General features: G+C 45.4%; 1 protein-coding gene across 1 annotated transcript; it reads right to left on the bottom strand.

Annotated features, from left to right (window-relative positions):
- Positions 1-14,347: 14,347 nt before the first annotated feature.
- On the bottom strand, positions 14,348-64,158 carry LOC129703886 (5-hydroxytryptamine receptor 7). The gene is made up of 2 exons (XM_055646565.1): positions 61,280-64,158; positions 14,348-16,499 (listed from the first exon to the last, which is right to left on the bottom strand). The coding sequence occupies exons 1-2, from the start codon at positions 61,801-61,803 to the stop codon at positions 15,746-15,748; spliced, it is 1,278 nt and encodes a 425-aa protein (XP_055502540.1). The 5' UTR covers positions 61,804-64,158; the 3' UTR covers positions 14,348-15,745.
- Positions 64,159-72,089: the final 7,931 nt, after the last annotated feature.

Raw genomic sequence — 72,089 nt, 5'->3', positions numbered from 1 at the left:
AGAGATCGATAGATCCTTGATTAGTACGGGTGGCAGAGGTTTTTGGGAGAAGGCAGAATGGGGTTAGGAGGGCGTGATAGATCAGCCATGATTGAGTAGGCTTGAAGGGTCGAATGACCTAATTCTACTAACACATGATCTTATGTTAAACTGCAATTTAAAGGTGAGACATTGTCAAATAATTTGTTAAAAACTATTTCTCTGCTGATTTGATCTTGTTTCTCCTGGGCTGCAAACATATCGCCATTTAAATTTTGTGCCTTTAACTATGTGAGTGATTTATTTTTCCTGCCACCGTGATTGGGAAGAAGCTACAAAGAGGTTTTCTGGTGCGACTTATCCTTGAGGAAGAGGAGGAGTATAAAAGAAGGTACATAAAAATGCTGGAGAAACTCAGCGGGTGCGGCAGCATCTATGGAACGAAGGAAACATTGCCTATTTCCTTCACTCCATAGATGCTGCCGCACCCGCTGAGTTTCTCCAGCACTTTTGTCTACCTTCGATTTTTCAGCATCTGCAGTTCCTTCTTGAACATAAAAGAAGGTAGATGGTAGGCTGATCCTCAGGTGTACAATCTCTACCCCTGATACCCCCATTCCAGAAAATGCTGCAATCCATCCTATATGACCATGGACATGTCTTGACCAGAATCAATAACAGATCACAATGTCATTAAGCAAGAGTTGGGGAGGGTAGATTGGGATCAGATGTTATTGGGTAAATCCACAAATGCCATGTGGGAGTTGCTTCAAGCCAGCTGATCAATGTGCATGATCAGCATGTTCCAGTAAGGAGGAGGGATAAGGACGGCAAGGTAAGGGAACCAAGGAAATTGTAAACCTGCTCAGGAAGAAAAAGTAAGCAGATGTCAGGTTTGAGAAGGTGGCCTGAGACGGGGCTTATGAGGAATTTAAAGCGAGTAGGAAAGAACTCAAGTGGGCGATTAGATGGAGCAGAGGGGAACTTTTTCACCCAGAGAGTTGTGAATTTGTGGCATTCCCTGCCACAGAGGGCAGAGGAGACCAGAGCACTGGATGGATTTAAGAGTTAGATAGAGCCGTAGGGGCTAGTGGAATCAAGGGATATGGGGAGAAGGCAGGCACGGGTTATTGATTGGGGATGATCAGCCATGATCACAATGAATGGCGGTGCTGGCTCAAAGGGCCGAATGGCCTCCTCCTGCACCTATTTTCTATGTTTCTGTGGGCCAGAAAATGCGTTTTGCAGTTGGAAAATCCCTTGGATGTTTATACATATGTTAAAAATAAGAGGGTGACCAGAAGAAGGTAGGACCACTCAAGGATAATGGAGGGACTGAATGCCAGGTGGAGAATGTACTGTAGGTGAGGTATTAAATGAGTACTTTGCATCTGTATTCTTCAAGGAGAAGCACTTTCAGGACAGCGAGATCGGGGTGGAGAGTTAAACTATACTAGCGCAGTTTGAGATTGAGAAGGAGGTGGTGCTGAGGTTCTTAAAGAATATTCAGGAGGATAAGTCCCCAGGGCCTGATGGGATCTATCCCAAGTTATTGAGGGAGGCAAGCGAGGAGATTGTGGGGGTCTTGACGAGGATCTTTGTTGCTTCAGTAGCCACAAGCTAAATCCCGGACGACTGGGGAGTGGCCAATGCTGTTCCTTTGTATAAGAAGGGAAGTGGAGAGAGTCCAGGGATGTGTAGGCCACGCAGCCCCACGTCAGTGATGGGGAAACCATTAGAGAGATATCTTTGCGAATGGATGTACTCCCATTTGGAATGGAATGGCTAATTAGGGATAGCTAGTACAGGTCTGTACAGTAAACCCTCGTTACAACAGACCATTGCGGGGGAAGTGGTGTCTGTTATTGCCGATGTTATCATCCGTTACAACCAAGTAAGGGATGATCAATGTATTAGACGTAGAAACAAACAACTACAGTTGCTGGTCAATACCAAAAAGGGCACAAAGTGATGGTATAACTCAGGTGGTCAGGTGGCATCTCTGGAGAACATGGATAGGTGATGCCTCAGGTCCAGACACTTCTTCAGAATCTCGGTCTGGAACTGGACCTGGAATCCAGGTGAGTGATGGCCGTGAGTGAGGTGAAGATCAGCACACTCATTGTAGACATGGGTGGAGAAATGACAGATGGAGTTTAACCCGAGCAAGTGCGACGTGTTGCAATTTGGGAGGTTGAATGTAAGGAGTGTATAGTTAATGGCATGGCCTTTAACAACATTGATGTACAGAGGGATCTTGGAGACCATGTTAATACCTCATTAAAGGTGGCAGTACAAGTAGATAGGGTGATGAGATAGATAATAGACAAGTAGATAATGAGGCATATGGCGTGCCTTCCTTCATTGCTAAGAGCCTTACTTATAAGAGTCAGGAAGTTTTCATGCAACTCTAGGGGACTTTGGTCAGGCCACATTTGGAGTACTGTGTGCAGTTCAGGTCGCCCTATTGCAGGAAAGATGTGGAGGCTTTGGAGAGGGTGCAGAGGAAGTTTACCACAATGCTGCTTGAATTGGAGGATTCAGCTACAGGCAGAGGTTGGATAGACTTGGATTGTTTTCTCTGGAATGTTGGAGATTGAGGGGAGACTTGATAGAAGTTTATAAAATTATGAGTGGCTGAGATACAGTAGTCAGAACCTTTTTTCCAGGGTGAAAATGTCCGAAACTAGCGGGCATAACTCTAAGATTCTTCTGCAGTTGTATAGGGCTCTGGTGAGACCACATCTGGAGTATTGTGTACAGTTTTGGTCTACTAATTTGAGGAAGGACATCCTTGTGATTGAGGCAGTGTAGCGTAGGTTCACGAGATTGATCCCTGGGATGGCAGAGTGTTCCTGGAGTGTTCCGGAGTGTTCCGGAGTGTTCCGGAGTGTTCCCGGAGACAGCTGGACTCACCAATGTTGGGCGAGTCCAGAACCAGGGGCCGCAGTCTTAGAATAAAGGGGAGGTCATTTAAGACTGAGGTGAGAAAAAAACTTTTCACCCAGAGAGTTGTGAATTTATGGAATTCCCTGCCACAAAGGGCAGTGGAGGCCAAATCACTGGATGGATTTAAGAGAGAGTTAGATAGAGCTCTAGGGGCTATTGGAGTCAAGGGATATGGGGAGAAGGCAGGCACGGGTTATTGATAGTGGACGATCAGCCATGCTTACAATCAATGGCGGTGATGGCTCGAAGAGCCGAATGGCCTCCTCCTGCACCGATTTTCACCACAAGACTGGACCCCGGCTCATTCTTCAGATACTATGTACTTCACATAGGGATCAGAAAGGCAAAGATGAGAAACCTGATTGTTTCAAAATAACATTGTAAGACGTAAAAAACAAGTTATTTTTATTATAACAGAGGATGGCATGGTGGCAAAGTGACACAGTTGCTGCCATACTGTATACAGTGCCACACTACGGGTGCTGTCTGTACGAAGTTTGTACGTTCTCCCCGTTACCTGCGTGGGTTTTCTCCGGGTGCGCTGGTTTCCTGCCGCACTACAAAGATATGCAGTTTGTAGGCTAATTGGATTGGTATAATTGTAAATTGTCCCCAGTGTAGTATAGTGTTGGAGTGCAGGGATCGCTGGTCGGCGTGGACTCAGTGAGCCGATGGGCCTGTTTCCGTGCTGTATCTCTAAACTAAACTAAACTAAACTAATAATTATTGCATGAGTAGAATATCGTATATACCAAAATGCATATTACAAATCTATGGTCCCAGCAGAAGCACACAGGTTTCTCTGTGAAAACTAACACCTGCGAATCCCAGAGTACTGGCATAGCAAAAGGATTTGAGTATAAGATTTGAGTATAGGAGCAGGGAGGTTCTACTGCAGTTGTACAGGGTCTTGGTGAGACCACACCTGGAGTATTGCGTACAGTTTTGGTCTCCAAATCTGAGGAAGGACATTATTGCCATAGAGGGAGTGCAGAGAAGGTTCACCAGACTGATTCCTGGGATGTCAGGGCTGTCTTATGAAGAAAGATTGGATAGACTTGGTTTATGCTCTCTAGAATTTAGGAGATTGAGAGGGGATCTTATAGAAACTTACAAAATTCTTAAGGGGTTGAACAGGCTAGATGCAGGAAGATTGTTCCCGATGTTAGGGAAGTCCAGGACAAGGGGTCGCAGCTTAAGGATAAGGGGGAAATCCTTTAAAACCGAGATGAGAAGAACTTTTTTCACACAGAGAGTGGTGAATCTCTGGAACTCTCTGCCGCAGAGGGTAGTCGAGGCCAGTTCATTGACTATATTTAAGAGGGAGTTAGATGTGGCCCATGTGGCTAAGGGGATCAGAGGGTATGGAGAGAAGGCAGGTACTGGATACTGAGTTGGATGATCAGCCATGATCATATTGAATGGCGGTGCAGGCTCGAAGGGCCGAATGGCCTACTCCTGCACCTAATTTCTATGTTTCTATGTTTCTACTCTTTATCTCTTGTTGTGTAACGTGTGCCTCTCATGGATGTGCCTCGCATGTTTTGTACGGCTACCCAAGTAACAAGAAATACATAAAACAGATCATGTAAGACAAAATCTAAAGTTGGTTTATCTGCCTTGATGCTCGAAGCTGCAGACTTTGTGAACAATGAGCAATAATGTCACAAATCCCCTTCAGGCCATTTTGACATCATTACAATCAAACCAGGCATAATTTGGGTTAAAACGGTTTCTTTTATTCCATTTTCAATCAGGAATATTACATGTTCTGTACATTTACAAGAATGAGATGTCAGAAAAGCAGTAACAGAAATGCTGCTCAATCCCACCGGCTTTTTGACCCCATCTGGAAATCAGTGCAAGCACTGAGAAGATTGGTTGCATAATCACAGTGATTATATCGTATCTTGGGCCAAGATTCAATCACAGAGATATCCAGAGCATAAAGCAATTTTGTTCCATGCTGGAGATGAATATGTATCTTAAACTTCATTGCAGCATGTAATCTGAACTAACAATTGGCAATTTGAACAAAAGCAGCTTTTCTTGTAATAGTTTTTAATGAATTAGTACCAGGAAAGACACTTCACATAAATTGGAATCTGGTATGATAATTCATGTGTAAACTACAAGTACAAATGTCATGAATGACTAACAATCATGTTTGCTGTAACTAGGCCCAAGTGATGTAATTGTCAGAATGGATGGAAATAAACTTGCAATAACTCAAAATTGTTTTTTTAAGTCTCTATCTGCCAGCTATTTAAACTATGTCCAAAGTAAGGAGTTTTCCAATGGCATCTATGTGGAGGTCCTTGCAGGTCATTTCATGCAATTTGTGCCTGACAGTCATACATTTTGCAGTCAGAAACTCCCATATAAAAGTTGCATTGCAGTGCATAAATGAAATAAATATATATACATCAAACATTTAGTGGAGAAAATCTTAGGTGTACACTTAATTAATTTGGTGCCTATGTTTCATACATCATACATCACAGGAAGGATCATACTAAACCAGATACAAAACAACTCCTCTTATTGTATTGAACTTTTCTCCGCTTTACAGACAGGATTTACCATTTTTCACAATTCATGTTCTATTTCTTTGAATGTTAAGTATTTGCTACATTTGACATTAACTTGCAACAGCTTAAAGCACCCAAAATGTTAACATTCTGCAGTGGAGCGAATTGTACTTCATTGAAACTTACCGAATAGTGAAAGGCTTGAATAGGATGGATGAGGAGAGGGTGTTTCCACTAGTGGGAGAGTCTATGGCCAGAGGTTATAGCCTCAGAATTAAAGGACGTGCCTTTAGGAAGATGAGGAGGAATTTCTTTAGTCAGATGTTGGTGAATCTGTGGAATTCATTGCTACAGAAGGCTGTGGAGGCTGTCAATGAATGTTTTTAAGGCAGAGATAGATTATTGATAAGTATGGTTGTCCAGGGTAATGGGGAGAAGGCAGGAGACTGGGGTTGAGAGGGAAAAATATATCAGCCATGGCGTAGTAGACTTGAAGGGCCGAATGGTCTAATTCTGCTCCAATCACAACATGAATACATGTGATCTCCTAGTCCCTCACTGTGTAATCTCAAGAGGTTGAATTTTCCCAAACACTTCAATCATGAAAGAGATAAAGAGGTGCTCATTGGGCTTTGTATTGAAAGTTCTGGAGGAGACATAAATTGGCTTCTGTTACCTCACTGTCACCTAAACGCATTTGCTGGTGCTTATCTAAAGAGGTTACATGGTATTTGATGGTAAATGTTTCAGATAATCATCTAACAGTGGCTGACTGATTCCAAGTTCCACTCAAAGTTCCACTCATCAATGACAGACAATATTATCATTCCATGGAGCCACTGCTGATTATCTGAAGTGGATATTGGAAGGTTTCACCAACATTAAACCAACATCTATTATAGAAATCCACAAAGGAATTAATTTATAAAGAGTCGCTGCTACTCCAACCTGTTGAACACTGTACATGAGTGACAGAGGCAGGAAGAGCTTGGTCATTTGCTGGGGATCCATTCCATCTGCATAAGGAATGGGAGGGAGGCATGATTGCCCTAGCATCTGCTTCCATGGTCAACCTGGACTCTTTTCTGGTGCTGTGACTACTGGATATCATTCCTTCACTATACCTCCTCCACCAGGACCTTGCTTGAGAACTGATGCACCTTCTTATTCGGCCCTGATTTGTCCCACAATGTGTGACTCAGTGCCAGCCACATCCTCAGCTCCAACACAATTGGGAGAAAGGATGATGGCAGAAAACATCCTTCTGATCAATTCTTTAATGCTAAGCCCACAATGGTTTCTTACTATTTCTAGTCATTCAAATTATGATATGCAGGATCAAAATTATTTTCTGAATCTGCACCTGGGGCCACCTTAAGCCAAAGGAGTAGAATTAGGTCATTCAACCTGTGGTGTCTGCTCCGCCATTCGCTCATGGCTGATGTATTTTTCCCTCTCAACCCCATTCTCTGCCTTCTCCCATATGTAGCAACTGTTGGCTCTTTGCTATCGGCTGTTTGGCCATTTACACCTATTTAGCAACTGGTTTTCCCCCTTGATCAAAATAACTTCCCAGACAATAGCACGGTGGAACCTATATAATTCCACATAGAACTGATATATGTACATATTCATACCCCTAACCAATGGTTAGGATGGCACGGTGGCTCACCAGTAGAGTTACTGCCTTGCAGCACCAGAGACCTGGGTTCAATCCTGATTACAGATGCTGTCTGTATGGAGTTTGTACGTTCTACCAGTGATCTGTGTGGGGTTTCTCTGAGATCCGTGGTTTCCTCCCATACTCCAAAGACGTACTGGTTTGTAGGTTAATTGACTTGGTGTAAATGTAAATAGTTCCTGGTGTGTGTAGGATCGTGTTAGTGTGCTGGGGTCGCTGGTCGGCACGGACTCAGTGGGCCGAAGGGCCTGGTTCCGTGCCGTATCTCTAAACTAAACTAAACTAATCAGACCAATCATCTTGAAGGTGAGGAGAGAAAGAGCTATGATCATAATCTGGAAAGGTTTGCGGTGGTTTGATGATTCATGTAACATCCGCAAGAAATGTTCAATACTTTCACTCCACAACCCATTACGACATATCTAAGGACTCAGAGACAGGACCAATTTAGCCAAATCCCCAATGAGCACTTAATCAGCATTGCTAGCTGAAATAATGAAATCATGAGCAGTTTTCAGCCCTTTGACAGATGAATCAAGGGAGACGGGCTGGAAAGTCTTTGTCTGCGCTGCAAAATTTTGTATGACATAGATGAGAATGAGGCATTAAATTCCACGGCCAAGAGGTTTGAGCAGTATATCTAGTACTGGCACGAACGTGCAGCGGTAGAGCCATGGTCACCAGAGACCCGGATTCCATCCCGACTGCAGGTGCTGTCTGTACAGAGTTTGTACGTTCTCCCCGTGACATGCGTGGGTTTACTCCGACATCTTCGGTTTCGTCCCACACTCCAAAGACGTACAGGTTTGCAGGTTAATTGGCTTGGTATAAATGTAAAACTATCCCTTTCCAGATTATGATCATAGCTCTTTCTCTCTTCACCTTCAAGTTGGCTGGTCTGATTAGTTTAGTTGAGTTTAGAGATATGGCACGGAAACAGGCCCTTCGGCTCACTGAGTCCACGCCGACCAGCGGCCCCTGCACACTAACACGATCCTACACGCACCAGGGTAGTGTTAATGTGCAGGGATCGCAGGTTGGTGTGGGCTCAGTGGGCTGATGGGCCTGTGTCAGTACTGTATCTCTAAACTAACAAAGTTACCATGTCAAGATTTGAATCAAGAACTGGACAAAGTTGGTTTAGCGGAACATACGTACTATTTTACACAAAATAAGACCCTCAAAAATGATCTATACTTGCCCCAGAACTAAAGGCCGTTTTAGCCCCAAACACACTTGAAATAAATGCATTAAACTTAATATTTAAACATAAATTGTTGGAAAAACTCAGCAGGTCAGGCAACACTTGTGGATTAACATTAGTGTTAATGCTTCAGGTTGATAACTTACGTCAGTTTTGGAATTTACTTATCTTTCCACATCAGCTTTGAGATCCACCTTATGATCCAGCTTCTTTAGAAACCCTATCTTCATGATACACTGATTTTTTAAGTGCTTTCCACAAATGATCAGTCAGTTTCATTATTGTCTGTAAAACCTTAATGTACAGATATTGGCTACTCCATTTATTACATTGCCAGAGTGACTATTACTTGGGAAAACAAATACATTGGCACTTTGCAATTTGGGAAGTTCCGATTTCAGCGAGGTGATCTTTCTTTGTCCTCCATAAAGCCAGAGATTGGTGAAAGCTTTCTACAGAGGGTCAGTGCAATGATGATCTAGCCCAGACATAATGAACACAGTTAGATCCCCAGTCTACAGCCTTTTAACAAACACTGACAACAGCATCTGCAGAGCTCGGCAGTAATTGTCTCCTCGGAGTTACAGTTGTCACTTGCAGAGAGTGGGATACTGCAGTTGACGTAAAGGCCTACATTTGGTCGACTGGGCGGAGATTGTAATCTGAGCATAAATGGGATTAATTGGTGATAGTCAGGCAGCACAGGAACTTGCCTACGCCAACCAAGATCCCCCATCTATACTAGTCCCACCTGCTTGCATTTGACCCAAATCTCTCTAAATCTTTTTACTGACTTAGTCCCCCTACACATCAAAGGTGAGTGTGTGGAGAGGGTCAACACCTTCCGGTTTCTCGGCGTCCATATCGCTGCTGATATCTCCTGGACGGACAACACGACAGCGGTCATCAAGAAGGCTCAGCAGCGGCTGCACTTCCTGAGGGTCCTCAGGAAGCACAACCTGGACTCTAACCTGCTGCTGACCTTCTACCGCTCGTCCATCGAGAGCCTGCTGACATACTGCATTACAGCATGGTACGGCAGCTGCACCATGGCAGACAGGGAGAGGCTTCAGAGGGTAACTAGGACAGCGCAGAAGATCATTGGTTGCCCTCTCCCCTCCCTGATGGATATCTACACCTCCCGCTGCCTTAGCAGGGCAAAGAAGATCATCAAAGACAGCTCCCATCCTGCGTTTGGACTGTTCGACCTGCTGCCCTCTGAAAGGCGCTATAGGTGCATCAAATCCAGGACAAATAGACTCAGAAATAGTTGCTTTCCGAAAATTATAACTACTCTTAATTCAAATTCACACATGCACTGACTTCACAGCCCAACACCCGACTTCCATCTGTATATATGCATATATGTATATAGCGCCGCATAATTGTGCACCTATCCCCCCCCTTCTCCCTTCTCCCTTCTGTTTTTTGTTTTTCTGTTTCTTGTTTTTTGTACTAAATTATATGTATGCACTGAGTACGAGCAGCTTTCAATTTCACTGTACATGTATAGTGACAATAAATGGCATATATCTATCTATCCATGTACCTGTCCAGATGTCTTTTAATGTTGTTATAGTACTTGCCCCTCAGTTTCCTATTAAATCTTTCCCCTCTCACCTTAAACCCATGTCCTCTAGTTCTTAATTCTCCAACCCTGGGTAGAAGATTCTGTACATCCACACTTTCTATTCTCTTCATGATCTTACACATCTTATAAAATCACCCTTCCTCCAACGCTCTAAGGAATATAGTCCCAGCCTGCCCAATCTTTCACTATTGCCCAGGCCCTCAAGTTCTGGCAATACCCTTATGAATGATATCTATACTCTTTCCAGCTTAACAACATCCTTCCTCTAGTAGGGTGACCAAATGTTTCATTAATGTTATCAAAGCTAATACCCCTACTCTTCCAAGGAAACGATTTGCCTTCCTTGTTCCACCTCAGCGCTCCAAAGATGCCATTGTTACACCCACCCAGTTCAGGTACATTGCACCATGATTTGGATATTTGATACATGCAACTCACAAGTTCCATTTAAAATGTCATTCGCATTTTTGCCTTGTTCCTGTTGCCACCTGCACACCCCACTTGTTTGGATGTCCTAAAGTTACATCTGTCCATTGGCACTCTGCTGGAATCCTTGACTAATCCCAAATCCATCTGATGTAAGACATTGTTGACCTGAGGTCGTTCACAGGTGATGGCTGGAGCTTGTGCAGGGAGATTGTGTAGATAATGTATGTTGATAGAGGCTTCAGGAGATGGAGAGGGCAAGAGCATCAGGTAGGATTAGTACTGGGTCCTCCAAGATTGGGTTGCAGCATATAATTGTAATTGTAACAGGCTTGTAATTGACTGCAGGGATGGGGGAATGAGGCAGGGGAGGGTTCTTGGTTCTTGGTTACTTGGTCCTCCAAAATATTCCAACTGGAATTTAAACTGGAGGTGGTGAAGGGAGGGATTAAGCCAGAAAGGGTTATTGGGAAGAAAGTGCTACTTTAAATTTAGTTGCATCTGGTTGGGTAACTATAGTTTGGTGGAGATTATTCCATGCTTTAATTGTGCGGGGGAAGAACGAATTGCTGTACACATCTGTCTTTGTAGCTGGGATCACAAATTGGATCGAATGCCCTCATCTGCGCCTAATTGGTTTGGGTTTGGTGTAGGTCTTGTAATCTATGTCGAGCTGACCATTTAACATTTTGTAAAAGCAGGTCAAACGGTGAGCTTCACGTCTGTCTTGGAGAGGGTTCCACCCCAGAGAATTCAAAAGTTTGGTGACACTCGCTTCTCTCTCATAGGTGTTCGTAACAAATCGAGCTGCCTGTCTTTGGACACATTCGATGGATGAAATGTTTTTATCTGTATGGGTCCCATGTTGCAACTGCGTAGTCCAAATGAGGTCTAACGAGGGTGAAATACAGCTTCTCCTTGACAGAAGCTGAACAATGATGAAAGTTACGCCTCAGGAGGTTTAGGACACCTGTTGCTTTCAGATTCAGATTCAGATTCAGATTCAATTTTAATTGTCATTGTCAGTGTACAGTACAGAGACAACGGAATGCATTTAGCATCTCCCTGGAAGAGCGACATAGAATATGATTTGAATAAATAAAAATAAGTGTCCGGGGGGGGGTGGTGATTGGCAGTCACCAAGGTACGTTGTTGAGTAGAGTGACAGCCGCCGGGAAGAAGCTGTTCCTCGACCTGCTGGTTCGGCAACGGAGAGACCTGTAGCGCCTCCCGGATGGTAGGAGGGTAAACAGTCCATGGTTGGGGTGAGAGCAGTCCTTGGCGATGCTGAGCGCCCTCCGCAGACAACTGTTGCATGATGAGTCTGACCATTCCAACGCAGATCATTCTGCAATTTGATGCCAAGATACTTGGTTTGTTTGGATTCTTCAAGGGTGACACCAAGTATATTGTAGGATGTGACGCCTGGATTCCTCTTTCTGGTGACACGCATGGTTTCACATTTGGAAGGGTTGAACTGCATGCCCCATTGTTGTGACCACTCAACCATAGTATCAAGATCCTTTTGGAGAGCATCTTCATCGTCAGTTGACTTAATTGGATGGTACAGCAAACAATCATCAGCGAATAGTCTGGTCGTACTTGTGACTTTTTCATGGATGTCATTTATGTAAAGCAAAAATAGGTGTGGGCCAAGTACTGTGCCCTGTGGTGTACCACTCAACACTGGATGCCAATTGGAGCACTTTCCGTTCACACACACACGATGAAGACGTTTTGTCAGGAAACTGGAAATCCATCGTTTCGTGTTGGAACGAATACCATAGAAGTCAAGCTTCCGAAACAGTCTCTGGTGTGGGATGACATCAAATGCTTCAGAAAAGTCCAGCACAACTAAATCCATGATGACGTTACTGTCAAGGTGCTTGGCCAGGTCATTTGTCGTCAGGATAAGTTGAGACTCGCATGATCTATGCCTCCTAAATGCATGTTGGTTGTCGGCAAGAATATTATGTTTGCTCACGTGACGCATCAGATTACTATCAATGATATGCTCCAGCAATTTGCAGCAAGTACTTGTTAGTGAAACAGGACGATAATTCGCTGGGTTGGTGGTTGAACCCTTCTTAAAGAGAGGAGTGATGTTGGCCTTTCTCCAATCCAGCGGAACGTCACCAGAGTCAAGCGATTGTTGAAAAATTGAACTGCAAAACTGGAGCCAGTTCTTCGGCTGCGATCTTGAGGGCTTGATTCTGTATCTGATCTGGTCCAATTGCTTTTGTGGTATTAATGTTGAGCAATAACTTCTTGACACCTTCAACCTCAATTTTAATAGCAGGCATATCAGCATATGGGCTGGGCAGAAGGACTGGAAATGATGAAGGGGTTAAAGATTAGGGTCTCAAGGTAATTTTCTATGAGATAGCCGGCCTCGAGATAGTAGATACAAGGAACTGCAGATGCTGCTTTACAAAAAAAGACACAAAGTGCTGGAGTAACTCAGTGGGTCAGGCAGCCTGTTTGGAGAAATGGATAGGCAACATTTCAGTCAGGGATCCTCCTTCAGACTGTAATAGGGGGGGAGAAAGCTAAAAGAGGTGTGGTTGGGGAAAACCTGGCAAGTGATAGGTGGATACAAGTGTGTGTGTGTGTGGGGGGGGTTGGTTGGCAGATGGTTAGACAAAAGACAAAGCTGAAAGGACACAAGGCTGTGAGATAAGGAGATAAAGAGAGAAATGTGAAGCCAGATGAAGGGATATAGGTGCAAGGAGACAGGGTAAGGGGGGGATGTCATGATGGTGGGAGAATGGGTGCGCATCTAGATCGGGCTCGGGGAAGAGAGTCTGTGAAGGGGGGGGGGGAGGGTTCTTGATTAGTTATCTAAAATTGGAGAATCAAATTAGCCACTTTCATGTAGAGTAAATGTTTGCATTGAACTTTATTAGTGGCATTTGAACTCTGTTGGTGTCTTTGGAGAATGTTCAACCCATTTGATAAGGAATAGTATAAGTTCAGGTAACCAGGTAATATTTGCTCATAACGTCGTAGAGAGAGTCTTATCCGTGATATTAGGCTTAGCTTTCCTGTGCTCTTTCCAGTTAACAGTGGCACAGCGGTAGAGTTGCTGCCTTACAGTGCTTACAGTGCCAGAGACGGGTGCTGTCTGTACGGAGTTTGTACGTTCTCCCCGTGACCTGCGTGGGTTTTCTCCGAGAACTTTGTTTTTTCCCCACACACCAATGACGTATAGGTTTGTAGGTTAATTGGCTTAGTATAAATGCGAAACAAAGCATTGTCGCCAGTGCAGGATAGTGTTAATGTGTGGGGATCGCTGGTTGTTGCGGACTCGGTGGGCCGAAGGGCCTGTTTCCGCGTTGTATCTCTAAACTAAACTAAACTTAAGAATGGTCTGACCTTCCCCTTGTGGTGTAAAGAATTCCACGTGAGATAATATTTCTTTGAGACGATAAGTAATGTAAATGCAATATTAATTCACATGCTTGTACATTACTTGATTCTCATTTCCATTGGCATCCAAGCTCTAGTAACAACTCAGCGTATAATGGATTAGTATTAGAGATAAACAATTTAAGCATTTCACTTGCTGATGTGTTACGAATCATCGATTTGCAGCATTTTACAGCACCAAAGCATTTGTAACAAACAAGTTATTGGGGCATTTTGTAAATCCAATATAATATTCATCAAAAGCAGCATGCATTCAAAAATATGAATTAGAAAATTAATCTCACAATTTTTTCCGTTTCTGTTCTTTTGTCATGCAAGGCCGCAGTATCTTCACATTTGAGTAAAATCTTACCGCATTTTTGAGTCACAGAGTCCCACAGCACAGAAACAGGCCTTCAGCCCAACTAGTCCTATTGGCCGACATTTGCCCAGAGTAGGGACATCAAGAACTGGAGGACATGGGTTTAAGGTTAGGGAGGAAAGAATGAATAGGAACCTAAGTGGCAATCTTTTCCACACAGAGGTTGGTGGGTATATGGAACGAGCTGCCATACCCCACGAAAACTTTCTTATTCGTGTACCTGTTCAAATGTCTTTTAAATACCTGCCTTCACTACCGCCTCTAGCAGCTCGTTCCATATACCCACCAACCTCTGTGTGGAAAAGATTGCCACTTAGGTTCCTATTCATTCTTTCCTCCCTAACCTTAAACCCATGTCCTCCAGTTCTTGATGTCCCTACTCTGGGCAAAAGACAGTGCATTTCCATTATCTATTCTCCTCCTAATCTGGTATACCTCTACAAGAACAACCCTGATCCTCCTGTGGTCCTAGGAACAAAGTCCCTATAGCTCAGGCCCTCAAGTCTTGGCAGCATCCCTGTAAATGTTCTCTGCGTCCTTTCCAGCTTAACCCTATCCTTGCAATAGCAGGGGGACTGAAACTGACCAGGGTCTGCACTATTTATTAACAACAGCCCGCACCAGCTCCCTGGTTTCTTGGATCAGTAGTTACAATCTTTACTGTTTTAGAAGCAGCAAAAAAGATTAGAGGAAGACCTAAAGATAGCTCAGTTACATATTTACATGTCCTTGATTTACAAAAATTGCTTGTCACTTTTCCATCAATGTATCAAGGGCAACACTTTGAAAAAATATTTCATTGGTGATACATTCCCTTAGGATGACCTGAGTTTGTAATAAGAACTAAATAAATGCACGCTCTAAATTTGCTCTTTCCTGCTTCTAATCCTGATATTCCTCCTTTTCCTTCCTAATCCTCCTGTCTGTACGGACATGTACATATGCTTTTCTACAAATTTAGAGGCTGGCTTAAATTAATATGGGGAAGTCATGTTTTCAGGTATGGGTAGCTAATGGTGGGAAACCTAAAATATTTTCTTGGTATTTGAGGAATTTGTTGACCAAGGGAGAATAGGAAATCTAGTGGCTCCTTTTGCAAATGCATGTTATATCAGTAGATCAATAGGGCTGGGCTGGTCGGGAGGGGTTGTGAGGTGGGGTATGAGGTGAATGAAGCCGTCACAAGGAAATAGTACCAGAAGAGCATGCAGCAGCAACAGTGTATTTTGTTAACCCAGAGAGGCATCTATGACACCGCAGGTTAGGCTGCGCAATGCCACGTACCAATGAGAAGATCATTAATCTTCTTCAACTCCATTTTCCTGAGGTATTGAGGGCCTGTGGTGGTGAATGATCCACTTCACGGCACACACAGACTGAAATATCAATGGGAATGAGCCTGTAAGTTCCAATGCCACTCTTACCAATCTGATATTGACTACAGATCCATGACCTATAAGTTACTGGTGCATGAGCAATGCCTGACAAATAAAACATCTTCTGTGTAAAGTCCCTGATACAGCAACAATAGTTTACAGACAAAGAGAATTCTTCTCTCCCTGAGATATATTCTGTTTCGATGGGCTTGCTCTGCCTACAGTATCAGTTCTGGCCTTTCTGCCAGCTTCAGAGCCTCGTGCATTCCTGCAGCGGAGAGCTTCCGGTTAATGGTCCTGTACCTGCACCTCAACAGGTTGTGATAGGTTGTCCGCAGATCCCTGTTGAACAACGCATAGATAAAAGGATTGAGCAATGAATTGGCATATCCAAACCACAAGATTGTTCTTTCCAACCAAAAGGGTATACAGCTGCACTTGGTGCCACAGATAAAGGGTCTTGCTGTAGAAAGTATGAAAAACGGCAGCCAGCACACAGTGAAGGCTCCAACCACAATGCCCAGAGTGGTGGCAGCTTTCTGCTCCCTCTTGAAGATTGACATGTTCTTGCGCTCATTTTTCAGAAGGCGGGAAAAGTTGGTGCATTCATCTGAGCCTTTGCATGGTTTATGCCCTCGTTGATCTGCCTCGCCCATCAACATGTCGCCAGGCCGCGGGAATCCCGCAAAGGTGTGCTTGGCAGCACTCTTCTTGGCAGCTTTGAAAATCTGGTGATACATCAGCAGCATGACTGACATGGGGATATAGAACGCCACTGCTGTCGAATATATGGTGTAACCAAAGTCCTGGCTGATCAGGCAAACCTTGTCATCATTGATATTCTCGGCCCAACCAAAGAGAGGCGGCAGTGTGACAGATGCGGCCAGAAGCCAGACACAGAGAATCATTTTGGCCATGCCTTTGCCATTCTGTCTGACTGGGTATGTCAGTGGTCGTGTTATTCCCAAATACCTGCAACAACAGAAACAGTGGTTACTGGCAACCCCTCAGTTCCTACACGTCTCTGATGTTGGAATGGCAAGTACATTCCATGGCTTTAACAGCGAATCAAAGAGTTATACAGTGTGAAAACAGTCCCTTCAGCCCAACTTGCCCACACCAACCAACATGCCCCATATACACTACTCACCACCTGCCGACATTTACCACACATCCTTCTACACCTATGCTATCCGTGCACTTGTCCAAATGTTTTTTAAATGTTGTTATATACTTGCCTCAACTACCTCCTCCACCACCTTGTTCTAAATACCCACCACCATCCGTGGAAAAAATGATGCCCCTCAGGTTCCAATTAAATCTTTCTCCCCTCACCTTAAACCTGTGTCCTCTGCTTCTTGATTCCCCTACTCTGGGTAAAGGACTGTGCATTTACTCTATTCCTCTCATGATCTTGTACATCTCTATAAGATCATCCCTTATCCTCCTGCATTTCAAGGAATAAAGCCCTAGGCTACTCAACCTCACCTATAGCTCAGCCCCTCAAATCCTGGCAACAACCTCGTAAATCTTCCCTGTACCCTTTCAAGTTTAACAACCCCTTTCCTATAACGTTATGGGCAGTGATGGAAATGGGTTTTAGGAACTAGGGGTACTCAAAGGTCCGTGAGGCTGAGGTTGGGAAGGAAGGTGGGGGGGGGGGTTATGTGCAGTCATACCCATGTAAGATTGCATAACTTGTTTGTTGTGTTTTTATAATATAGTTTATTGTTTATTATATGTCATAGCTGCTTTCTTGCATCTCTCTCTCTCCCTCTCTCTCAGATGGACGAAAGCAACAATCATAGAGTGGAATAGATGACGTTTCGGGTCGTGACCCTTCTTCAGGCTGACAGTCAAGGGAAAGGGAAACGGGAGATACAGGCAAATCTTCCATTCATTTGTCCTTAGTCCCATCTATATCTCTTGTTCCTCTTTTCCCTGACTCAGTCTGAATAAGGGTCTCGACCTGAAATGTCATCTATTCCATTCTATGATCGTTGCTTTTGACCGTCTGCCCGCTCGTTCGCTCGCCCTTGGATTAAGTAGCGCAGGATAAAGCTGCAAATTCACGCCATTCCCCTCCCATTCCCAATCTGACCTTTCTGTCCTGGGCCTCCTCCATTGTCAGAGTGGGGCCCAGCACAAATTGGAGGAACAGCACCTAATATTTCGCTTGGGCAGCTTACACCCCAGCGGTATGAACATTGACTTCTCTAACTTCAAATAGCCCTTGCTTTCCCTCTCTCTCCATCCCCTGCCCCTTCCCAGTTCTCCCACCAGTCTTACTGTTTCCGACTGCATTCTGTCTCTGTCCCACTCACCCCTGACATCAGTATGAAAAAGGGTCTCGACCCGAAACGTCATCCATTCCTTCTCTCCAGAGATGCTGCCTGTTCCATTGAGTTATTCCAGCATTTTACATAGATACATAGAAAATAGGTGCAGGAGTAAGCCATTCAGCCCTTCGAGCCATTCAATGTGATCGTGACTGATCATCCACAATCAGTACCCCATTCCTACCTTCTCCCCATATCCCTTGATTTCACTAGCCCTAAGAGCTCAATCTAACGCTTTTGAATGCATCCAGTGCGTTGGCCTCCACTGCCTTCTGAGGCAGATAATTCCACAAATTCACAACACTCTGGGTGAAAAGGTTTTTCCTCATGTCCATTCTAAATGGCCTACTCCATATTCTTAAACTGTGGCCCTTGGTTCTGGACTCCTCCAACATCGGGAACATGTTTCCTGCATCTAGCGTGTCCAATCCCTTGATAATTTTATGTTGCTATAAGATCGCCTCTCATCCTTCTAAATTCCAGTGGATACAAGCCCAGTCGTTCCATTCTTTCATCATATGACATTTCTGTCATCTCGGGAATTAACCTTGTGAACCTACGTTGCACTCCCTCAATAGCAAGAATGTCCTTCCTCAAATTAGGAGACCAAAACTGCACACAATACTCCAGGCGTGGTCTCACCAGGGCACTGTACAACTGCAGAAGCTCTTTGCTCCCATACTCAAATCCTAACACAAGTTTATCATAAGGCCATCAGTTTTCTTCACTGCCTGCTGTTTCTTGCATGCTTACTTCAGTAACTGATGTACAAGTACACCCAGGTCTCGTTGCACTTCCCCTTTTCCTAATCTGACACCATACAGAAGAAGGGTCTCGACCCGAAACATCACCCATTCCTTTGCTCCAGAGATGCTGCCTGACCCGCTGAGTTACTCCAGCATTTGTGTCTACCTGCCATTCAGATGATAATCTGCCTCTTGTTCTTGCCATTAAAGTGGATAACCTCACATTTATCCACATTATACTGCATCTACCATGCATCTTCCCACTCACCCAACCTACCCAATTCACCCTGCATCCTCATAGCATCCTCTTCACAGTTCACACTGCCATCCAGCTTTGTGTCATCTGAAAATTTGCTAATGTTACTTTTAATTCCTTCATCTAAATCATTAATATATATTGTGAATAGCTGCGGTCCCAGCATCGAGCCTTGAGGCACTCCACTAGTCACTGCCTGTCATTCTTAAAGGGAACCGTTAATTCCTACTCTTTGTTTCCTGTCTGCCAACCAATTTTCTATCCATGTCAGCACTCTACCCCCAATACCATGTGCCCTAATTTTGCCCACTAATCTCCTATCCTATATCCTACCTTATCAAATGCTTTCTGAAAGTCCAGGTACACTGCATCCACTGGCTCTCCCTTATCCATGTTACTGTCTACCTGAACTTGGTTGTTAGGGATAACATTCATTTCTTTTTGTTCATTTGTGAATGACAAATAATTTCAATTCAATTCAAAATGTACAGGTCAAGAAGATCTTGGAACATTTCACATTATTTGTTAATGTTCTGCATAGTCTACTCTTCTGCCTCACTTTCCCAAAGTTTACTTAAATTTAGAGCCTTGTTTTCTGACTCATCCTTCTCCCTCTTAACTAGTTTATCGAATACCGTTCAACGGTGACTGCTAGCCAAGCGTTACTGCACCATTAACCAATTAACTAACTCAGACTAATTATTCATTATTTTTGTTAGCTGAAGGAAATATCGTTCCAGAAAAATTGAACACAATATTCTAACAATGGCACAACCAATGATTTATACAAGTTTTCTATTAGCTTCGTAAACATTATTTCTCATTTGAAAATGTAGCATATCATTTGCTTTTGAAGGTTTGTATATCTGAACCCTGATTTTGTTAATGTGCACTTTTTATGCATCTCCTTGCTCCAAAATACCTCCCAAAATACATCATCGACTTTTCGAGAGCGGGCAGAGAGAGCGCGAGAGACTGTGGGAGAGAGCGGAGAGCAGGGGAGAGGCGGAGAGCAGGGAGGCAGAGAGGCAGAGAGGCAGAGAGGCAGAGAGGCAGAGAGGCAGAGAGGCAGAGAGGCAAATAAAATAACGTGGAATACTAAAATAACGTGACTTTACCTGAGCCCGTGCTCGTAGTCCTGTAGCCCTAACAGTGAGTTTAAGAAATTCGCCCTTGAATTTTATTCAAGAGAACGTGGTGTTAAAACACAATTACATTTACTGAGGAATGTGTATTGATGACACATAACTGGCTGTTAACAAGTGCTAACAGTGGCTGTTAACAAATTGTTTTTGCCTGAGTTGAATAAAGTGCGAAACGACTCGAATCTTTCTGCAGTACTCATTAAACCCGAGCTGGAAATTGAAAACTAGGGGAACGTCATACCCCTGCGTACCTCCCCATTTCCATCACTGATCATGGGCGACACGGTGGCGCAGCGGTAGAGTTGTTCCCTTCGATCCCGGGTTCGATCCCGACTAAGGGTGCTGTCTGTAAGGTGTTTGTACATTCTCTCCGTGACCTGCGTGGGTTTTCTCCGAGATCTTCGGTTTCCTCCCACACTCCAAAGACGTACAGGTTTGTAGGTTAATTGGCTTGGTAAATGTAAAAAATGTCCCTAGTGTTTGTGGGATAGTGTTAATATGCCGGGATCGCTGGTCAGCATGGACCCGGAGGGTCAAAAGGCCTGTTTCCGTGCTGTATCTCCAAACAGGGTGATCAAAACCGAACACAATACTCTCAATGTGGCTTAACCAATGTCTTGTACAAATGTAATATGACCACTCAACTTCTATTCTCAATACTCTGACTGATGACGACCACTGTACTGAAAGCTTTCTTAACCACCCATCTACCCGTGATGCCACTTTTGGGGAACTATGTACCGGCACCTCTAGATCCCTCTGCTCTACAACTCTCCCCAGAGCCCAACCATTCACTGTGTAGGTTCAGCCCATGTTAGACTATCCAAAATGCAACTCACATTTCTCTGTATTAATTTCCATCAACCATTCCTCAGCCCACCTGCCCAACCAATCAAGATCCTGCTGCTATTTATGACATCCAGCTTCACTATTTGCAAAACCACCCACTTTAGTGTCATCTACAAACTTGCTAATCTTGCCCTGTACGTTCTCATCCAAATCATTGACATAGATCAGGGCCGGATTTACGTACATGCTAGACAAGCTTAAGCTTAGGGCCTCGAGATCTAGGGGGGGCCTATTCACCTCGCTGTCTCACCAGACCCGTCAAACCTCGCCGCCCCACCGACCATCCACCCACCGGGACCTCCTACTCTTTGCCCCGCTGACCCTGGCCATTCCACTGCCCTCCAGCAGCCCGCAGCCATCGCCGTCGCTGCCTTACCTGCAGCCTGGACACAGCACTGGGCCTGAAGCTTTCACGCTGCAGACTCCCATTCCCCTGGGTTTGACTGCGCTGGGTCCTAGTGCTAGTCATCCAACCCTGGTAATCTCAGTGGCTGTTCCACTGGGTCTTCCCCATTCCCCTCAAATATTGTGACCCCAGCTCTTCCCCACCCACACTACAGTCCTCATACCCCCTACCCCTTGACCACCCACCACCCCTCCACCAGACATCGCCTCAGTCCAGTCACCTGCCTTCCTCCGGCTCCAACCCCCATCCTTGCCGTGTGTTCACCATCCCCCTGACCTTCCCCTCTCTGATACCGAATGGTCTGTCCTCAGCAGAGGTCCCACCTTTGTCCCCCTCCGTCCCCACCTCAATGAGTTCTGCGCCCACCGCGATTTGGAACTCTTCTTCCGTCGCCTCCGACTCACACCGTTCTTCGATGGGAAAGAGTCCTCGCCCCCATTGATGATCCCTTTTCCCATCTCCAACGGACCGCCTCCTCTTGGACCCCCCCCCCCCCTCATGGCCATTGGTACAATGAAATTTGGGGGTCACCATCCGATGTCGGAATGGGAGAACATTCTCAGCAGCTTGGACTTCCGAATCGGCCACTTCCTACCGGAGACAGCGGCTCCCGAAGTCCACAGGCTGAGCTGGGTGGAGATTCACGCTGGCGGCCCTCGGCAAAGGGATCCCAGGGCTCCGCGATGTTGAAATTAGCGCGGCTCAAAGCTGGGAGCTCCGCAAACCACAGCTCCGTGATGTTGAAGCAGCAGGCCCAACACTCCAGAGCTTCAAACGGCGATCCAGGTAATGCATCGCCCGCTCCACGGTGAATCCAATATGTATTTTAAAACCAACTGTTTAATGGCAACATACAGTAGGATCTAAAAGTGTCACACTGTCACTATCAGGTAGTCATGGTCCTCTAGTCGTGGGGGTGGGGGATTGGGGGGGGGGCTCACAAGTGAAATAGCTTAGGGCCTCCCTTCATCTAAATCTGGCCCTGATATAGATGACCAACAGCAATAATAATAATAATAATAATAATAATAACTTTATTTGTTAAGCACCTTAAAAAACAACCAAAGCTGACCAAAGTGCCGTACAGAAAAAGAAAATAAGCAAGACATCATAAAACAGGCAGAACAACAGAACATACAGCTAACACAAGGCGCATAAATTACATACGAAAATCCAAACAATAAATTAAAATACATAAAACATGAGTACGAACCACGCAGCAAAACCAAGCAAATAAAGTAAATAAATAAGTCGACACCTTACTGGTCTACAAAGGCCACAGAGAATAGATATGTCTTCAGGAGTGACTTAAAAACAGCTAGAGAAGGGGCCTGTTTAACGTGCAGAGGCAATTCATTCCATAATCTCGGAGCCGACACAGCAAATGGGTAAGTATAGCAAATAAGTACAGCATTAATACATGATGGGTGGGTTGGAGAATCTGTAAAGAACTGAGGAATTGAGACTTGCAACAGACCAATCAGAACACATCTTATATTTTGCTTGGGCAGCTTACAACCCAGTGGTATGAATATTGATTGATCTCACTTCAAATAACCCTTGCATCCTCCCTCTCTCCATCCCTCCCCCTCCCGTCGTGTCAGCTTCAAAGTCATCTTGTTGAGTCTCATTGTCTGTTATTTATTTCAACTGATTTGATGCACAATTTATATGCAGCGGTGAAGTCTGAGATGGAGGCAGTGCAGATTAAGATTAGACTAGCAGATTACTCCACGCATTAACAATGAGTCGGAAGATGGGAGGCCAACCACGTGTGTATTAGATTACCTAGCGGCATAACAAGGTCTGGAAGAGGCTTCCAGCAATTAATAATCTGATGTCAGATAGGACCAAAGAAAGATACAAAGTGCTGGACTATACACCACAGTTGTCCACATTGTTTTCCCCTTGAGATCACACATGCCCTAGCAACCAATGGGCTTCCTGTGCACTGCCCCCCTGCCTGAGGTAATTTGTGCCCGATCCTGATTGGTCCTGGTCCTGGTCTTGGTCCTGGTCTTGGTCTTGGTCTTGGTCTTGGTCTTGGTCTTGGTCTTGGTCTTGGTCTTGGTCTTGGTCTTGGTCTTGGTCCTGGTCTTGGTCTTGGTCCTGGTCTTGGTCTTGGTCTTGGTCTTGGTCTTGGTCTTGGTCTTGGTCCTGGTCTTGGTCCTGGTCCTGGTCCTGGTCTTGGTCCTGGTCCTGGTCCTGGTCCTGGTCTTGGTCCTGGTCTTGGTCCTGGTCTTGGTCCTGGTCTTGGTCTTGGTCCTGGTCTTGGTCTTGGTCTTGGTCTTGGTCTTGGTCCTGGTCTTGGTCTTGGTCTTGGTCTTGGTCTTGGTCCTGGTCTTGGTCCTGGTCTTGGTCTTGGTCTTGGTCTTGGTCTTGGTCTTGGTCCTGGTCTTGGTCTTGGTCCTGGTCTTGGTCTCTGGTCTTGGTCCTGGTCTGGTCTTGGTCTTGGTCAGTCTGGTGGATCTTGGTCTTGGTCTGGTGCTGAATCTTGGTCTTGGTCTTGGTCTGTACATGTCTTGGTCTTTTGGTCACCTGCTACAGGTTTCCCACCCTGGTCCTGGTCACTGTGGTCACGATGGTCCTGGTCCCCAAAAGGCTCCTGGTCCTGGTCCTCACTGGTCAACCTGGTCCCTGGTCCTGGTCCCATGGTCCTGGTCACTGGTCTTCGAGAGATTGGTCCAAGGACTGGTCCTGGTCCGGAAGACGCCATGGTCTCCAATCTGGTCTTGGTCGTCCGGATGCTGGTCCTGGTCCTGGTCTGGTCACTCTCGGTCCCCACTCTGGTCTTCACCCACCCACTGCTTTCAGTCTGAACGTGGATCTCGACCTGAAATGTCGCCCATCCTTTTTCTCCAGAGATGCTGCCTGACCCGCTGAATTACTCCAGCACATGTACACTTTGGTATAAACCAGCATCAGCAGTTCCTTACTTCTACATCAGATAGGACCAGCCAGAGGAATGGCATTGTAACTGTAATTTTTAACATTAAAAAAAAAACATTTTTAATATTTAAATATAACCTTAAACATCTCCTTCACCATTTTGCCTTTATAGTATGATAGCGCCGCAGAATGTGCACCTAGGACCAGCCACATTAGGACATTTAGGATGAGGATTGTACACTGAGCTCTTTTAGCAGAGGACAGTGAGACCCGATACTGCTTCTTGCCATCTAATCAGATCAGGCAGCAAGTGGATAAATCAAATGTGCACTTTAAATTTTGCTTCAAAATCTTCACTCCAGTCGCTCTCCTTCAGACTGCAAGGTGATGAAGCTCACACCCACGGGTATAACCAGAGGGAGAGCAACTGTTTAGGTAGAAACTGCAGATGCTGCTTTACATTGAAGATAGACACAATATGCTGGAGTAACTCAGCGGGACAGGCAGCATCTCTGGAGAGAAGGAATGGGTGATGTTTCCGGTCGAGACCCTTCTTCAGACTGCGAGTCAGCAGCGAGGGAAACAGAGATAAAGAATGTGTGAGATAACGTTGTGAAATCTAGACATCAAAGAGGACGAAGATGGAGGAAAATGTAGAATAGATATTGTTAGTTGGGGCTGATGCCATTGAAGCCAATGCGTCAAGGCAGGGCATCTTGATGGAGATGCCCAGATTGTACCTGCAAACATGTTGAATGAACAGCCAAAGATTAAGCTGTTGGGATTTAAGGGATTATGAAAGATAGGCTAGGAAAGCAAATGAATTTGAGAGGTAAAAGGAGAACATAAATGTAATTGCTCATGGAAATGACATGGCCAGTAACAATGCAGTGAAATGACAAAGTAGAGGAAAAAAACTGTTACATTTATATTTGAAGAGATGTTAGGATAGCATTGAGAGACAGAGTATGTTTGAGACGATGAACAAAAACATGTCTTTATTGTTTAATAAAAGAAAATGACTCAATCTTGGACACTGGTTGCAGCTTAAGTATTTTTTGAAAAGGTATTGTAAACTCTGCTGAAGGTTAAACTTCAAATGGCCAACTAGTAAAAAGCAAGGACTAGAAAAGGAATGAATGAGTCTAATCAGATTGTCTATCAAGCAGCCAGCTGTGAATTGTTAAAGGATTCTATGTGTTATTAAAGTAAGTAATGTGTGACTTTTGGAAATGCAGGATCATAAAGGAAGAATAATTGTGGTTCAGAAATGGAGGTCAAGCAGATTGACTGATGTGAAGCAAACACATTTGCTCTTTTTCCGCCATGGACCATTTTTAGAAAGCTCATTCCAATTTTACCCATGATCATACGAACTCTTCAGTGCAGCAGGTACAAATATTTATCCAAATATCTTCATTACAATTATATATTGAACCTTCCACTTGAATTAGAATACAAGATAAAAACAAAAAAAGCATTGCAAATACTCAGCAACTTAGGCAGCATCAGTTGATGACTGGGGACATCGACCTAAAATATTAACTCTCTATTTCTCTCTCTCTTAACCTGCTGAGTATTTCCACTGTTTCCTGTGTTAGTTTCAGATTGACAGCATTTGTCAGGTGGTTTTTGTTTTTTAATTCTACAATGATTAAAATTGGTGAACATGTCTTACAATTCTGGACTGTTGTTGGTGACATAATAAAGAAATGGAAGTAAATACCCTGGAGTAAATACCTGGGCGGCATGGGTTGATCCTGACTACAGGTGCTGTCTGTACGGAGTTTACACATTCTCCCCGTGACAGCATGAGTTTTCGCAGAGATTTTCGGTTTGCTCCCGCACTCCAAAGACGTACAATGTTTGTAGGTTAATTAGCTTGGTACAAATGTAAAATTGTCCCTCGTGTGTGTAGCATAGTGTTAGTGTGCGGGGATCGCTGGTCAGTGTGTACTCAGTGGGCCGAAGGGCCCGTTTCCGTGCTGTAACTCTAAACTAAAACTAAACTAAATATTACGTAAAAAAGCAAATTACATATTTATTTCAAATGATAAAGTCCATTATAAATGCGTCATTACCATGAATGTAACATGTAACATGTGCCGACACCAGCAGGCCCTCGCTCTGGTTCTCCCACAGCTCCAGGCCTCACTCACCCACACCTGCAATGGATCCCAGCTTTACTTCATTCTGCACCAGATCCACGGCCTCAACAAACGCTTCCTTGCCTACCTGGACTCTACAGACGATCACAAGCTTACCTGCCTCCAGTCCAGTCACTCCATCGACACTCCTCGATTCGGCCGCCCGCAGGCCCAGGGCTCCATAGCTGGACCGTGCCGCCTGCCCGATCACCACGGGGCCGATACCCACGACACCATCACCGCCACGAGGAGCAGCACCAACATCCACCGCCAGTCCCACCCTCACCTCCTCCCTGGCCGATCCCAAGCCCGGACCACCGAAACTGCCACCGCAGCCACTAACTCCCACCGCCTCATCCGGGGCCACTGCCACTGCCGCCAACCTTCACTGTCTCCTTGGGCCCTCGATGCTGCTGCTGCTGTTGCCAACATTCACCATATCCCTGGGGCCACCAACTCTGTTGACCCTCACCGATTCCCAGGGCCACCGCTGCTGCTACTGCCCACCTGTATCTTTACTCCAGCCGCATACACACCGCCACCAGTGACTCCACCGACCTTCACAACTCCACCACCCACCAGCGGGCTGGAGCCATTGCCTCACCTGAGTTCCAGGCTCAGCACCAGGCCCACAGCCTTCACGATGTAGACTCCAACACGGCGTGGTCTGACTCTCCTGGGACCTACTGCTCCCCCCCCCTCCTACACGGAACCTTGGAAATGGTGGGTCTTCCCCATCCCCCTCTTGTAACCAGGTTACCCCGACCACACCCCACCCACACAATACTCCTCCTCTCTCAACACCCACCATATCCCCACTGGACCTCGCCTCACCTTCATTCCCCATCGCCCCCACCTCAATGAGTTCCGGGTCCGCCACAATGTGGAGCTGTTCTTCTGTTGCCTCCGCCTCCGTGCCTTTTTCTATGGGAAGGAGTCCTCACCTCCCAGTGATGACCCCTTCTCCCGTCTCCACCGGTCCCCCACCTCTTGGACTGCCCCAGATATCTCCGTTACATTGATGACTGCATCGGTGCTACCTCCTGCACCCATGCAGAACTCATTGACTTCATCAACTTCACCACCTGGACTATAGCCGACACCTCCCTCCCTTTTCTTGATCTCACAGTCTCCATCACAGGAAATAGGCTATCGACTGAAGTCTATTACAAACCCATTGACTCCCTTGACTATTTAAACAAAACTTCTTCTCACCCTGCCTTGTGCAAACACTCCACCCCCTACCCCCATAACCCTACTACCAATTCCTCCATCTACGCTGCATCCGCCGGCCATCCTCAGCTCCAGTAAAGACTCGATGGCGCAGGAAGGGGCGGACCGTCCCAGGGAGTGACAGGGGAAGGGACTAATCCACGCGGCGCTGACTAGCTGCAGAAGAGATCGATCTGCGCACGAGCGGTTTTTAAGATTTTTAAACCTTGCTAACTTTTACGACATTCAAACGATCGGAATGAAATGGTGCACTCGCAGCACAGGAGAACGGTGAGTGAACTGGCGAAAAATCGTAGTGCTATCGTGAACCGTTTTTGCGCTAATAGAAAGACCGCCAAACCGGAAGATAACAAGATCAGAGTTTTAGCTATGTATATATAGATAGATAGATTCGACAAGGTTCCGCATGGTAGGCTGCTCTGGAAGGTTAGATCGCATGGGATCTATGGAGCTGAATGGAATGAAAATTTACTTCATGAAAGGTAACAGAGGGAGAAGGTTGCTTCTCGGACTGGATGCCTGTGACTAGTGGTATGCCACAGGGTTTGGTGCTGGACCCGTTACTGTTTGTCATCTACATCAATGATTTGGATGAGATTGGCACATTTGCTGATGATACAAAAGTGAGTGGTTTTGCAGATAGTGAAGATGGTTGTGAACGATTGCAGCAGGATCCGGATCGATTGGCCAGGTGGGCGGAGGAATGGTTGATGAAATTTAATACAGAAAAGTGTGAGGTGTTGCATTTTGGGAAGTCTATCAAGGGCAGGACCTACACAGTAAATGGTAGGCCTCTGGGTAGTGTTGTAGAGCAGAGGGATCTAGGAGTACAGGTGCATGGTTTCTTGAAGGTTGAGTCGCAGGTAAATAAAGTGGTCAAAAAGGCTTTTGGCACTGGCTTTCATCAGTCAGTGTATTGAGTATAGATTTTGGGAGGTGATGTTGCCATTGTATAAGACGTTGGTGAGACCACATTTACAATATTGTGTTCGGTTCTGGGCACCACGTTATAGGAAAGATATTGTCAAGCTTGAAAGAGTTCAGAGAAGATTTACGAGGATGTTGCCAGGACTAGAGGGTGTGAGCTACAGGGAGAGGTTGAGTAGGCTGTGTCTCTATTCCATGGAGCACAGGAGGATGAGGGGAGATCTTATAGAGCTATACAAAATCATGAGAGAAATAGATTGGGTGGATGCACTGAATCTCTTGCCCAGAGTAGGGGAATTGAGGACCAGAGGACATAGGTCCAAGGTGAAGGGGAAAAGATTTAATAGGAATCTGATGGGTAACATTTTCAAACAAAGGGTGGTGGGTGTGTGGAACAAGCTGCCAGAGGAGGTAGTTGAGGCTGGGACTATCCTAACATTTCAGAAACAGTTGGACAGGCACGTGGATAGGACAGGTTTGGAGGGATATGGACCAAGTGCAGGCAGGTGGGACTAGTGTAGCTGGGATATTGTTGGCCGGTGTGGGCAAGTTAGGCTGAAGGGCCTGTTTCCATACTGGATCACTCCATGACTATGACTATGTCTTCATTCTTTAGGGAAGAGAGTTCCCCTCTTCCATCATAGATGAGGCCCTGACACGTTGTTTCCTCGGTACCCGCAGCTCTGCTCTTGCTCTCCCTCCTCGCCACAACAGGGACAGAGTCCCCCTAGTCCTCACCTTCCACCCGATCGGCCGTCGCATACAACACATGATCCTGTGACATTTTCACCACATCCAATGGGATCCTAGGTCCCAACGCTAGTCACATCTTCCCATCTCCACCCCTTTATGCTTTCCACAGCGACCGTTCCCTTCGCAACTCCCTGCTTCACTCTTCCCTCCCACCCAAACCACCCCCTCCCCAGGTACCTTCCCCTGCAACCACAGGAGATGCAACACCTGTGTCTACACCTCCTCCCTCAACTCTGTGCATGGACCCTGACAGTCTTTTCAGGTGAGGCAGAGGTTCACTTGCGCCTCCTCCAACCTCATCTACTGTATCTGTTGTTCCAGGTGTGGACTCCTGTATATCGGCGAGACCAAACGCAGACTGGCCATTGTTTTTCCACCGTTCAGTCCCTTTAAACCTATCTGATCTCCCGGTTGCTCAACACTTTATCTCCCCCTCCCACACTGACCTTTCTGGCCTGGGTCTCCTCCACTGTCAGAGTGTGGCCCAATGCAAATTTGAGATACAGCACCTCATATTTTGCTTGGACAGTTTACACCCCAGCGGTATGAATATTGATTTCACTAACTTGAAATAACTCTTTCTCCACCTATCCCCCACCTTCATCATTCTACAAGTTTCACTGTGGTCGTGCTGAATTCCACTGTTTGTATTACTCATTAACCTCCCCACAGCCAACAATGGACCATTGTGGGCTCCACCTTACCTTGATGGTTGCTGCTGGCTTTTGCCTGTCTTTTTGCATGTATTTCATTAATTTATTCTATGTACCTTTTCATATCTCTCAGTTCCCTCTCCCTTGACCCTCAGCCTGAAGAACAGTTTCGACCCTAAACTTAATCTATCCCTTTTCTCCAAAGATGCAGCCTGACCCGCCGAGTTACTCCAGCATTTTGTGTCTATCTTTGGTGTAAACCAGCATCTGCAATTCCTTGTAATGACTGATGGCATCAGGTTCCAACTGGAAACTCATTAGTTTTATTTCTTTTAGACAGGCACATGGAAGAGCAAGGAATAGAAGGATATCGATTATGTACAAGGCACATGAGATTAGTTTAACTTGGCATCATGTTCAGCATGAACATCGTGGGCTGAAAGGCTGGTTCCTTTGCTGTTCTTGTCTATGTTGTATATCACCAGAGTGGAAAACACAACTGCATATCTAGAGGCACAACACGTACATTCTAAACACATCTTGTGGCATCGCAATAGTCATGTATGTAATGGCAATTATACAAGTGAAAGCTCCATTTTTAGTATCTTTCAGGTGGGAAAACAGTAATCATGTTTTCTGTTTGTTTCATATGGATTAGAATACTACCATTACTAAATCTCTGAAAATATAGAGCTACTTATAATATGCAGTGTCAGTACTTAGAGAAAAATCATTTAAACCACACCTGTATGAAACTAGGTCACATAAGGGCGTGTCCCACTAGGCGCGTTTTTAGGCGACTGGCAGTGACTGTCATAGTCGCAGCAGTTCGCCGAAGACCGGCGACTGGACTAATGGGCCTGTCCCACTTGGGCGTTTTTTTAGGCGACTGCCGGCGACTAACACAATGGAATTCACTGAAGTCAGCACCGGCGACAGCCTACGTCACCTAGCGACAACCTACGTATTTCTGGTGACTACCTTCGCCATCCTGGCAACAACCTACGCACTACGCCTAAAAAATCGCCTAAGTGGGACAGGCCCTTAATAGTTCTGAGTAAAACTTAGTTCTATTGTACATTTTATTATGGAGGAGTTGGAGCATGGACTGTGTTTCAAGGGAAATGTTTTTCAGAATTACCCCCACATGTTAGCAACATAGCAAATGCAAGAGTCCCTTTCCAGCTGGAGTCTAATGTCAACAGCATTGGGTTTTATTCTTGTGATATACGGCAAGTGATTCTTGCTGTCCAGCCCTATTTCTGCCTCTTCTCTTCACTTACTGATAATGCAAGTAGGTGGGGTATTCCACAATATGGACACAGTGATGTTGAAGGTATGCATCTGATATTTGACAACGTGCCTGGCAAAGTATCTGATATCTGTCATGACACTGTAGAACCTGAGGAGGTGCCACCAGACACTGCTGGGTTTGCCCTTCTGAAAGTAAGTTAAATGCTGTCAAAAATAATTATCATGCATTGCAACTTCAGGTCAATTATGAACTGTACACAGAGTCCAGAACACAGAATAATAATTTGATCTCAATGCCTTTCAATCCATCCATCAGAATGGTTTAATTCACCAATAGTATGAGAAATCATGACTTGAAACCAATCATGGTCCCTATTATAGTTTGTGCAGTGGACACACTTACTTGGTGAATTTCAATATTGCTACTCACACAGACACAGAGCATGGAATCAGGCCTCAGCCTGACTAGTCCACGCCAACCAAGATGTCTAAGCTAGTCCCATTTGTCAGTGTTTGTCCCATACGTTTTCCTATCGGTGTGTCTGTCCATGTTGTAAATGCAACTACTTCCTCCAGCAGCTTATTCCAGATACCCACCACCTGATGAAATAATTCTGCTATCACTGAAGCCTCTGTCTTCTGCTTCTTCTGATTCGTCCGTCTACACCAAAGATGAGGTGTTCCATACCAGGACATCCAAGATGTCCTCATTGTTTAGGGAAGAAAGTTTCCTTCTCCCATCGTAGATGAGGCCATCACACATGTCTCTTCGGTATGCTGCAGTTCCGCTCTTGCTCCTCCTCCCCCACCCCAGTCCCAACAGGGACAGAGTCCCCCCTAGTCCTCACCTTTCACCCCATCAGCCGTCACGTACAACACTTAATCCTCCGGCATTTTTGCCGACAGGATCCCACCACTAGTCGCATCTTCCTACCTCCACCCATTTCTGTCCCCCGCAGAGACCATTCCCTCCTCAACTCCCTGGTTAACTCATCCCTTCCCACCCAAACCACCCCTCCCCAGGTACCTTCACCTGCAACCACAGTAGACGCAACACCTGTCCCTATACCTCCCCCCTCAACTCCTTCCAAAGACCCAGACAGGTGAGCGGAGGTTCACTTGCACCTCCTCCAACCTCGCCTACTGTATCCGCCGTTCTAGGGGAGGACTCTTATATATTGGTGAGACCAAGTGTAAACTCGGCAATCATTTCGCTGAACACCTCCACTCAGTCCGTTGAGACGAACATGTTCTCCCGGCTGGCAAACACTTTAATTTCCCCTCCCTTTCCCACACTGACCTTTCTGTCTTGGCCTAATCCATTGTTAGAGCGAGGCCCAGTGCAACTTGGAGAAAGAGCAGCTCATATTTCAATTGGGCAACGGTATGAACATTGACTTCTCTAACTTCAAGTGACCCTTGTATCCTCCCCCCTCTCCGTCCCTCGCCCACCCAATCCATCGTACATGCTTCACTGTTATCCTTCGAGTTTCACTGTTTGTCTTTCTTATTATCACCTTCAACATGGCCAACAATGGACTGTTGTGGGCTCCACCTTTCCTTGATCATCATTGCTGGCTTTGATCTGTTCTTTTGCATATCTTTCATTAATTTGTTCTATGTATCTTTCCCTATCCGTCAGTTCCTTCTCCCTGACTCTGAAGAAGGGTTTCGACCCGAAACATCATCCATACCTTTTATCCAGTGATGCTGGTTGGCCCGCTGACTTCAGCTTTTTATACATATATTCAGTCCCATCTCTTACACTCAATAACCTGACTGATGAAGGCCAATGTACCAAAAGCATTCTTTCCAATCCTATCTACCTGTGATTCCACTTTCAATGAACTATATACTCCTAGATACCTCTGCTCGGCAACCCCCCCAGAGCCCTGCTATATACTGTGAAGTTCCTACCATGGTTTGATTTCCCAAAATACAACATCTCGCACTTAACTGCATTAAACTCCATTAGCCATTTCTCAGCCCATTTGCCCAGCTGATCAATATCCTGCTGCAATTTTTGATAGCCATCTCCACAGACCGTTGCCACCTATTGTTGTGTCATGGTTTGCAAACTTCCAAACCATGCATTGAACACTCTGATCCAAATCATTGATGTAAACCTCAAACAGCAAATATCCCTGAGACACACCACTAGTCACAGGCCTTCTGTCTGAAAAAAACAACCTTCCATCACCACCCTCTGCTTCCTTCCAGGAAGTCAATTCTGAATCCAGTTAGACATAGGAACTGCAGAAGCTACATTCATGAACAAATACCATATGATCTGGAGTAACTCTGCAGGTCTGACAGCATCACTGGAGAACGTGGATAGGCGATGTTTCGGGTGGAAATGTTCTCCGACACTTTTTGTTCTGTATCAACCTCGCCCTGACTACCTAACATTCCAGAGTAGCCTTCCATGTAGAACCATATTGAAAGCCTTGTTGAAGTCTATATAGACAATGCGTAGGTGGCCTTGCCTTCTGCAGGCATCTTTGTTATTTCACAAAATATCAAATTTACAACATGTGATCTTCCATGTACAATCCCACATTAACTATCTGTCATCCTCCTGTCGACCAAAATATATATATATGTATGAATGAGTCATAGAATAGAGTGATACAGCATGAAAACAGGCCCTTCAGCCCAACTTGCCCATACCGGCCAACATGTCCCAGCCGTTCTCATCCCACCTCCCATGTTTGGTCCATATCCCTCCAAACCTGTCCTATCCGTGTACCCGTCTAACTGTTTCTTAAATGTTGGGTTAGTCCCAGCCTCAACAACCTCCTCCGGCAGCTGGTTCCATACACCCACCATCCTTTGTGTGGGAAAAAGTTACCCCTCAGATTCCTATTAAATCTTTTCCCCTTCACATTAAACCTATGGCCCTCGATACACCTACTTTGGGCAAGAGACTCTGGGCAAGAGGCCCGATCCATTCCTCCCATGGTTCTCTACACCTCTATAAGATCACCCCTCATCTTCCTGCGCTCAAAGGAATAAAGTCCCAGCCTACTCAACCTCTCCCTACAGCTCAGACCTTCTAGTCCTGGCAACATCCTCGTAAATCTTCTCTGCACCCTTTCCAGCTTGACAACATCTTTCCTATAACATGGTCCCAGAACTGAATACAATACTCTAAATGCGGCCTCACTGACAACATATACAACTGCAGCATGACCTCTCAACTTCTATACTAAATACTCTAATGGGCTTGTCCCACTTAGGCGATTTTTCAGGTGACTGCCGGCGACTTTCAATTGCTTCCTTCACTAGCCCGGTTTACAGGCCAAGCGGGGAGCGCTGTCTGAGTGAAATTCACATGGTGCAAAGCCAATGTGATACAGACACACACCATGATGAACAGGAAGGTTGGTGCTGTAATTAAGACGGTGAAAGCACAGTGTACAGGAAGGGTCACGTAAGTCCTTTAAAAGCGGGGCGAGAGGGAGGGAAGAGGGGGGAGAAGTTGAGAGAAGGTGGGGAGAAGGAGTGGAGACAACTTTTAAGCAGCAGAGATACACGGTTGTGATGTTCGGCGGACATTAACATTACCGGTCGGTTATCCTTGGTTCTGAAAACTACTGCTTACGTTTTTTTTCCCCCCAATGAGCCAATGAAATTCACCGTTCAGCACCGGCTACAACCTACGACAACCTATAACCTCCTGGCAACCCATTACCACCGCACCTGCGGCACGAGAAAATCTGCGCTGACCATAATGAGGCCACGACCATGAAGGCGACTCCCAGCAACCACCCGCGAACATGTGGTGACCTGCAGTCATCTAAAAAGTCGCAGAAGTGGGACAGGCCCATAACTGATGAAGTACCATATGTCAAAAAACGTTTTGACCACCCGATCTACCTGTGACTCCACCTTCAAGGTGACTCCACCTGCACTCCTAGATCCCTCTGCTCTACAACACTCCCCAGAGCCCAAACATTCACTGTGTTGGTCCTGCCCATGTTAGACTTCCCAAAATGCAACACCTCACATTTCTCTGTATTAAATTCCATCAACCATTCCTCAGCCCACCTGGCCAATCGATCCAGATCCTGCAGCAAATCAAGCCCTTGTCCGTCTAAACGCCTGATAATCCTACCCTAAAAATATTCTCCAATAACCTTTCGACTACAGATGTTAAGCTCACTGGCCTATAGTTCCCAGCATTTTCCCTGCAGCCCTTCTTGAATCGAGGCACAACATGTGTCACCCTCCAGTCTTCCGACACCTCTCCTCTATTTAAAGACGACTCATAAATTTCAATCAGGGCTCCCGTTATTTCCTTGCCAGTTTCCCACAATGTCCACGGATATATCCGATCAGTCCCTGGAGATTTGTCTACCTTCATACACGATAGTACCTTCAGCACCTCTTTGACCGTAACACTGACTGCTCTCAAGACACTTCCAATGACTGCTCCAAGTTCCTTCGTCCTACTGTCTTTCTCCTCAGTGAATACAGAGGTGAAATACTCATTGAGGACCTTGCCCATCTCCTGTGATCACATCACAGAGGTGACCGCTTTGATCCTGAGGGATCCCACTCTCTCTCTAGTTACCCTTTTCCTTATGAGTATTTATAAAATATCTTGGGAATGTCCTTAATGCTATTGCCAGAGCTATCTCCTGGCCCCTTTTTGTCCTACTTATTTCCTTTTTCAGTTTGCTCCTTACTTCCCGAAACTCCTCCAGGACACTTGATCCCAGCTGCCTATACCTGTCCCATGCATCCTTCGTATTTGTTTTACCAAAGCCGCAATTTCCCTCGTCAGCCAAAATTTCCTTACGTTTGCCTGCTTTGCCCTTCACTCTAACGGGGACGTACATATCCTGAGCTTTTGTCAGCACACTTTTAAAACCATCCCACTTGATTGATGAACCAATTTAGCATTTTAACATGTGGGCTCTCTCTGTCCCTATCCAGAGCTATCTTAAACCTAATCAAACACTGGTCCCAAAAGGCTCCTCTACGAACACTTCATTCACTTGCCCTTCACATGCTTCATTAACTTGCCCTTCCCAATTTCCCAATACTAGATCAAGTGTTGCCCTCTAACATGTGGGGCCTCTACATACTGCTGGAGAAAACTCTCCTGAACACCTTTGAAATTGCACCCTATCTAAACCCTTCACATTATGATTTTCCCAGCCTATATTGGGAAAGTTTAAATCCCCTACACCAACAACTTATTTGACCTGCAGCTGCCTGCAATCTCCCGGCACATTTGTTCTTCTAATTCCCGTTGACTATTTGGGGGTCTGTAGTACACCCCCAACAAGGTGATCATCCCTTTCTTGTTCCTCAGCTCCACCCTCACTAGACAAACCGTCCGTAATGTCACCTCTGACCACTGTTGTGACATCCCCTTAATCAATAATACAATCCCCCCCCCCCCCCCCCTTTTACCCGCACCCCTGTCTATCCTATAATATATATATATATTAACCTGATTAACCTCCTTATCCTGAGAGAGTCAGTCTCCTTGTCATCACACTTTTAAAAGCAGCCGCCACTTTTTGGACGTCCCTTAGACTGCAAACAGCCTGCTGCAATCAACTCAAGCCAGTTCTGGTCTAATACCATCTAAGGTCCGCTCCAATTCAGATTTTGAACATGTGCCTTCCCCATCTTTATCCAAAACTATCTTAATGTTACTGGACCAGTGAACGCTAGTCCATCCCATCAGATTCAAGTGTGCCTCTCCCCAGGGTGACTGTAGCAGAGGTTAGATTGGCCTTCCTGAGGGTAAAGCCACAGAGAATAACTAGCCCAGATGTAGTCCCTGGTGCTGTCCTTAGTAGCTGCACAGACCAGCTAGCGGGAGTATTTGTGGACATCTTTCATCTCTCCCAACTCCGTTCTGAGGAACCCATCTGCTTCAAGAAGACCACGATCATCCCAGTGCCGAAGAAAAGGAAGATCTCATGCCTTATCAACCAAGTGTAGTTCGTCTACCACCATAACTGGTCCATGGCTGATGCGATCTCCCTGGCCCTGCACTCATCCCTGGACCAACTGGATATGAGAGACACCTATAGTGTACACCAGACTCCTCCTCACAGACTACAGCTCTGCTCTCAATACCATTGTACCATCCAATCTCATCACCAAACTCGCGGGACTTGGAGTCATCTCTGCAACTGGATCCTCGACCTTCTGACCAACAGAAGCCCAGTCAGTGAGGATAGGGGACAAATCATCTTCAACATTGGTGCTCCACAAGGATGTGTTCTCACCCTCCTTCTTTACTCCTTGTACACCACCACTGTGCAGCCTGGTACAAATCTCATTCAATTCATGACGACACCACCGTATTTGGACGGATGTCAAATGATGATGAGACGTACAAGAAGAAGATTGAGAACCTCGTGTCCTGGTGTCGAGACAACGACATTACTTTCAATGTCAGCAAGACAAAGGAGATAGTATTCGACTTCAGGAAGGGAAGCGGTACACACACCCTAGTTTGCATTGACAGCGCCAGATGGCTGAAAATGTCAAGTTTGTAGGAGTAAACATCACCAGCAACTTGTCCTGTGTTGCAGCAATGGCCAGAAAAGCACACCATCACCTCTACTTCCTGAGAAGGCTTAGTAAGTTTGGCATGTCTCCAACAACCCTCACCAACTTTTACAGAAGCACCAGAGAAAGCATTTTATCGGGATGCTTCACAACTTAGTTCGGGAACAGCTGCATCCAAGTCCGCAAGAAATTGCAGTGAATTGTGGACGCAGTCCAGACCATCACACAAACCAACCTCCCTTCCATTGACTCCATCTACACCTCACGCTGCCTCGGCAAGGCCAACAGCATAATCAAGGATGAATCTCACCCTGGCCACTCCCTCCTCCCCTCTCCCATCAGGCAAAAGGTATAGAAGTGTGAAAATGCGTACATCCAGATTCAGGGACAGTTTCTTCCCAGCTGTTATCATAACCGTCCTATCAATGTCAAGAAAGCAGTCCTGAGCTACTATTTATCTCATTGGAGATCCTTGGACTTTACTGGACTTTATCTGTCTGTAAAAAACATCGCACACATCTCCTTTAAACATTGTCCTTCTCACATTAAAGCTCTGCTTGTTCCATCCTGGGAAAACTCTATCTATGCCTCTCATAATTATAAATACATCTATCAGGTCTCCCCACAACCTCCAGCGCTCCATAGAAAACGATCCAAGTATCTCCCTGTAGTTGATACCCCCTAATCCAGGCATCATTCGACTAAACCTCCTCAGTACCCTTTCCAAAGCCTCCACATGCTTCCTGTAATGGCATGACCAGAACTGCACTCAATACTCAAAATGCTGCCTCACTAAAGATCTACAAGGCTGCAGCATGAGTTCCTGGCTCTTATACTCAATGCCCCAACCTATGAAAGCAAGCATCTGCCTTCTTTACCACTATCTATCTATTTATCTTGCCACTTTCAAAGTATATAGACTTGGAGCCCGAGATCCCTCTGATCTCGTTATTAACAATACGGTTATATATTTGTCACATTGCACATAGTGCAAATGAAATGAATTTGCCAGCAGCGGTACAATGATAAAGAACACACAATACACAATAAAAATTTAACACAAACATCCACCACAGCATTCATCAAAAATTGGCCAGTCCTCCTCCATTTTCCCCCGTGGTCGGGACTTCAACCCTCCGCAGCCATTGCTGTGGGCATCCAGATGTGCAGGCAGGTAAAAGTCCAGGTAAGTCCAGAATTGGTGCCTTCCCCACCAGAGACCGTGGCTTTAGGTTGGTGTAGGCCGCAGGCCGGCGGTCGAAGATTTAAAGTCCCCACTGCGTTGCACCGCAGCCAGAAGCACTGCAGACCGCAGGGCCGGTGGTCGAAGCTTCTTCTTCCCCCCGGGTCCTCTACGAGGGATCCCGGGCTGCGGACGCCGCACCAGCTGGAGCTCTGCAGCCAACTTCCCAAATGACAACACCTCACACTTTCTCGGATTAAACGTCATCTGCCATTTCTTCGCCCATTTTTGTAGCTGATCTATTACTCGCTGCATGGCTTGACAGCCATCCTCACAGTCCGTGACCCCAACAATCATGGTGCCATCTGCAAACTTACTAACCAACCCATTGATGTTGACATCCAAGTTAATTATGTATATCACATGTGGCAGAGCTCCTGGTGCAGATTGCTATGGAACTCCACTGCACACAGACCTCCAGCCCTACCACTGAGTGAGGCTCACCAGCTTATAATACCTTGGATTCCCTCTACTTCCCTTCTTATATAAAGGAACAACATTAGCTCCTCTCCAGTTATGCCAGACCATGCATGTGGCTGGAGAAGATGCCAGATCTTTATCAAGGCTCCCACAATCTCCTCTCTCAATAAGCTGGGATAGATCCTACAGGATGCTGCAGATTTATCTGCCTTAATGTTCTTCAACATTTCCAATGGCTCCTCAACATAGAACAAAGAACAGTACAGCACAGGAACGAGCCCCTTGGCTCACAATGTTTGTGCTGAATACGATGCCTATCTGAGCTGATCTCAACTGCCTGCAGATTATCCATATCTCGTATCTATTCTATCTGCCTCCACCACCACCCCAGGCAGTGCATTCCCGGCCCCCACCACCCTCTGTGTAAACAATCTTGCCCATGCAACTCCATTAAACCTCCCCCCTCTCACCTTGGAGCTGTGCTCTCTAGCATTGGACATATCCACCCTATGAACAAGGTCCTGACTGTCTACCCCACCTCTGCCTCTCATCATGATGTATTCTTCTATCAAGTCTCCCCTTAACCTCCGACGCTCCAGAGAAACCAATCTGAGTCTATCCAACTTCCCTCTAATTCAGGCAGCACTCTGGTAAACCTCCTCTGCACCCTTGCCAAAGCATCCACATCTTCCTGTAATGGGACGACCAGAACTACGTACAATACCCTTGATGCAGCCTAACCAAAGTCCTATAGAGCTGCTTTATAATTCCTGACTCTTATATTCAATGGACCCTTGCAATGAAGTCAAGCACAGCATATGCCTTCTTTACCACTCTCCCTACCTCTGTTGCCACCTTCAATGACCTGTGAACTTGGGCTCCAAGATCCCTCTGCACACCAATGTTGTTGTGGGTTTTGCCATGAACTGTATACTGTCTCCTTACATTCAAACTCCCAAAGTGCAACACCTCACACTTGCTTGGGTTAAACTCCATCGGCCATTTCTCTGCCCATTTTTGCAGCTGATCTAGATCCATTAAACTTATCTAGACATTAAACCGATCCATTAAACTGATCTGACAACATTGCTCACAGCGATTCCTCCAATAGTGGTGTCATCAGCAGTTACTCACCAACCCATCTACATTTACATCTAGGTCATTTTTATGTCTTATATTACTAAAACTCTGTTCTTGACCGGTTTTGGCGATCTGTGCTGCGATTTCCGAGAGAACGCTGCCACCTACCGCCGTCATTTTTGGCCACCTCACTCAGAGCCCCCCTCCGCCACATGTGTGCCGAGGATTTTTCTCGTCGATGAAATATGACAGAGATATTAATGTTTTTACAACATTCCCCATTCTCTCTGCTGCTCCCGCTGGCAGCAGGGGGAGGGAGGGACTATAAAACCCGGAAGTGTCCTGCTTCAATCACTTTCTTCCGGACCACGAAGTGAAAGGGTCACGGCTCTCTGAGCTGCAGCTCTACTCCAAGGTGAGTCCCCTCCATATGCTTTTTTAGCCAATTGATATGTATGTTGTTCACCATTCACCATGGTCTGAAGTTTCTTGGCATTTTGTTGGAAACAGTTTGCAAATTTGTCTACCTATATTGTCTTTGAAATGTGTATTGAACATGAAATGCATTTGTAAATTTGTCTATCTATATTGTCTTTGAAATGTGTATTGAAAATAAAAAGCATTTGTTATTGTTATAAATCATTTGCAAATTTGTTTCTCTTGGGTTTTAAAATGGTTGCAACCATTTTCAGGTGACTAAAGCTTGATGTCTGTATTGTCTTTGAAATGTTCATGTAAATTGAAATGGATTTGTTGCAACGTTTTCATGCGGATAAAGCACGAATAAAGCTTTTTATTTGGACCAGAACTGTGTTCAAATTTAAAATTGGCGCTCATTTTGTGATTTTTGCGGTTGCAAGATGGCGGCGATGACGTAATTTCCGGTGATCGGTAAGCCAGCGGCGATGACGTCATTTCCGGTCGGAGGCAAGATGGCGCTGCCCACAGAGTGCACGAGGTGTTGAAAAATTCTACAGAACTGATAAGTGTTTGTTGCAGCCACAGCGGCATTGTGTTTCAGCAACAGCTGCAATTGTGTTTCAGCAACAGCTGCAATTGTGTTTCAGCAACAGCTGCCATTGTGTTTCAGCAACAGCTGCAGCAACAGCTGCAATGTGTGTTTGTTGCAGCATTATGTTTCAGCAAAAGCTGTGTGTGTGTGTGTTTGTTGCAGCATTGTGTTTCAGCAAAAGCTGTGTGTGTGTTTGTTGCAGCATTGTGTTTCAGCAGGATTTGAAGATTCAAATATTCGGCTGCTTTCTCTACGGTAAGTGTGTGTTTGTTGGACGTTATTTAAAAGCAACATTTTTTTCAGCAAAAGACTCTACAGCAGGATTTGAATATTCATTTTACACTATTTTAGTGTTTGTGTGTGAATATGTGTATGTGTGTGTGTATATATGTGTGTGTATATGTGTGTGTGCATATGTGTGTGTGTGTGGATATATGTGTGCGTGGATATATGTGTGCGTGGATATATGTGTGTGTGCGTGTGTCTGTATGTGTGTGTGTGAATATATGTGTGTGTGTGCGTGGATATATGTATGCGTGAATATATATATATATATGTGTGTGATATATGTGTGTGTGTGTGTGAATATATATGTGTGTGTGTGTGTGTGTGTGTGTGTGTGTGGGTGTGTATATGTGTGTATATGTATATGTGTATATATATATATATGTGTGTGTGTATATATATGTATGTGTGTATGTATGTGTGTATATATATATGTGTGTGTGTGTGTATGTGTGTGTGTGTGTGTGTGTGTGTGTGTGTGTGTGTGTATATATGTGTGTGTGAGTGAGTCCGTGTGTGTGTGTGTGTATGTGTGTGTGTGTGTTTGTGTGTGTGTGTGTGTGTGTGTGTGTGTGTGTGTGTGTGTGTGTGTGTGTGTGTGTGTGTGTGTGTGTGTGTGTGTGTGTGTGTGTGTGTGTGTGTGTGTGTGTATGTGTGTGTGTGTGTGAATATGTGTGTGTACGTGTGTGTGTGTGTCTGAATATGTGTGTGAGTGAATATGTGTGAGTGAATTTGTGTGTGCGTGTGTGTGTGTGTGTGTGTGTGCGTGTGTGCGTGTGTGTGTGTGTGTGTGTGCGTGTGTGCGTGTGTGCGTGTGTGTGTGTGTGTATGTGTGTGTGTGTGAAATAATATAGTATTTCGTAGTTCAGAGCTTATTTGTTAAGTTTAATAGCGTGATGGCTGTCAGGAAGAAGCTGTTCCTCAATGTAGATGTTACCGTTTTCAGTTTACAAAAGTCGGACGTGACTCCAGAAGTTGGGCATCAGTCAGTCCACAAGCCGTGAGAGTCAGTCAGTCTAAAGGGCATGAGTTAATCCCAAGGCAGTGAGTGAGTCCACAGGTCATGAGTAAATCGCTCACTGTCCCCTCTCCTCCACTGACATCCCGCACCTCAAGATGCTGCCTTCCGCCTGGCTATAGGATGCACCCCCTACTGAAGCCGCCCTCATCCCCTGCATGAGCCCCCCCACCCCCTTCTCATCAGCTCACGAGAACCCCCACCTGAAGCTGTGCCCCTCCCTTGGCTGCACAATGTTTACCACCCCCCACCCCACCCTGACAGCCCCCACCTCAAAAAAATGTTTTGCACAAAATCTTCAGTGTTCATTAACAACTGAAATTGTCTTTCGGCTGCTTTTTCAACATCATGTCAGGAAATGTTAGAGGTCAAGGTGATGTGGCTATTGCTGTAGTATCCTCTGGGATAGCAGCTACATTTCTGCCTGGTGGAAGAACTACACATTCTCGATTCAAGATACCCATCCAAGTGGCCGAGGATACATTGTGCAACATCGAGAAGAACTCTAAGACGGCACATTTCACGAGGCAAGTGAAAGTCATTGTTTGGGATGAATGTCCAATGATTAGGAGAGAATGCTTTGAAGTTGTGGACAGAACTCTTCCAGATGTCTTCAGCAACACCAAGCACTTTGGTTGGGCAGAATTTCTTGCAGTTTCTCAGCCGCCAGCCTGCCAGGTCCGAGTGATTGTACTGCCAGGTCCGAGTGATTGTACTGCCAGGCCTCAGTGACTGAGCTGCCAGCCCAAAAATCCATTTGGCCCACAAACTCCATACTAGCCCTCTGGAAACCAGTACCTTCGGCCCACAACACCCATACTAGCGCAACAGAAAGCCCCCCCCCCCCCCCCCCACCCACTGGCCAGCAATATTGGAATTGGTGGAGAGGTGGAATATTGTGTAGGGTGTCCAGCCCTCCCGTGTGATGCTGGGACCCAATGGGTCCCCCTTAGTCTAGTATTACATAAAGGTCAACTGCCCTCGTGTATTAGTATTCTCCACACTATTCTCTATGTCCTTCTCCTTGGTGAAAACAGGGCAAAGTTCTGCAACCGCAGACTGCCAGCACAAATCCTTGATCAGTCCTACCTTCTCCCTTGTTAATGTCGGTATTAATCATCCACTTGAGTTTTTTCCTGCTATCTTTATATTCCTCAGAGGCCCTGTCTGATTGCATCCTCTTAATCCTTGCTGTCATATCTTCTGTACCGACTCCCGTCCTCTCACTTGCCTTACTCCTGCACTGGATCCTGTCTCTTTATCAATCTAGTTTAAACTCTGATGAGTAGCACTAGCAAACCTACTCACCAACATGTTGGTTTCCCTCCAGCAAGCCAAGCTTCTTATAGATGTTGCATCTAGTGTGAGCAGGGCACCAGGAGCAATGCAGAGATTTAGGGCAGTCACGGTGGCACAGCAGTAGAGTTGTTGCATTACAGCGAAAGCGGCGCTGGAGACCCAGGTTCGATCCTGACTAAGGGTGCTGTCTGTATGGAGTTTGTATGTTCTCCCCGTGACCTGCGTGGGTTTTCTCCGAGATCTTCAGTTTCCTCTCATACTCCAAAGACGTGCAGGTATGTAGGTTAATTCGCTTGGTAAATGTAAAAACTGTTCCTAGTGGGTGTAGGATAGTATTAACGTGCTGGGATCGCTGGTTGGCGTGGACCTGTTGGGCCGAAGGGCCTGTATCCGTGCTGTATCTCTAGACTAAACTAAACTAAACTACTACCTTGAGGGACAACTTTTAAACCTTTAGCCTGCAGGACCTCATCACTCTCCCAGCCCATATCATTTTGTCCACGTGGGGTACAGCGATTCCTGGCTGCTCACTCTCCCACCCAACAACGTGCTGCAGCCTGAATATTGTCCTTCCACCACAATCCCCTGTATCTTGTCAGTATGCTGCTTCTGAATCCATACAAAATCATGAGAGGAATAGATCATTTTTTTTGCCCAGAGTAGGGGAATCGAGGACCAGAGGACATAGGTTCAAGGTGAACGGGAAAAGATATAACAGGAATCCGAGGGGTACCATTTTCACACAGGTGGGTGTATGGAACAAGTTGCCAGAGGAGGTAGTTGAGGCTGGGCTTATCCCATCGTTAAAGAAACATGTAGACAGGTGCATGGAGAGGACAGGTTTGGATGGATATGGACCAAGTACAGACAAGTGGGACTAGTGTAGCTGGGACATTGTTGGCCGGTGTGGGTTAGTTGGGCTGAAGGGCCTGTATCCACACTGTATCACTTTAACCAAGTCACTGTTAATCCAATGCATCTTAATCTTCTGGCACCAGGGAGGCAACTCCTGGAGTCACGTTTGCTGCCTCAGAATCTCCTAATGCATCTCAGCACTACCACTCTGTTTGATCACCATTCACACTGTGCCTCAGAGACAGGTCTGATACCACAGTCGCTGCTCCTTGCCCCTGACAGTATCCAAAGTGGCATAGACATCATCACCAGGAATGGCCACACAGCATTCCTGATGCCCTGCTTACTCACTTTCCGGGTACTAACCCACCTGTGTTCCGCCTGTACCCTTGGCATAACCATCTTATCAACCACCTTTTCCAGCTCCTGGAAGATCCTGAAGTCATCCATCTGCTGCTCTAGTTCCCAATGTGATTTCACAAGGGAGCTGCATGCAGCGAGGTGTACCTCCCGCAGGTGTAGCGCTCAGCGGGACTTCCAGTCTTCCTGACAACCCACCTCCTACAGGAGGAGCGTTCCACTGCCCATGCAGCCATCTCTGCTGCACTAGACAAAGGAAGATTGATGACCAAAACACACTTACCTCCACACAACCACTCAACACACCCACACTCCTCTCAGTCTGAAGAAGGGTCTCAACCCAAAACATCACCTATTCCTTTCCTCCAGAGATGCTGCCTGACCTGCTGACTTACTCCAGCAATGTTGAAGTCAAGTCAAGAGAGTTTATTGTCATGTGTCCCAGATAGGACAATGAAATTCTCGCTTGCTGCAGCACAACAGAATATTTTAGGCATAAATACAGAACAGATCAGTGTGTCCATATGCCATAGAATATATATATATACACACATAAATAAACCGATAAAGTGCAATAGACACCGGCCAGCTATGGTTCAGAGTTTGTTTGAAGTTGTGTTTAATAGTCTGATGGCTGTGGGGATGAAGCTATTTCTGAACCTGGATGTTGCAGATTTCAGGCTCCTGTACCTTCTACCTGATGGCAGCGGAGAGATGAGTGTGTGGCCAGGATGGTATGGGTCTTTGATGATGCTGGCAGCCTTTTTGAGGCAGCGACTGCGATAGATCCCCTCGATGGTGGGGAGTTCAGAGCAGATGATGTTTACTACTTTTTGCAGCCTTTTCCGCTCCTGGACGCTCAAATTGCTGAACCAAGCCACGATGCAACCGGTCAGCATGCTCTCTACTGTGCATCTGTAGAAGTTTGAGGGAGTCATCTTTGACATACTGACTTTCTGTAATCTTCTCAGGAAGTAGAGGCGCTGATGTGCTTTCTTTATGATTGCATCAGTGTTCTGGGACCAGGAGAGATCTTCGGAAATATGCACGCCCAGGAATTTGAAGTTCTTGACCCTTTGCACCATCGACCCGTTGATATAAACGGGAATGTGGGTCCCCATCCTACCCCTTCCGAAGTCCACAATCAGTTCCTTGGTTTTGCTGGTGTTGAGAGCCAGGTTATTGTGCTGGCACCATTTGGTCAATCGGTCGATCTCACTTCTATACTCTGACTCGTCACCATCAGTGATACGTCCCACAACAGTGGTGTCGTCGGCGAACTTGATGATGGAGTTCGCACTATGTCCGGCTACACAGTCATGAGTATAGAGTGAGTACAGCAGGGGGCTGAGCACGCAGCCTTGAGGTGCTCACGTGCTGATTGTTATCGAGGATGACACATTTCCACCAATACGGACAGACTGTGGTCTGTGAATGAGGAAGTCGAGGATCCAATTACAGAGGGATGCACAGAGACCCAGTTCTGAGAGCTTGGTAACCAGCTTGGAGTGGACGATGTTATTAAATGCCGAGCTGTAGTCAATTAATAACAGCCTGACATATGAGTTTTAGTTGCCCAAGTGGTCCAGAGCGGAGTGGAGAGCCAGCGAGAGCCAGTGTCTATCTCCACTACTGTCTGCCTTCCTTTTAATACACCAGGTGCATTCAGTCTGGGATGCTAACAGCCTTCATCTGCAAAAACTAAAACTGCCATCATTATGTGTCCTGCCAGTCTTGCTCTTCAGTTCCTGCCTTCAGTTGCTCAACTGAAACTGACCTTTGGACCTTTGACCTTCTACTGCTTTCAGCTGCAAAATACCACAACCATGGTTATAAACACAGCTGTAATTTCAATATGGTGAAACCAAAATGTATAAAAATGGCCTTTATTAAAATCTGACAATGTGCACTTTAACCACGTGTGATTTTTTTCAATTACAAATCTCAAATTGTGTACAGAGGCAAATAAATAAATGATGGGTCTTTGTCCGAAACATTATGGAGGGCACTATATAAGGTGATGGGGGGGGGATGTTTAATGGAGAAGTGAGGGGCAAGTTTTGAACACACAGAATGGTGGGATGGAACACCGTGCCAGGGATGGTGATGGAGCCAGATACGATATTGGCGTTTAAGAGGTTTGTAGATACACATGGAAGATAAGATGGATGATGATAAGATGGCGGCATCTCAGATTCAGATTCAGATTCAATTTTAATTGTCATTGTCAGTGTACAGTACAGAGACAACGAAATGCATTTCGCGGCAGCGGCCTCCGCAGTCCGTCTTTTTTTTATCCTTTTTGTCTGTTGAGTGGATGTCTTGGTTTTAGTTTTTATATTATTTTTAGCTGTGTATATGTGGGTGGCGGGGGAGGGGGGTGGGGTACATTGTTTAATCTCTTCCCTGTACGGGGACCCGACTTTTTCCTTGTCGAGTCTCCGTTGTCTTTGTCATTGGGCCTAACATCTGCGGCCTCCAACTTGGGGCTCCAGTCGCAGAGCCTGCGGACTCACCATCGCGGAGCTGGCCAACTTCGGAGTGCGGAGCGCTGTGGTGGCGCGCGGCTGCGACCCGAGCTTTGGAGGCTCCGGCCGCAGGCCCTGTGGACGGTAACATCGGGAGCTCACAGGTCCCTGGTGGGAGACCGCTTTTCGGAGCTCCCGCAATGGCTAACTTCGCCCGCCCGAATCGAGGGGTTTAAATCGACCCGGAGCGGGGCCTTACATCGCCCGGCGCGGCTTAAACGGCCGTGGGACTTATCATCGCCCGCCGGGGGGGCTCCAACATCCAACATCAAGAGCCTCGATCAGCTCGATGCAGCAGTTTAACTGCTTGACTGCGGGAGTAGAATAAGAACAGAGAACAAGGAAGAGATAAGACTTTTGCCTTCCATCACAGTGAGGAGGTGTTTGGGGATTCACTGTGATGGATGTTTGTGTGGAATTGTGTTAATTGTGTGTTTTGTTTTTTTTGTTGTTGTTATGACTGCAGTAACGTGATTTTGATTGAACTTATGTTCAAATGACAATAAACGGCAATATGATTCTGATTCTGAAGTGCAGGGAATAGAGGAATATGGTCCATGCAGGGGCAAATGAGATCATGCCCTATGTTCAACATAATTACTGTGGGTCAATAGGTCTGTTACTGTGCTATAGTTCTATGTTATATTAAATACATTATCATATGCAAAACAAAAGAATGATACAAGATTGTCCCTCGTGCATTGGATAGAACTGGTGTACGGGTGATTACTGGTCAGTGTGGACTTGGTGGGCTGTTTATACACAAACAACATTGCCCCTAGTGTGTAGGCTAGTGTAGGCATGCGGGATGATCACCAGCTGCATGGTGGGCAGAAGGGCCTGTTTCCGTGCTGTATCTCTAAAGTCTGGTGCAGATGTGGGCCATTAATAATTCTTTCAAATCCCTTGAGTATGGTCGATATTAGAGCTGCTGGGCTGAAATCATTGAAACAGATCACTTTATTTTTTCTTAAGAACTGAAGTGATTGATTTTTCCTTGAAGCAGATTGACCTTTTTTAAGTTTTAGTTTGGTTTAACCGAGTTACAGTCAATAGCTATTGTCCGTGTGCTATCCAGTTAAAGAAAAGACTATCCATGAATGTTAATCTTCCGGTATCTTTAAAAGGTGACTAAGATGTGGCCAATTTGCAGTGGTACCAGCAGAACATTCATCTCCTAGAATTAATCCTAAATGTATTTCTTCTTAATCCTGAATTCTATATGTGTTTGTGTGTGCTGATTCTAAATAAGACCTTTGAGATGCTACAAAGGTTCCTACACAAATGAAGCACATTTTGTGTGCTGATTCACATACTAATATTTCTTCTGCAACTTTATAAATGGGAAAATCCTTCTTGCTTTCCACTGATGTTATTGCATCAGTGCACTGTGGAGATCAGCAATTATTGATTCATTCAATTTATGAATTTTGCGTTTGACAGTAATTGTAAGTTCTGACCACAGCTGACTGCCAAAATATAATCCTTCATGCATCACATCCTAAATAGTCATCTAGATGCTGTTTTATACCAAAGATAGTGGAGTAACGCTGGAGTAACTCAGCGGCACAGGCAGCATCTCTGGAGAAAATGCATCCTCACTGGATCCACGTCTTTACCTCAGATGCCTATCGCTACAAAACTCTTCCACAGCTTGCTTCATTGTTCCTGCCAGCTTATTGCTCAGCTCACAGATACATTAGCATATTGAGACCCGGGGAGTAGAGGAGGTGTAGGTGAGTGAGTGTGGAAAGGTTTTATGGATGGATGGACGATCTGTAACCTGGAGCCTAATCACAAACTTTCACCATATTTTCAGGCCACAGGTTTTTGGTGTTTTGGCAGATTGCCCCGTTTCCCTCTCCTGTTTGCTCTTATGGGGGCCATTTCTTTCTGCACGTTATTCCACAGCCCCCCTTGCAGCATCAGTCCTTGTGTCAGTTTATCACATGGTCTCCACCAACATAGAGCTCTCCATTTATACAGGAATTGCTGGAAATACTCATCTGGGAAGGACAGATTGAACATAGGTTGTTTAAAAACTGTTCGTCTTGCAGTTCCGAAGAAAAATAACCTAGATTAAGTCTTAAGGGCCTGTCCCATGAGCATGCGACTGCATGCGGCAAGCGCGACCAAACCGGAAGCGGGGGCCGCGCGGAGGTCGAGTAATCCCGTATGAGTTGACGTGAAGTTCGAGTGAAGTCCGCGGGAAGTTTGCGCTAGGCGTACGCCGTCAAGGCGCTGCGTACAGCGTCGAGATACTGTGCACGCCCATCGAGGCGCTGCATACGGCCTCAAACGGGCCGGCAGGCCGTTGCCGCGTGGAATTTTTGAACACTGTCAGTTTTTCGGAGCCCCGCGCGATGTCGGGACCAGGTCCGCACAACTCCATACGGCTCCGGCGATCAAAGTGGGACCGGCCCCACGAGGCCGTATGGCTCAAGCGACCACGTTAGGTGGAGCTTGCCGCATGCAGTCGCATGCTCGTGGGATAGGCCCTTTAGAGTTTCTCTTGACTGATGCTGCCTGGCTTATTGAGTTTTTCTACTTTATTGAATGAAAAACATTTTGAAACAGCATTCATGATATTCTTATCGATTGAAACTGTTTCTTTCAGCAAATGCAGGTTGGTCTTTGGTGCAATACCTGAATACATCAATTTTGGAATTGTGGCCCATTGGCTGACTGATCAATTTATTGAACCTGCAGGTTTAGTAAATTGTCCTTTGGGTGCAGGATAGAACTAGTATATGGGTGATTGTTGTTCAGCATAGACTCGCTGGGCCAAAGGGTCTGTTTCCACGCTGCATCTCTAAACTAAACTAAATGGGCCATGAATAATTAGGATTTTCTTAAACTTCAAAGTAGCACTTTACCTGAATTTATTCACGATGTGAAAGTTAGAGTTCAAAACAGGCAAAATATATCTCTGAACCGGGCAGCTAATCAACTGTGAGGCAACAATGCAGTCCCTGATTCAGATTTACTCAGGTAATGGATTGTCAGCAGAGATTTCACGAGAAGACGACAAATTAAATTTACCATGTCAAGAAACAGAAACAGATATTAGGCCCCTGACTCTGTCTGAAGAAGGGCCTCAATCCGAAACATCACCTATTCCTTTTCTCTAGAGATGCTGTCTGACCCGCTGAGTTACTTTTGCGTCTATCTTTGGTTTAAACCAGCATCTGCAGTTCCTTCCTACACAACAGAAATTGATCAAATCTATAGAGACTGTAATCAATCACATGTTTTAACATTACATTACATTTTTTACATTTAAATTGTACGCATTTTCAAATAAATGTACCTGGTATTTCAGTGAATAAAACTCTTACTGTCCATAAACAATTAATAAATGTTACCACCTGACAAAGGGTTTGATATCAAGTTGACCTTTACACACAAAAGTCTTGGGTATTTCCAAGAATCTTTTGCAGGCAATAAGGCATGAATATGATGCAAACACATTTAATCAATTAAATTAACTCCATCCTGCCCCTTCCCAGTTCTCCCACCAGTCTCACTGTCTCCGACTACATATTATCACTGTACCGCCCACTCCCCTGATATCAGTCTGAAGAAGGGTCTCGACCCAAAATGTTACTCATTCCTTCCCTCCAGAGATGCTGCCTGTCCCGCTGAGCTACTGCAGCATTTTGTGTCTATCTTAAACTAAACATACCGTGTTAAGTTTGAAATTCCACGTGTGAAACTGCTTCCATTATTCCAAGGGTGCATTTCGATCAGGGACAGGAAAACCTTGCACCAAAGCTTTTTGTCTTATTGCCAGCATAAGACACTTGGGATCACCTCACACTTCTCCAGTGTGAAAGCCAGGTTTGCTGGCCCAAATCATCCTGGACTCCAAATGCCTGGCCTAAAGGGGCGGCACGGCAGTGCAGATGTAGAGCTGCTGCCTCACAGCGCCAGAGAACCTGGTTCAATCCTGACTACGGGTGCTGTCTGTACGGAGTTTGTATATTCTCCCAGTGCCCGCATGAGTTTTCTCTGATATCTTCAGTTTCACACTCCACAGCCGTACAGGTTTGTGAGTTAATTTGCTTAGTATAATTGTAAACGGTCCCCAGTGTGTGTAGGATAGTGTTAGTGTGCGGGGATCGTTGGTCGATGCGGACTCGGTGGGCCTGTTTCCACGCTGTATCTCTAAAATAAAATAAACTAAACTAAACTAAATGATGACAAGGCCTCCAATGACTTACTGAACAAGATCCATCCTGAAATTCCTTTTAGGTGGTATTTAGTATTCTGCCAGCCAGCAAAATCTCATTTGGCTATCAGACTATTAAATACCACCTAAGAATTAAATAAACTCTTAATTTTACGTCATTGATGTTTCATAAAATAATTAAAACATTTACCAGCCCTTGACAGATATGACACCCACTATTGACCAGAAAGTCTATGTCTTTCACATTGATTACTTGTACAACTTTAAAATTGTTGTTATCTAATAAATTTGATCATTCTGAATGGAGCAGTGGACATTTACAATTTGGAAGAAGGGTCTCGACCCGAAACGTCACCTATTCCTTCTCTCCAGAGATGCTGCCTGGCCCGCTGAGTTACTCCAGCTTTTTATGTCTATCTTTACCAACAAAGATTTGTTTACTGTGCTTCATGAAATCCGTTGAATATGTCTTTTGAGGTTATGGAAGTTTGACATGTCATGAGAAGGCCTCTTCACTTTTTCATTCTCTGTATTATTTTGAAGCCTATCACAGAAAATGTGACGGGGCCCAAATTAAACACAATTCCACCTAGGTTACCATTGTTTCTGAAGCAGAGTATTTTTTTTTTTTTAATATTTGTTTAAAATAATAATCCCCTGTTGTTTTATTGCATGGATCATCAAAAAATAAATAGCAGTGACAAGTTAACAAAAGCAAGAGCAATTGGAAACGAAATAAATAGACATTACCAATTAGTAATCTATCACATTTAGGCACCGGCACTTAAACAACAGGTGACATCACTTCGATGTTGACATGTCAAATTGAACTGAAGTGATCCATTTAAAGCCAGAAATAGCAAGGAAACCAAGTGTAACAACACAGTTGATGCAAGTATCATTATTCCCACATTTACATCTGTGGACAAATATTAAAGCAACAACTCATCTGTCTGTTACTTTGAGAATTTCACTTTGTTAAAGTACAGATAACTATTCACCATTGTTATGAAATAGCATTCTCAATGAAACAAAAGCTTGTCCACCCAAGATTAGGGAAGATTAGCCTAAGGATTGGAGATGAGCACCCATTAGCTGTGTGTAAATTGTACACAGAAGACATGCCATGTGATGACGCACATTTCTAACGGGTATCCTTCCCATTGGAGAAATAGACTTCTTAACTCCACCGTAGTTGCTCTGATATTTTACAGGTATCGCTCAGCAATAAATCAAGCAAAATCAGTCGCCGAGTGACATCGTTTCCACGTGTTTCTATTTGCATGTGTCTGCCAGAGCTCCCAATAATACTCATTTATTTTACAGCTCACAATGTTTATTCCAACCATTGAAAGACATCGTTAATACGCATCTACTCTGGTGTACGGGTGAAGGGATTCCCATCATGAGGCTAGATTTTAGTTTAGTTTAGTTCATAGATACAGCGCAGAAACAGGCCCTTCGGCCCACCGAGTATGCACCGACCAGCGATCCCACACATTAACACTATCCTACACACACTAGGGACAATTTACACGTGTACCAAGACAATTTACCTACAAACCTGTACGTCTTTGGAGTGTGGGAGGAAACTGAAGATCTTGGAGGAATCCCGTGTGGTCAGAGTGGAGAATGTACAAACTCCGTACAGACAGCATCCAAAGTCAGGATTGAACCCGGGTCTGCGGCTCTGTAAGTGCTGTAAGGCAGCAACTCTACAGCTGCGCAACTGTGCCGTATTTGAAGGAGCAGTATGAATCCAGACTGAATACGTGTGTCCCATTCTTATCTACATCATTTCTGACAGGCAGCAAAGATGTGGCAGCTACGTTCTCTGCAGCAGGTGTTCCCCATAGATCAGACTTTAATGCAGCAATCAGCCTTGAAACCACCTGAACGGTCTTCAATTGCTTTTATGCAGCATTCATTCAAGTTAACAAAAAAGGTGAAATTATATGGAAGTAGAAGTTTGTGATAAAAGCAAACAACAGAGGCAATTTTGTCAAAGGGAATAAGTGTTTTCCACAAACATCACTTTAGGATTAAAAGGAATTTTATCAAAGTTATTTGTTAGGCTCTAACATTAAATTGCGTGGCAAAAAATGACTGGAATGCATAGGAAGAAACTGCAGATGCTGTTTTACACCGCAGTTAGACCCAATATACTGGAGAAATAAAACGGGCCAGGCAGCATCTCTGGTGAGAAGGAATGGGCGATGTTTCAGGTAGAGAAGGGTCTCAACCCAAAAGGTCACCCAGCATATTGTGTCTATCATCCCTCCACAAATGATGTCTGACCTGCCGAGATAATCCAGCACTTTGTGAGTTGGATAGTCATATAGTCATAATCCAGCATTTTGTGTCTATCAACTGGAATGCATACTTTTGTAGAAAACCTTTCTTTCCCAATATGCTATGTTTCTGTTCAATCTGTTCTTGTTTACTTTCCTGCTTTCTCCACCTTCCTCTGGTTCCAAGGCTATCCGACGGCTGAATTACATTTTTCCATAATAATATTCCATGGATTCCAAAGTCACATCAAGTTTATTTGAATGCTACCCAATGTACTTCTGATACTCTTACTAAATCTGAAATAATTTTTCCAAGAATATCTGAAGCACCCTTGATACTTTGCCTGATAGCTAGGATATTATGAAAAGACAGTAATAGTTTTGAGACACCTAGATCAGTACCTTGGTGGCAAATAATTCCAAGGATGCCTTTGCATTCAGACAACGGCAGCTGACAAATTATTGGAATATGCTTCCATATATATATATTATACTAACTAAGTTGGGACCCGTTGGGTCCCATTACTTCATTGACATGAAGGCTGGTCCCCCGAGCATGATTTAAAGAGCATCAGTTTTTCCAATATTGGTGGCCATAGGGGGGCTTTCTAGAGCGCTGGTACCCGTGGGTTTCTTTCACACATGGCAGCTCAGTCCCTCAACGCAACATGACCTGCTGGCACTCACTCACCAATGGTGGGCTGGCCAGTAGGACTCATGGCTATTCCTTGAAATTCCATTTCAAGCACAGTGCAAGGCCACCAAATTCAAATCCATTTTCCTACCATTTCAAGCAGGGTGCAAGGCCACCGAATTCGTGCAGTTTCCAACCGCTTCAAGCAGGGTGCAAGGCCACCAATTGCAAGTGCAGTTTCATACCATTTCAAGCAGGGTGCAAGGCCACCAAATTCAAATGCAGATTCATACCACTTCATGCAGGGTGAAACCACCATAAAACCACACAAAACACCAAACTCAGTTCAGTAGACATTCAGTGTGTTCAGTTGATTCACAGCTCAGACAGAGTCGTGACCTCTTCCTCCCCCATCATGCAGAGACTGAGCCATACCCACACTTCCGAGTTTTATAACCCCTCCCCCTCCCACCGGAAAAGGTGTGGCCTTCATGGCGTGATTGACAGGAGAGAGATTCTCAACATTTTTTAAACACTAATAACATATTTATTTTTCATTGATGGGAAGAATTCTCTGTACCTGCTGAGGGGACTGAGTAAGATGGCCAAAAATTACAGCCGTAAGTAGTAACGTTTTATCTAAAATCAATATTAAGTGAAACAGGAAGTAAGTGCATTTGCAGTAGTGCCTTTCAACTTCAAGCCAAAGCATCCAAGCCACCATTTGCAGTAAGAGTGCCTTTCAACTACAAGTAAGAGGCACCCAAGCCACCATTTGCAGTAAGTAGTGCCTTTTAACTTCAAGCCAATACCCAAGCCACCATTTACAGTGCCTTTCAACTTCAAGCCAAAGCACCCAGGCCACCATTTGCAGTAAGTAGTGCCTTTCAACTTCAACCCAAAGCACCCAAGCCACCATTTGCAGTAAGTAGCGTCGTTCTCTCGGAAATCGCAGCACAGTGAGCCAAAGGCGGTCAAGATCGGACTTTTATTAATATAGATATATATGTGTGTGTGTGTGTATGTATGTACTTACACACACATATAGATAAATATTGAAGTCAACATCAATTAATGCATTTGTCGTCTTTGTGAACATAAGAAGAGCTGTATTATGCCACACTGCACCGCCAATCATTGTGATCATGGCTGATCATCTTCAATCAATAACCTTTGCCTGCCTTCTCCCCATATCCCTTGATTCCACTAGCCCCTAGAGCTCTATCTAACTCTCTCTTAAATCCATCCAGTGACTTGGCCTCCACTGCCCTCTATGGCAGGGAATTCCACAAATTCACAACTCTCTGGGTGAAAAGGTTTTTTCTCACCTCAGTCTTAAATGGCCTCCCCTTTATTCTAAGAATGTGGCCCCTGGTTCTGGACTCGCCCAACATTGGGAACATTTTTCCTGCATCTAGCATGTCCAGTCCTTTTATAATTTTATATGTTTCTATAAGATGCCCCCTCATCCTTCTAAACTCCAGTGAATACAAGCCTAGTCTTTTCAATCTTTCCTCATATGACAGTCCTGCCATCCCAGGGATCAATCTTGTGAACCTACGCTGCACTGCCTCAATCGCAAGGATGTCCTTCCTCAAATTAGGAGACCAAAACTGTACACAATACTCCAGATGTGATCTTACCAGAGCCCTATACAACTGCAGAAGAACCTCTGTACTCCTATACTGAAATCCTCTTGTTATGAAGGCCAACATTCCATTAGCTTTCTTCATTGCCTGCTGTACCTGCACGCCAACTTTCAGTGTGTGGTGTACAAGGACACCCAGGTCTCACTGCACCTGCCCCTCACCTAACTTAACCCCATTGAGATAATAATCTGCCTCCTTGTTTTTGCTGCCAAAGTGGATAACCTCACATTTATCTATATTATACTGCATCTGCCCACTCACTCAACCTGTCCAGGTCACCTTGCAACCTCCTAACGTCCTCTTCACAGTTCACACTGCCACTCCGCTTTGTGTCATCCACAAAATTATGGATTATTCGGATGGTTTGACTGCCCCGACCACGGGAGAACAAGAGGAAGAGGATGAACTTTATTGCCTTCCATCACAGTGAAGAATATGGAATCCACTGTGATGGATGTTTATGTTAACTGTTATTTTATGTGGGTGTGTGTCTCATTGCTTTTCACTTAGTATGGCTGTATGGAAATTTCACTGTACATTAACTGGTGCATGTGACAATAAACTGGCCTTGACCTTGAAACCTTGTATATTTAAGTGTGTGTTATTGTGTTAACATGGTTGATGTTAAGTATGAATGTCATTGCGGTACATATGACAATTCAAGACCATGGACTCTTGATCTTGCCTACAGTCCATGTTGGTTAGTTTATGTATATGATCAGTTCAGTTTAGTTTAGTTTATTGTCACGTGTAACGAGGTACAGTGAAAAGCTTTTGTTGCGTACTATCCAATCAGTGGAAAGACAACGCCTGTTGTCTACAACACATAAAGCACGTCTGAAACACATGAATAAAATTATCAAGTATGAATTTCAGTTTTAGTTCAGTTTAGTTAATTATCACATGTAACGAGGTACAGTGAAAAGCTTTTGTTGTGTGCTACGCTGTCAGCGGAAAGACAATACATGATAGGTATTAGTACAAGGTAACGCCAGCAATGCCCGATCAAGGATAGTCTAAGGGTCACCAATGATGTACATAGTAGTTCAGGGCTGCTCTCTAGTTGTGCTAGGGTGATTCAGTTGCCAGATAACAGCTGGGAAGAAACTGTCCCTGAATCTGGAGGTGTGCATTTTCACACTTCCATTTCTTTTGCCCAATGGGAGAGGGGAGAAGAGGGAGTGTCAGAGGAGAAGAGAGTGCCCGAGGTTATGGGAGGAAGGCAGGAGAATGAGGTTGGGAGGGAGAGATAGATCAGCCATGTTTGAATGGTGGAGTAGACTTGATGGGCCGAATGGCCTAATCCTGCTCCTATCATTTATGATCTTATGAGTGACCAGGGTGCGACTCGTCCTTGATTGTGTTGCTGGCCTTGCCGAGGCAGCGTGAGGTATAAATGGAGTCAATGGGAGGAAGGTTGGTTTGTGTGATGGTCTGGGCTGCGTACACAATTCTGTGCAATTTCTCGCAGATTCATCAAATATTGCAATCGCCAGAATGTATATTTGTGGCGAACGTGTGCATTGTCTAAAAGTTCTGTAAAAATAATTTGGGATGGATCGTTTAAATTAAATTACAAATTGAATCAAAGGTCTGGGATATTCTTACGGTGATGCTATCTGACAGTGATCTATTATCATTTCATCCCTATTTCAACTTATTCTTCACGAAAATAATTGATTTCTCAAGTTTGTATTCCTGAATATATGAAACCGGTGAATTAAATCGCAAAGAAAAATGTTGTTAAAACCAAACCCATCAACTGGGTTAATTTACAACTAATGTAATTTTCACATCGTAAGATACGGGACATTATCAGTGTAAACTCACCACGTGTAAATAGACTTGCTGTGCCTGAAAGAAATAACCTGTGCATATAAAGAGAATTCGCCGTGCCATTTAAACATAAGGCGAGTTTCCAATTAACATCAGCGCCTGTCGCCAGTTCGGCTTTGATAGTTTTATGTAAATGTCGCGGGCAGAATGCATTTGGGTCATTTTTTAAATGCCTGGATGCACATGGATGCCAGTCCAATGTCTACTTAATGAGCCTAAAGGCGACGGGAATGTTGAATAACGCTCATCATTTTGGTTTGAGGGTCTAAAAATGGTAAAGTGTAACATGGAACTGCAGGTGCTGGTTTACACTGAAGATAGACACAGAATGCTGGAGTAACTCAGCGGGTCAGGCAGCATCTCTGGGGAGAAGGAATGGGTGACGTTTCGGGTTCAGACCGAAGAAGGGTCTCGACCCGTAACTTCCCTCCAGAGATGCTGTCTGACTCGCCGAGTTACTCCAGCATTTTGTGTCTAAAAACTGTAACATATTTTGTGACATCCGCACACAATACAGATCCGGCGAAGTTATGCTTCGTAACATTTATTTTCCCACAAAATAACGACTGATAGTAACACTGGTCGAAAGAGATGCTTCAATTTTGGACTTCAGTCTCGCGTACGTGTGCAATCCCACCCGCAGTTATCAATGAGATCAGCTGGGAGTGAAACTGACCAGAGAGTTTCCACGTCAGCTGGGACCGATTCCTCCACATCGGCTATGGCCACGCTCTGCTTTGTATATTTAAAGGCAGTGGGGAAAACACGCGTGCTTCTGAAAATGTCATTCTATGTGAAAGTGAAAACAAATAAATCCTAACAGGTCAGAGAGAGGCCCAGCGCAAAGTGTAGGAACAACGCCTCACATTTCGTTTGGGTAGTTTACACCCCAGCGGTATGAACATTGACTTCTCTAACTTCAAGTAACTCTTGCTCTCCATCCCTCTCCCTCCCCAGTTCGACCAGTCTGCCTTCTCCCCATATCCTCCTGATTACATTGTATCTGTTAGGGTTGCTACCTTCTCCTAGCTAACAATGGTCTACTCTGCATTTTCCCTGAGCCACATCTCCTTTGGTGTAAGTAAGTTTTGCCTTGGTGCAAGTAATTACATACATAGGAATTTGCCTTACTCAGAAAACAGTGCTCCATCCCAAACAAGTAACAACATGACACGGTTGACAGTGACAGTTACCCGTGCATAGACTCAGAAAACAGTAAACATTTTGGTAATAATAATAATAAATAGACATGTAAATTATAACAACACCATTGATCAATTTTGGTCAATGTGAAGGATGTCCAACAAAATAACCAGACAAAATACCAGATCAAAGGGAGACAGAAAATCTGGAGAAAATTTGGTTATAGGAAGGATGTCTGAGAGAGTACAGAGGAGATTTACTAGCAACTAAAGTACAGAGATAGGTTGAATAAGTTAGGTCTTTATTCTCTGGAGCGCAGAAGGTTAAGGGGGGACCTGATAGAGGTCTTTAAAATGACTACAGATTTTTTAGGGGTAATGGCTGTTGAGTAGAGCAAAGTGGTAAGCAGGTTCATGGATAAAAATTGGATAGGCTTTTGGTATGTGCTGGCTGTGGCAGCTTTGACAATCCGAGAGTCGTTTCCTTCCAGAGTGAATGGTGATACAAGAGCTTGTGTCCCGGGTACCAGAGATGGGTCAGAGGCTGATCTTGCCCGCTCGCCTCCTGGCCCTTTGCAGTGTACGGAGTTCATCAGGGAAGTGATACAAAGGAGGGTCCCGGTTACAGCCAGATAATCTTCTCAGCTGATCGGACGATTCGCTGCAGCCTCCAGGTGGCGTGCGTGGTGGCTGAGCCAAACCAGACAGAGTCGGGGAGAGGGAAACACAGGGATAAGGATGTCTCATTTTCACACCTTCACTTTCCTTATCTCTGTGTTCCCTCTCCCCTGACTCTCAGCCTGAAGAGGGTATCGAGGGTCACCCATCCCTTTCCTCCAGAGATGCTGCCAGTGCACGGGGAAAGACTCCACTCATCCACTCTCCGAGCACCGCGTCTCCAATCACCTCTTAAACCACAAGCTAAAGCTGCACCATTCATAGAAACATAGCAATAGGTGCAGGAGTAGGCATTCGGCCCTTCGAGCCAGCAAAGCCATTCAATATGATCACGGCTGATCATTTAAAATCCGTACCCCGTTCCTGCCTTTTCCCCATATACCTTGATTCCTTCAGCCCTAAGAACTTTCTCCTTTATAGCGCCCACATTATTTCCATCTTTCATGGAGTTTACGCGTTTATTCTACTGACATGTGTTTTCAAAGGTTTCAAAGGTATTGCCACATGTACCAACAGACAATAGGTACAGGAGTAGGCCATTCGGCCCCTCGAGTCAGCACCGCCATTCATGGCTGATCATCCACAATCAGTACTCCGTTCCTGCCTTCTCCTCATATTCCTTGACTCCGCTATCTTTAAGAGCTCTGTCTAGTCCTCTCTTGAAAGCACCCAGAGAACCGGCCGAGAAAAGGCAGAGAGTTCCACAGACTCACAACTCGCTGTGTAAAACTTAAGGTACCGATTAAGGTACAGTGCTATCCGTATTACCCCACAGCAGTGCTAAAAAATGCAACATGACACACAACTCCATAAAAGTTAACACGAACATCCACCACAGCGGATTCCCCACATTCCTCGCTGTGATGGAAGGCAAGGATTCACTTCAAAGACCTGAAAACATCGAAATAGTTTGGGAAGCGTTTCAGTGCCACGTTAAAGCCGGACAAGCTGACATTTTCCCGGGGGTCTGTAATTCGGGGTGTAATTGGCGACTATTGCCAGGGCAATTGTTCAGACCGCCCCGATGCTAATAATTGCTGGCGCGGCATTTCACCAACACTACACGGTTGTGGGCAGGTATAGCTGAACTCACCTGTCTATACTAATGACGCACAGCGTCATGATGGAAGCGGTGCAACAGATCACATCCATGGCGATGAAGACGTTACAGAAGACTTGCCCGAAGATCCACTGGCCGCCGATCAGGTCGGTGACGATGACAAAGGGCATCACGGCCAAGGCCACCGACAGGTCGGCCAGAGCCAGGGACACGATCAGATAGTTAGAAGGCTGGCGCAGCTTCTTCACGAAACACACCGAGATCATGATCAGGCAGTTGCCAGAGATGGTGAGCAGGGTGAGCATGGACAGAACTGCCCCGATCACCAGCTTCTCCGTGTCTCCGTAAAGCAGGATTTCGGCCCCACACTCGCTGCCATTGTGCAGCAGGGAGGCGGTGGCGACTGGCCGGGCGCTTGACGTCGTGTCTTGGGCAATTTGATAAATCTCGGGGTCGGCAGAGCCACGGATCATCATGGGCGGGTTGAGATATTCCAGGGCTGCCCCGGTGGTGTGCCAGCGGACCTTGCTTGTGTGGCTGCCGTTAGTCTCCATCATCAGGTCCCGAATGCCCTCAGTACTTGGTCGCCGCGGTACCTTTGCAGTTCAACATGTCCATACAGCGTGCAGAGCCAATCTACAATGGCCATTCATTGGCCTTGCCTTCGCAGCGCCAATCGCTCCGTAGATTCGCCTTGTAGGACATTCAGTCCATGCAAACAGGTGGGTTCTGCACATCCATCTGCCTGGGCATGCGTGCCCGCGGCCAAATTCGCCCACCCCATCTCCCTCCCTGGCGCTGCGCTAATTCCCTCCAAAGGCCAGCAGTTTGGGATGAAGAGGAAGTCTCTCTTCGGTGCGACATCCACTCCGTGTCGCACCAACATACTATACTACTGGTGCTGCAAACCAGAGTGAAACAGCCTCGCTGCTTAACGCCAAAGTTAGATGTACAACTCACGTTTCTCTCTGCTTCATATACGTGGGAAATCCTTCAGTATGGTCACTTTTCACGCGTCCCGCCCGGTCTTAACCCTTCCCATCAATGCTTGAGCCCCCATCTTCGCTCTGTGCCTTCCGCTTCATCGGCGCCTCGCTCCCATGGAAAGTATCCAAGTTAATTTCAGACCCCTATATCCATCCATCCATTCATTCATGCTTTTCATCGCGGGTCTGTTCTGTTTAGCGGTATCCAGGTTTTGAAAGCAGCCCTCCCTCCGCTCGTTCGCACACTGTGGCACTTTGGAAGAGAGTGGCGAATATATACCGCCTGCCTGACGTGGCATGGAATAACGTTGAGCGATGATATAAATGTCACTCGGCGAGTCATATTGATTCAGCTGGGTAAACCACTGCTTCTATTTGTGTTGCTGCTGTTTCATGGCAAGTGAAGGCTCGGGATTATTCCCACAGACAAGCTGGCAACACAAGAATTTCACTGCTTACTTTCGAAATGATCGAGTGCACTGCTTTTGAAGGGTAATCTTGTACTGGGTTATTTATTTCATGCATAATAAATATGAACAAATATTTATTTCATTTGCGCTTTCATTTTTGAATCTTTTTTTCCCCACCAGCCGAATACATTTCGTCTTTCACTAATTCAGAAAGTGAGATGAATTGGGTGTTGCAATGTTAATTGACAGCAAACAATCTACTCTAGGCAGTGTCCCGGTCGCTGGTTGAAACGGCGATGGGATTAGTCCCCCGTGGCCATGGGGATGGAAGTGTTCTCCATACACGCAATTGCCATGTTGGGAAGGAATAGTCACAGCTTGCTAAAAACTGCCATTTTGCCCATCTACATTAAATCCATTTGTCCCTCCGCATTAGTCTGAAGAAATGTCTCGATCCGAAACATCCCAGATTCCTTTTCTCCAGTGATGCTGTCTGACCTGCTGAGTTACTCCAGCTTTTTGTGTCTATCGGCGGTTTAAAACAACATCTGCACTTCCTCTCTACACGTTATGTTCACATGATGAGGACCGTGTCCTTCCACGTCTTACCTTGTCTGTGTCTGTACAAGTGCATCTTAACGGTAATAATTGTATTTGATCCCATCACCTCCCCAGGGCGACATGGTGGCGCAGCGGTAGAGTTGCTGCCTTACAACGCCAGACACCCGGGTACATCCTGACTGTACATAGTTTGTACCTTCTCCCCGTGACCTGTGTGTAATTTTCTCCGAGATCTTCAGTTTCCTCACACACTTTTGTAAGTTAATTGGCTTGGTATAAACTGTAAAATTGTCCCTAGTGTGTGTAGGATAATGTTAATGTGCGTTGCTCGCTGGTCGGTGCGGACTCAGTGGGCCGAAGGGCCTGTTTCGGCGCTGTATCTCTAGACTAAACATACCTCCGGCGGTATGTTCCAGAGATCAACCATTCTCTGTATAAAAATCTTGCCAACGAGGTCCCCTTTAAATATTTTTCCTCTCACCCTTAAACCTATGCCGTGTTCTTTCCGATACTCTCCCTACCATGGGGAACAGATTGATACTCTCACAATGCCTCACATCATTTTCCATCAGGTCACCCCTTCAGCTTCCTCCATTTCCGTAAATTAGCCACGCCTATTCAACATGTTCCCACAGCTAAAGTCCCCCAACCCAGGCAATATTGTGGCGGATCTTCTTATCACAAACATGAGGTACCTTGTCATTTCCCTTTTCTTAATGTGCAGAGATCATATTGGACAAGTTGGAATTCTACTTAGCAAAATTACAAATGGGTTAAAGACTGTAATTGGTGATGGTTTGTCTTGATCCATTGTGGACAAAGACAAGAAAAATATCAGAAAGACACAAAATGCTGGAGTAACTCAGTGGAACAGGCAGCAATTCTGGAGAGAAGGAATGTGTGACATTCCGGGTCAAAACTCCATCTTTGTGTCTTTTAAAAAGCGAGTGTCAGGTTCAAGAAGGTGGCATCAGATGGGTCTTGAGGAATATAAAGTCAGTAGGAAAGAACTCAAGCGATGATCAGAAGGGCCAAAAATGGGTCATGAAATGTCATTGGCAAGTCAGATTAAGGAAAATCCAAACATTTTTTTACACGCATGTTAAAAACAAGAGGAAGAAGGTGGGACAACACAAGGAGTGGAGTTGGTGGATGCAGGTGAGGTACTAGAAGACCACTTTCCATCTGTATTCACCAAGGAGAATGACTTGGAGGACGGCAAGATCAGGGTGGTAAATGCAAGTTGGCTAAGGCAGTTTGAGAGAGAGAATGACAGATGTCATATTTATTCCATCCCCACTATCCAGGGTTGCAAGCTCTCTTTTCAGACAAGGTATCAATTTAGTTGCACATCTAATTGAGTGTATTGTATTTGCTGCTCACTATACAATATTTACCAAATGCGGAGATCAACTGCTCCTTTCCATCTCCAATTCTCATCCTGACCTTTATACACCTTTATAAGCTCAACCCTCATCCTCTTGTGCTCGAAGGAATAGTCCCAGCCTACTCAACTTCTCTCTACAGTTCAGGCTCTCTATTCCTGGCAACATTCTCTTAAATCTTCCCTGAACTTTTTCCATCTAGATAACATTTTTCTATAACATGGTGCCGAGAACTGAACATGATACTCTAAATGCAGTCTCACCAACATCTTATGCAACTGCAACATGTCCACCCAACTTCTATACGCAATATGTGTAGGAAAGAACTGCAGATCATAGAACATAGCTCTACATTCTGCACTGACACATCTGGAGCGTCCTGGCTCATATGTGAGGATGTTATTTGTAGATTTTAGTTCTGCATTTAATACCATCATCCCCAGCAGAATGGTGGACAAACTGTCTGATCAGGGTGTTAATGCAAACACATGCAGATGGATGAAGGACTTCTTAACAGACCGCCCACAGACTGTCAGGATGGGGTCCAATTACTCCCCAGTCCTGACGCTCAGCACAGGAGCGCCACAAGGTTGTGTGCTGAGTCCCATCTTGTATACAATATACACTTATGACTGCACACCAACACACAGTACAAACAGGATCATCAAGTTTGCGGACGACACGACTGTGGTGGGACTGATAAACAACAACGACGAGTCTGCCTACAGAGATGAAGTCCAAAAACTGACTGTCTGGTGTACCAAAAACAACCTGGTACTCAACCCATCAAAGACAAAAGAACTGGTCGTTGACTTCAGGAGGAAGAGGAGAGAGGAACCTGCTCCTTTATACATCAAAGGAGACATGGTGGAGAGAGTCACTGGCTTTAAGTTCCTGGGAATAAACATCTCCCAGGACCTCAAATGGCAAATGAACACTGTCACTCTCGTGAAGAAGTCACAGCAGCGGCTGTATTTCCTGAGGTCTCTGCGGAGAGCAAACGTCTCACAGCTGCTGCTGCTGTCCTTCTCCTGATGCGCCGTGGAAAGTATCTTCTCCTATGGCACCCTGGTGTGGTTTGCTAGCTGTACTGTGGCTGAGAGGAGGGCGCTGCAGGGAATTATAAAAACTGCACTGAGCATTACAAACGTTCAACTGCCCTCCTTGGATGATATATATAGGGCCCGATGCTTGCGATCAAGCAGGACACATCCCACCCTGCCAACCACCTTTTCATCTGCTACCCTCTGGGAGGCGATTCAGGACTCTGAAGGCGCACCGGCAGACTAAAAAATAGTTTCTACCCATGTGCGATAAAATAACTTAATTCCAACAGAGAGCACTATGGAAGCAAAATGTAATTCTAAGAAATGCAACATTCTTTTAAAATTATTTTAAAATCCTTATTTATTATTTTTACTAATAAGTGTGCATATGTGTCAATGGTTGTCGTGTTTGTATTTTTTTAACCGGAGGAGATGTAATGGAATTTCGTTGCACAGTATTGTGCAATGACAATAAATGTATTCATCCATTCATTCATTCATTCATACATTCAATCATCATTCAATCATTCATTCATCCATTCATTCATCCATTCAGATGCTGGTTTAAATCAAAGGTAAACACAAAATGCTGGAGTAACTCAGCGGGACAGGCAGCACCTCTGGAGAGAAGGAATGGGTGACGTTTTAGGTTGAGACCTTCAGACTGAGTTACTCCAACATTTTGTGTCTATCTTCTATACTCAACACTCTGACTGATGAAGGACAATGTGCCAAAAGCCTTTTTGACCACCCTTTCTACCCGTGACTCCACCTTCAAGGAACCATGTACCTGCACTCCTCAAGCCCTCTGCTCTACAACACATCCAAGAGCCCTACCGTTCACTGTGTAGGCACTGTCCATGTTAGATTTCCCAAAATACAACACCTCAAATATAATATTTGTTTTTTACTCCACAGAAGCTGCCTGACCCGGTGATTATTTCTAATGTTTTTTTTTTCTTTTATTTTAGTGCATAAAAACTACGACTTTGAATATCAAAAATGATTTTTTTTTCTGAATAATTATTTGGATGTTCAATACCTTCTATTTACTAAATTTAGCTTGGTAGCCAGAAACCATTTTTACTCAAGTCCAGCAGGGCTTTCATCTAAGTTCTGATGATCAATAATTGTTCGGGCACACTTACACTCAATCATTGGCTCTGTCAATACCAACTTATAAATGGCAATTGAGGAATTGAGGCTTGTGTTATATCATCAAGAGTTGCCAAATCTAGAGTTAAAATGAGTAGTATCGGCATTTTAATGTAATTCTGTGATAAATAGTAATGGTCTTTAATTTTAATTCTTGCCAGCCATATTTATGATGGTGGATAAAACTTCTCAATTTTATCAGTAAATCATTTTATGGTGGTGGATAAACTGAAAGTTTGAACAATTTTAAATTATAATAAGACATGGATTTTAGAAACATAGAAAATAGGTGCAGGAAGAGGCCATTTCGGCCCTTCGAGCCAGCACTGCCATTCAATGTGATCATGACTGAATGATTGGGGACGATGGCTTCTTCCTGCTCCAATTGTCTGTGTTTCTAGTCAAGAGTCAAGAGTCAATTTAATTGTCATTTGGACCCCTGGAGGTCCAAACGAAATGCCGTTTCTGCAGCCATACATTACACACAAATAGACCCCAGACACAACATAATTACATTTAACACAAACATCCATCACATAGCTGTGATGGAAGGCCAAATAAACTTATCTCTCCACTGCACTCTCCCCCCCCGATGTCAGAGTCAAAGTCAAAGCCCCCGGCTGGCGATGGCGATTGTCCCGCGGCCATTAAAGCCACGCCGGGTGGTGCGAGGTCGCACACCGGGTCTTGGCGTTGGAGCCCCTGGTGTGTGCTCGCAGAGTCCGCGGCCATTCCAGCCGCGCGGGGCAGTGATGTAGGCCCCGCTCCAGGAGCTCTTCAACCCCGCAACTCGGGCGGGGGAAGTCGCCGTTGCAGGAGCCCTGAAAAGCGGTCTCCCTCCAGGGAGCCGCGGGCTCCCAGCGCCGTCGTCCACAGACCTGCCGCTGGAGCCTCCGACTCTCCGGTAGCAGCAGCAGCAGCAGCAGCAGCAGCAGCAGCAGCAGCAACAGCATCAGCAGCAGCAGCGCTCCTTCACCGCTCCACCCGCTCCGGACCCGGCCAGCTCCGCGACGGCAACGGTGAGTCGGCATCTGAGTCCCCGGCTTCATCCTGTTGGAGGCCGCTCCTCGTTGCGGCCTCAACGACACCTGAGACCCGACGAGAAAAGGTCGGGTCTCCAGTGCAGGGAGAGATTTAAAAAGTTTCCCCCCCCCCCCCCACCCACCCCACCCCCCCCCGCCCCCCCACACACACACACCCCAACATAAATAACAAAAACTACATAAAAACACAGACAAAAATAATAAAAACGCGGACAGGCTGCAGAGGCCGCTGCTGGCCAGAGCCGCGCCGCCTACTCTAAAAGCCATGTCTTATTATAATTCAAAATTGCTCAAACTAAAAAGAGGGTACAAAAAGTTATACTTGTCATAACGATATCTGATTTTGTTAACATATTAGTGTTGGTCTTATATTACTATTGACAATCGGGTGGCACCATTGAGTGTGGCTGCCTCACCAGCAGCTGTCCGTCCTTCCACCCATTTATGTTATTTTTCGTATGTCAAAAAATATGTTTTAAAGGTTTCTTAGTCTTTTTTATGTGGGGGTTGGTGGGGGGGGATAGGAGGAAACCGTTTCCCAGTCACTTACCTGGACAGAGATGCGTCTGTTTTTTTGTGCAGAGGCTCTATATTGCAGCGCCTAGAGTCAAATTGTCTCTGATCTCCAGTATTTTGTGCATCTAAGGAAGATCCTCCACATCTGGCCAAACCAAGTGAGTGTAAGGTAGTGATTCCAGGCTTTGATGGGTGGATGATTCAGTGAAACTGGGCACCAAGATTAGCTCCATTGTTCCGGTAAGATAAATATTTTTGAAATATCTTGAAAGGAGAGGCAATATGAAGACAAGATTCCACTTCAGCAATGGTTTCCACAGCCCAGTGATGCTGCTTATACCCGTCTCACTTAGGAAACCTGAATGGAAACCTCTGGAGACTTTGCGCCCCATCCAAGGTTTCCGTGCAGTTACCGGAGGTTGCAGGTGGTTGCTGGAGGTTGCAGGTAGTGGAAGCAGGTACGGAGACTGACAAAAACCTCCAGGAACCTCCGGGAACTGCACGGAAACTTGGGTGGGGCGCAAAGTCGCCAGAGGTTTCCGTTCAGGTTTCCTAAGTGGGACAGGGGTTAGCCTCCCTGTTACTTAGAAAACCACTCTCCCATTTGTATAAGCTACTCATCTCCCGTATAAATTTCAAACTTCTGGGCATTACCCTGCCTGAGGTCATTTGTTGTCGGCCCTGATATATCTCAGTCTTTTCTGACCTCCAGCTACAGCCCACCATCCCCAATCCTACTTTCAGTCTGAAGAAGGAAACGTCTGAAACGTCACCTATCCATGATCTTCAGAGAAGCCGCCTGGCCCGCGGAGTTACGCAGGCATTTTGGACCTGTCCATGCTCTCCAGAGATGCTGCCTGACCCACTGAGTTACTCCAGCACTGTGTACCTATGTTCTCCAGATTTATGCCAGTTGGAAGAGTGGGCTCAAAGATGGCAGATGGAGTTTAATGCTGATAAGTGTGAGGTGCTACATCTTGGCCGGACAAATCAAAATAGGACGTACATGGTAAATGGTAGGGAATTGAAGAATGCAGTTGAACAGAGGGATCTGGGAATAACTGTGCACAGTTCCCTGAAGGTGGAATCTCATGTAGATAGGGTGGTAAAGAAAGCTTTTGGTGTGCTGGCCTTTATAAATCAGAGCATTGAGTATAGAAGTTGGGATGTAATGTTAAAATTGTACAAGGCATGGGTGAGGCCAATTCTGGAGTATGCTGTACAATTTTGGTCGCCTAATTATAGGAAGGATGTCAACAAAATAGAGAGAGTACAGAGGAGATTTACTAGAATGTTGCCTGGGTTTCAACAACTAAGTTACAGAGAAAGGTTGAACAAGTTACGTCTTTATTCTTTGGAGCGCAGAAGGTTAAGGGGGGACTTGATGGAGTTATTTTAAATGATGAGAAGGATAGACAGAGTTGACGAGGATAAGCTTTTCCCACTGAGAGGAGGGAAGATTCAAACAAGAGGACATGACTTGAGAATTAAGGGACAGAGGTTTAGGGGTAACATGAGGGGGAACTTCTTTACTCAGAGAATGGTTGCTGTGTGGAATGAGCTTCCAGTGAAGATGGTGAAGGCAGGTTCGATTTTATCATTTAAAAATAAATTGGATAGTTATATGGACGGGAAAGGAATGGAGGGTTATGGTCTGAGTGCAGGTAGATGGGACTAGGGGAGAATACGTGTTCGGTACGGACTAGAAGGGCTGAGATGGCCTGTTTCCGTGCTGTAATTGTTATATGGTTATATGGTTATATGCTGCCTGACCTGCTGAGATACACCAGCACTGTGTACCTATGTTCTCCAGAGATGCTGCCTGACCCAGTGAGTTACTCTAGCACTCAAAACAGAAGAATTACAAAATGTTACAGAAAATCAAACCAATTACAACCAATAACTGTGCAATTTCTAATCTATGGGTGTACATTCCAATTCCAGGCTTTTCCCCCACAAACCATTGTTTTCAAAATGTCCTCTGTTGCTCCCCATGCATCCGAATAGTCTAATTGCACTCAGACCTTTCATGAGTAACCATCTCACCCTCCTACATCAGTGCCTCCCAATCAGCATGGACGTGTGGTATCGGTTGAAGTTTGGTTGCGACAAATCCTCTTAATGTCTCATCCGCATCATTCCGTACAACAACCAAGATAAATAACTGTTATTGATTTATCCTCTGACGATACCATCAATTCCTTGTCTCCGATAGTGAACTGTCCCGTAAGACCCTGAATTATGACATTATGACCAGGTAGAATACACTTCCGGCTAATCCTTTCATACCATTTAGCAAAGGTAGCGACACAATGTTATCGCAGTGATAAAGTAACTCTCACAAAAGACCTTTATGTTTTATACCCATTGCAAGTTTTCAGTTACTACAGATTCAACGCTGATTTCCGGCACCCTTGGATCAAGAACTTTTCTACATTATCTGTTTTTCCAGACCAGCAGAGGTCACCTTCTTCTGAACTTTCTGAATTTGTAGTCGTCAGGGCAGTACGCTGCATATCGCCAACTTGGATGTGTTGTGCACACTAACGTGCTCTTAGTGCCCCCTTAAAACTGTCTAGTGAAGGTGATTTCACTATATTGTTGTCTAGTTTATACCATTCCCTTAAAGGTCTTACACAGAATGAGTTCTTATACATATCTGTCCTGGCAAATGGGGTTTCTATTTGCAGATCATTACTCTTTCTTGTTCTCCTTTGTGTTGAGTATGTTATGTATCTATCTGCAGTTAAGCCCACGATCCCCTTTGAATCTTGTACAACATGGCTAGTCTGTTCCTTACCCTTCTTGTATCCAGTGTTTCCCACTCCAGGTCAGACAGCATCTGGGTGACACTGCTACCTCTATTGGTAGCAGTGTAATAATGATAGCAGTGTCATGTAATAATGAAATGGTAATATTGGTGGGGGCACCGTGAGCCGGCTGCCCTGCCAGCAGAGTGTTAGTAATTTTCTATTTTTTTTGTTTTTTTAGTATGTCCCAAAGTGTGTTTTTAATGTCTCTTGGAGTGTCTTGTGTGGGGGTTGGTGAGGGGGGGTAAGGGGGAAACCGCTTTCAGTCGCCTCCTCCACTAAGAGGCGACTTTTTCCGTGTCGCCTCCCTCGCGGCCTAACACGAAGGATCGGTGCAGCCTTTCCCGGAGACGGGCCCGGGGCTTCAGCAGCGGGCACAGCGTGAACTTTTTCATCGCAGAGTGGGCGAACCCTCACTGGGGGTCGCCAGAAGGGAGCGCTCCGATCGCTGACCTACGGCAGCCTGACGCCGCGGTCTGCGAAACTCCAGCTGGCGCGGCGTCCGGAGCCTGGGATCCCTCGTTGGGGACCCCGGAGGAGAAGTGTTCCGACCGCCGGCCCGCAGTGTACTTCTAACCTCAGGCGTAGCGGGGACTTAGCATCTGGAACGGGATCCATCGCCGGGGATCCCTGGAGAAGAGCTCCGAATGCCAGCCTGCGGCCTACAACATCTTTTGAAGCCGCGATCTGCGGTGCTTCTAGCCGCGGCGCGGCGGGGAATTTAGATCTTTGACCGCCGGCCTGCGGCCTACACCATCTTGAAGCAGCAGTCTCCGGTGGGGAAGCACCGATTCAGGACTTACCTTGTCTGCACATCTGGACGCCCGCAGCGGCGACTGCGGAGGGTTGTGGTCCCGACCACGGGGGAAAATGGAGGACTGGCCAATCTTTGTGCCTTCCACTACAGTGATGAATGCTGTGGTGGATGTTT

The sequence above is a fragment of the Leucoraja erinacea genome, chromosome 15, assembly GCF_028641065.1.
Source record: "Leucoraja erinacea ecotype New England chromosome 15, Leri_hhj_1, whole genome shotgun sequence".
Lineage (NCBI taxonomy): Eukaryota > Metazoa > Chordata > Chondrichthyes > Rajiformes > Rajidae > Leucoraja > Leucoraja erinaceus.
Note: the sequence above shows the minus strand (reverse complement) of the source record. Positions and strands in the feature narration are given on the sequence as shown.

Excerpts from the sequence above, each read along its gene's own strand:
- LOC129703886 (XM_055646565.1), bottom strand. The coding sequence starts at position 61,803 with ATGATGGAGACTAACGGCAGCCACACAAGCAAGGTCCGCTGGCACACC. Across the intron at positions 16,500-61,279 it reads TGCGTCATTAGTATAGACAG|GTATTTGGGAATAACACGAC; the intron begins GTGAGTTCAGCT and ends CTGTTGTTGCAG.